The 72,089-nt window shown below is 39.0% G+C and overlaps 2 protein-coding genes across 2 annotated transcripts in view; one reads left to right on the top strand and one right to left on the bottom strand.

The window, feature by feature from the left end:
* Positions 1-12,697: 12,697 nt before the first annotated feature.
* e2f7 (E2F transcription factor 7) lies at positions 12,698-34,736 on the bottom strand. The gene is made up of 13 exons (XM_039761884.1): positions 34,519-34,736; positions 33,667-33,758; positions 30,070-30,339; positions 26,045-26,213; positions 24,925-25,206; positions 24,329-24,487; positions 23,713-23,850; positions 20,971-21,162; positions 19,910-19,994; positions 19,362-19,830; positions 18,959-19,211; positions 17,061-17,440; positions 12,698-14,793 (listed from the first exon to the last, which is right to left on the bottom strand). The coding sequence occupies exons 2-13, from the start codon at positions 33,754-33,756 to the stop codon at positions 14,629-14,631; spliced, it is 2,652 nt and encodes an 883-aa protein (XP_039617818.1). The 5' UTR covers positions 33,757-33,758; positions 34,519-34,736; the 3' UTR covers positions 12,698-14,628.
* Positions 34,737-67,941: 33,205 nt separating this feature from the next.
* LOC120534355 (cell cycle regulator of non-homologous end joining-like) overlaps positions 67,942-72,089 on the top strand; it is a 19,130-nt gene continuing 14,982 nt past the window's right edge. The window contains exon 1 of the mRNA XM_039761883.1: positions 67,942-67,976. The gene's annotated coding sequence lies outside the window, so the exon portion shown is untranslated. The remainder of the gene's footprint in view (positions 67,977-72,089) is intronic.

Below are 72,089 nucleotides of genomic sequence, written 5' to 3'. Positions count from 1 at the left end.
TGCTTGTATGTATGAGGCGCTTCATATTTTTGCTGCCTTTTCAATTGTGTAATTCGGTTTTGTTCAGCTCTTTGGAACTGTTGCTTTTATCTGTGCACTGCGTCAGTTCCGTGAGCCTTCGGTGTACATGCATCGAAGTTTCCCAGCTGTGCTGGTGCCATCTCGTGCTATGTCCATGGCTGTATTTAATGTTACCTTAGTCCTGGCACTTAAAACTTTCTCTCGCAGTTTCGCTGAGTTTGTACCAAACACCACCCTGACCATCTCATCTTCCTCTGCATAAGCACAGTCCTTAACCCGTGAATATTTAGTGGGAGTTTGCTATTGGATTGCCGCGGACGGACGGCCTTATATGGGCAGGAACTAAATTACAAACGCCAGCGCAGCCTGTCTATGAACTTAATTTAAAGTGTAGGTTTACATCGTGCTTTGTTTCCGAAGTAGCAGAAGTCATGAATATGGTTGTATATATCACTCGCTCGCTTCTTATTGTTTCGCTGCCTTCTCAATTATATAATGCATGTTTTCTTCAGCGCTTTTTTTAGGTCTTCCTGGTTTTCTATGTACTGCGTGATTACGTGGAAGGCGTGATGATGTCACACTAAACTCCGCCCCCACGGCGTTGAAGCTCATCTCCATTACAGTAAATGGAGAAAAACTGCTTCCAGTTATGACCATTACGCGTAGAATTTCGATATAAAACCTGCCCAACTTTTGTAAGGAAGCTGTAAGGAATGAACCTGCCAAATTTCAGCCTTCCACCCACACGGGAAGTTGGAGAATTAGTGATGAGTCAGTGAGTGAGTGAGTCAGTGAGTGAGTGAGTGAGTGAGTGAGCCTTTTATTAGTATAGATTTGGATCTTGATCTTTGTTTGTCCGCGAATGAATTAGAAGAAGAAGCACTAGATGGCAGTAGAGAGACAGCTAAAACATAGGCATTGCATTAAGAATCTCCTCCAGGCTTATACTACTGAAGACTGTAGTACTCCTGTCACACCTCAAAACACAGACATTCAAACTAAACAAACTGTTGTGCTTTAAATTAACTAAAGAGATCTTCATTTAGATCTTGATCTTTGTTTGTCCACGAATTCCATGCATGCATAGACCACCTTCCAGTTTAGTACGTTGTTGTTGCTCACGCATGTCAACAATGTGCCGGAATAACGAAAGGGGTGGTGGACAGTGTTATGCTGGTTAGCTCCTGAAGCCTGGTTAGAGAATGAGATTGCCAAAGATAAAAGGTACGAGCCTACGTAACATATGAATGAAAGAAAGACAGTGGGTAAAATAAATGACAACGTAACAGCACGTTCCGGAAATTATTATTGTTACCTTGTAACCAGCGAGTGCTGCGCGTCTCACAGTTGTACCGTGGCTTGCTCACATGTCAGTGAAGTGATCCCTATTTATGCTTTAAAGAGCCTGGATACCAATGTGTCCCCCTTTTATAACCATTGCTCCGTGTATATTGCCTTACTCTTTTAATTGCCACAAAGCAACCTGCGAGATTGGAGAAAGGTTGAGAAACGACAGTGTCGTGAAAACGAGATGGACTGTGAACGGACAGAAGCAGAAATGCTCCTATACCACCACATAATTACTATTTGGACAGTGATTCTGAGTAGGCCGTTCCTATTGAATCAATATCCAAGGATTTTCTTTTGTAATTTGGTTTCCCTTATAAAAAAAATCATAATGCTGTGCGACGAAGGCCCCAGTTCACGACTGGCAGCCGCGATTAAACAGGGAGCCCTTCACAGACAACTTTAACACGCGCAACGTAGTTGGGCACACATGGCTAGTAACTTTGTTTAATGTTAATGTTTACCCCCCCGGTGGAATTGAAGAGTCGCATAGTGTGGGGGAGGAACAATCTCCTCAGTCTGTCAGTGGAGCAAGACAGTGACAGCAGTCTGTCACTGAAGCTGCTCCTCTGTCTGGAGATGATACTGTTCAGTGGATGCAGTGGATTCTCCATGATTGACAGGAGCCTGCTCAGCGCCCGTCGCTCTGCCACGGATGTCAAACTGGCCAGCTCCATGCCTACAATAGAGCCTTCCTTCCTCACCAGTCAGTCCAGGCGTGAGGCATCCTTCTTCTTTATGCTGCTTCCCCAGCACACCACAGCGTAGAAGAGGGCGCCTGCCACAATCGTCTGATAGAACATCTGCAGCATCTTATTGCAGCATTACGAGAAGCAGTACAAGATCCACTCCTGCTTAAATCCACCGACCTGAGCACATGAGTGTTGGGAAGGATCAGCTTACAGAGTTGGGTAAAGTGAGTGCAGGTGGTGCTTCCTCTGACCCCAAGTGAGCAGTGAGAGTAAGAGCTTGTGGTGTTAATGCACACGTTGTGGATGCAGCAGAAAAAAGTTCATTGGACCTGCAAGGTAGCAGCTGTGGAAGATAGTGGGAGCAACACTACTGGCAATGGAGGATGGCTAAGAAAAGAGACAGCCTCCAGTAATCCTTGCATGGAGAGAGACACAAAACATTTGGCTAACAGCATCAGTGATGATAAAATGTCAGACAAATAATTCTACACAAAATGAAAATCTATCACCATATTGTCATACCGCATACCACTTAAAAGTGTGATTAAAAGAAATATCAATAACACGAAGAGCAGAAAGACAAATTAATAATCATACGTTTCATTTTGTGTTTAATTGGCAAAGTGCTAAAATCATACTGTACATAACTAATCAGTGTGATTTATGATATTGCTTACTACTCCAAAACAACAAGCTGTGCAAGTTTATTCACTCTTTAAGCCATGTCTCAGAAAATTAGCCAATGCTTAAAAGGACTCTAGCCTTCAAGCACTTGAAAAGTTCAAACTGCACGTGCACACACCTGAGCAATGGTCCACCCAAAACCTTGCAGGGTCCAAGGATATATCCGAGCAACCTGGAATCAGAACAATATGAGAAAATTTGACAAATGACAGGAGGCCATTCAGTCCATCCACCCGGTTTGTTTAGCTAATAGCTAAGCTGTTCCAACAGCTTATCCAGACACTTCTTAAATGTTCTCAAGGTTTCTGCTCAACTACATGGCTTGGTGGTTTGTTCCAGATTCCCACACCTGTTTAAATACAAACAAACAAACTAGTGGTGCCAGACATGAAGAAAATTTCACATACACCAAAATGAAATAGTTTTACTCGATCCTGAGGCTTATCAGTTAGAAAACTGAATTGCAGAAGATGGGTCAAGGAGTGTGGTGGTCAGATTTGCTGGTACAACTGTGTTAAGTGCTGAGCTTATCATCCAGAAACAGTTTATAATATCCATGGCTACCAGCAGAGCATAAAATACATACTGTATACTGTATGACATCTTCTGCAGACCAGTGAATCTTTGTTAATCTAGTGATTAACTTCATTATCATCCTTATATTAATTTATTTATGTGTTTATTTAGTTAGAGCAGCTACCCCATATTCAGTTACTTACTTATAGGGTCCCTATTGTCTCATGCACAGACGACAGTGAAATTCTTATGTGCATAAACTCAACTGTCTCTGGAGCAATGATTCGTTACAGCAAATACAGAAGATGCAGGAAACAGATTTTTACAGGGAGAAAATGGGAAAGGAAAAAAAAGTAGGCTGCATTCTGTTGGATCTGATCACAGCACCTCGTCTACATCACAAGCGATGCTCACTCTGACAAGACAGCGGAAAAAAGATTGGCTGGAGTGACATATCCACCCTGGCACGTCCCCTCGTCTGTATCCTCCATTGCCTATAGAAGGAGTATGTGTCTGTCGGGCTGTTGAGCATACACCATCCACATCCATGATGAGACTCATCCACCATCTGCGATGGCTCTCCTTTGCCTCTTTCTATGTCCTCATCTTGGTCCTCCTCTTATTTTCACACCTCATCCTTTAACTCTCTGAGCAATATTTGCCTCCATTGTTGTTCAGACCAAGAGAACAAGCCCCTTGCCTATTTATTGTGCTCATGCTCTGGTATCTAAATGAAGAGATTAGCTGTAAGTGTTTTCACACTTGAGAATTAGGTGTCGGCAATAGGCCAGTGAGTGCGCCATCTTGAATGGAAGTGTTTTCCCAATTACAACAACAGAGATTTCGGTTTTGGTAATTGTTTCTAATGTAGAGAACTGTGTGTTTTGCAAATTGTGCATTTTGAAATTGAGTGCTAAAGCTAAAAATGTGCTTGTAGTTTTGAAGACTTACAGTAGTTAAAAGATTTGGTACACGGGTAAATGGTTCAAGTCATTGTGCCTCAAGTACCAGTTTTTGTGTGTTCACAATCAGAACAAGTGATGGAAGATCAACCTTATCCCGACATCTCTGTCTTTTTTACCTGATTTGTCTCGGAAGACATTTGTCAGGATGCATAAAGCATGAACTACTGTTACTACTCATTAGGAATGGAATGAAATATTTTAAAATGTATTTCTCTATTGATGTATTCTGTTGTATTTCAGGATTCTGATTAGTGTCACTGGTTTATATCTACAAGGCTCTAGACTTGACTGTCTGTGTGGAATTTCTATGTCCTCTCAGTGGCCCTGCGTTTTATTCTGTAATTACTCTACTTTCCATAATCCTTAAAATCAGCGTTTTGTGATTGTATTTTGTTGGTGCAGGTAAGTATGTGCACCGTCTTTCCTGGGACAACATGATATTTTTTGGTTGTGCTCCAGTTGTTAACAGAATAGTTTAGCAGTCCAGTCCAGTTTAAACCAGTGGTCTCAAACTTCAGTCCTGGAGGGCTGCAGTGGCTGCAGGTTTTCATTCTAACCCTTTTCTTAATTAATGACTTGTTTTTTAAGATGTTCCCCTGAATTGCTGTGTTTCTTTCCTTAATTGACACCCAAACAGAAATGTAATGTAAAGTGAGTGAGCCAACAGAAGACCAACTAAGTCAGGACCTCAAACTCCAACCAGTTGCTTAATTAGGCACCAAGTCTTCTTGTTAATTAAACCCATTCTTTAATTCCATGGCTTGTTGCTGCTCTGATTGTGCAATAGCATACATTTCCAAAATTGTTGATTTTCTCTTTTCTAAGAGTAGTGTTAAAATGTTTTGAGGACATGAGCAGATCAACATTCCTGAGTCATTCATCTTTCTTTATTTTCAGATATTGTATGAAGGACACAGCTTGCTGGTTATTGTTTGGCTGCTAGTTAAGGAAAAAGAAACAATTAGGGTGTATGAGTCTTCAAGACCAAGTCAATTAAAATAAATTCAAAAGAAGTTAATTTGCAGCAAAACAGGTCACTAATTAAGAAAAGGGTTAGAATGAAAACCTGCAGCCACTGAGGCCCGCCAGGACTGAAGTATGAGATCACTGGTTTAAAAGAAGTTAGACACTGGAGAGAGGGCTAGTTGGGCAAGTGGCACCATCTAGTGGCTACAACCGGTTACTAAATTAATGTTAACGAAATTGTAACACTTGGATCTTTTAAAACTCTGTGTTTTTTTAAGGATATTATTCCTGCCAAAATTTAATTCAATCCAAAATATTTACTACACTGAAATGCAATACATTAACAAGTGGGCTATATAATTTTGAAATGCCACAGTTAAATACCCCATTGCATATGTATTGTATTTCACCATAATTAACACGTTGGACTACGTTTAGTTTTGGCACCAATAATAATTTTCCATATTTTTGGTGGACTGCTTGTGACCTCATTGTAAACCGCACACATATGCTGGTGGTGTGAAGAACTATCCTACAGTGCATCCGGAAAGTATTGACAGCGCATCACTTTTTCCACATTTTGTTATGTTACAGCCTTATTCCAAAATGGATTGAATTCATTTTTTTCCTCAGAATTCTACACACAACACCCCAACGTGAAAAAAGTTTACTTGAGGTTTTTGCAAATTTATTAAAAATAAAAAAACTGAGAAATCACATGTACATAAGTGTTCACAGCCTTTGCTCAATACTTTGTCGATGCACCTTTGGCAGCAATTACAGCCTCAAGTCTTTTTGAATATGATGCCACAAGCTTGGCACACCTATCTTTAGCCAGTTTCGCCCATTCCTCTTTGCAGCACCTTTCAAGCTCCATCAGGCTGGATGGGAAGCGTCGGTGCACAGCCATTTTAAGATCTCTCCAGAGATGTTCAATCGGATTTAAGTGTGGTCTCTGGCTGGGCCACTCGAGGACATTCACAGAGTTGTCCTGAAGCCACTCCTTTGAGAACTTGGCTGTGTGCTTAGGGTCATTGTCCTGCTGAAAGATGAACCGTCGCCCCAGTCTGAGGTCAAGAGCGCTCTGGAGCAGGTTTTCATCCAGGATGTCTCTGTACATTGCTGCAGTCATCTTTCCCTTTATCCTGACTAGTCTCCCAGTTCCTGCTGCTGAAAAACATCCCCACAGCATGATGCTGCCACCACCATGCTTCACTGTAGGGATGGTATTGGCCTGGTGATGAGTGGTGCCTGGTTTCCTCCAAACGTGACACCTGGCATTCACACCAAAGAGTTCAATCTTTGTGTCATCAGACCAGAGAATTTTGTTTCTCATAGTCTGAGAGTCCTTCAGGTACCTTTTGGCAAACTCCAGGCGGGCTCTCATGTGCCTTTTACTAAGGAGTGGCTTCCGTATGGCCACTCTACCATACAGGCCTGATTGGCGGATTGCTGCAGAAATGGTTGTCCTTCTGGAAGTTTCCTCTCTCCACAGAGGACCTCTGACAGAGTGACCATCGGGTTCTTGGTCACCTCCCTGACTAAGGCCCTTCTCCCCCGATTGCTCAGTTTAGATGGCCGACCAGCTCTAGGAAGAGTCCTGGTGGTTTTGAACTTCTTCCACTTACGAATGATGGAGGCCACTGTGCTCATTGGGACCTTCAAAGCAGCAGAAATTTTTCTGTAACCTTCCCCAAATTTGTGCCTCGAGACAATCCTGTCTCGGAGGTCTACAGACAATTCCTTTGACTTCATGCTTGGTTTGTGCTCTGACATGAGCTGTCAACTGTGGGACCTTATATAGACAGGTGTGTGCCTTTCCAAATCATGTCTAATCAACTGAATTTACCACAGGTGGACTCCAATTAAGCTGCGGAAACATCTCAAAGATGATCAGGGGAAACAGGATGCACCTGAGCTCAATTTTGAGTTTCATGGCAAAGGCTGTGAATACTTATGTACCTGTGCTTTCTCAACTTTTTTATTTTTAATGAATTTGCAAAAATCTCAAGTAAACATTTTTCACGTTGTCTTTATGGGGTGTTGTGTGTAGAATTCTGAGGAAAAAAAAATGAATTTAATCCATTTTGGAATAAGGCTGTAACATAACAAAATGTGAAAAAAGTGATGCGCTGTATAATAAAACAATATTTTAAAAAGCCTAAAGGCATAGAGAACCCAGTTAAGGGAATCTAGATGGAGTTGTCCACTTGTTCCAATTTTCTATTATTTGCATCCAGTTTTCTTGCACTCACTACCCACTCACCTATCTAGAAGCCACTTTGGGCTGCAAAGCACCCTAAATTGTTTGGGACCAGAATTCAGCAGTGTGCTGGAAAACTCCTTTGGGATTGTGGGCCACATTGATTTGATGACATCGCACAGTTCATGCTGCAAACCCCCCCACCCATTCTACTTCACCCTAAGTTTGCCCCCGTTCAGTGCCGGTGCCAGGTTATTTTGCCCACCGGGCCAAGCTCATTAGTGCGCCAACTGACTGTTTAGTAGTTTTTCAACCTCTTATGATCTGCGCCCTATCTGAATATCTAATTTGCCTTAGTGGTGGCGCTGGCACAGGTTCCATTTTATGGAGACCTGGGGACAGTGTAAGCCATTGGAGTGAAGTGAGGTCACTGTCATGTTATTGGAACTAGCTTAAGATGATGTTTTGTGACATGGCATATTATCATTTAAAAAGCTGCAGATTGTGACCGTGAAGGGATGGATCTGGACAATAGCAATACTTAGGTACTCTGCAGTATTCACAGGACTTTCAATTGTTATTAAGACAGCTTAGATGTTCTAGGAAAACATTCCCCAAACTTTTACCCTATCATCATCAGCCTGCACTGTTGACATAAAGCAGGATGAATCTATGAACTTATGATGTTTATGTGAAATTCTGACCACACCGTCCACGCCTTGCAGCAGAAATTGTGATGCTTCATTTCAGGCAACATTTTAACAAGCGACCATCGTCCAGGTTTAGCAGTTAGCTGACATGAGCGGGGACTTGCTGTAGTCTTCTGCTGCTGTGTTGAAGCTTTAGAGATGCTCTTCTCCACGCCACTGTCCCAAAGAGCTCTAGTTTGAGTATATGTGGCCTTTCTTTTAGCTTGAAAGAGTCTGGACGGTTCTCTCTGGTTAACAAGTTGTTTTCTTCACAGGTCTGCTGCTCAAAGGATGTTGTGTGTCTATCCCACCATACTCTAGACACTCTGCAGGGTGAGGCCACCACGTCTTACACAAACAGTCAAATCTACTTTTTCTTTTTTTTTTTGCCTCCCAAGGGTTTTAGGAACCGAGAGTATCACTGAACACGGAAACTGAGCTAAGGAGTATATCAGGTAGGCAGATTTGTGTTTTCTATTAAATAATTATTCTGTACTTTAATAATTTGTTTGTTTATCACAGCACCAGAGGGTGGCAGCATGTTGCATGTTGGTCAGGCATACAATTAAGAATTTCACTGTACTGTGCATCTGAGACAACATGACTATTACTGAACATTTCTGTGCTACTCAGTGAGATTTCTTTATCTTACTCTTGCATTTTTAATGCTCTGTCAATTTAATCCACTGCTTATTACTGAGATATGGTGCTGATGTCCTTTAGCCTTCAATGTCATTGTGCCTGTATCTGCTCTGCTCTTTCATTTTCTGGATTTAGATACAATTTATAGAACACACAATACAAATTTAAAAAAGCTCAAAGTTGACATTTTAAGCTAGGACAGACAAAAATTTCTTATGGATCTGCAACATTCTGAATACTGAAAAACAACAACACTGTAGCGCAATGGTAGCGCTACTGCTTTGCAGTAAGGAGATTTTGAGTTTGCCTTCCTGTGTGGAGAGCACTTTGAGTAGCGAGTAGCAATTATAATAAAAAAATCTTGGGAAGAGAGACGAGACTTTGTGCGAAGAGATTGAACTATGCTGGGGCCGGAAATAAAAAACGTTGGCGCGACACACATGCAGAGCAGGTTAGAGATAATGGAAGTACGAAAATTCGAAAGTCTATTCAAAAATAGAATTGTAAAGATCACATTAGCGCAAACAAACGGAAATTATTACTCTGTGAAATAATGGAACAGCGGAAAGAGATTGAATATATTGTTTGGATTTAAACATTTAAGTCGGAGACTTGTAGATCGTATAATTTGTGTTGCCATCAGGGAAAAGTACAGTAGTGCTTCTTCCCAATGAAGAGGCGTATCTGCCAGAATTAAAAGATTTGTTGTTTGGTGAAAGTGAAATCCCACGGGTGACAATTTCAAGCCCTGTGAGACAAGACTTTATGCAAAGAGATTTGGAAAACCCCTGCCCACGTCTAAAACATTTACAACCACGCATACGGTTCAATCATCTCTCATTTGTGTGAATGCTGTTGTCAGAAACAGTTATTCACGTGCTGGCAGTTGTACGTTGCGTTGTCACAATGTAATTCCAAACACGGAATCAAAATTCAATGCGACATTGATGAAAAGGTAAAAGCGAAAAGAGATCAAATCTATGGACATCGGTGATATGACAGAAAGTATGTACATATTGTTTGGCTTTAAAGTTTAACTCGGTGACTTGTAGATCGTCTAATTCGTGTTGCCATCAGGGAAAAGTACAGTAGTGCTTCTTCCCAATGAAGAGGCCTATCTGCAAGAATTCAAAGTTTTGAAAGTGAAATCCACATATGCGAGTGGCAGAGACGCAAAGTTGCTGCCGCGTAGCGCAGGCTGGGTGCTTGGCAAGCGAAGCAAGCAGGGGGGCAAAGCCCCCTAGTACTATATAAAGGTAAAGAATTAATATTATTATAATCATCAGTATTTATTAAAAGTAAGTGTGACTAGTCAGAATAAAATCCTGCAACCACAGAGGACCCCCCAGGACCTGAACTGGGAGGACCCCAGCTGAAAAATGTACATAGAAGGGTGAACTTGTGAAGTACTTCAGCCAGGCAGCCCAACAGTTTCTCTATGTGTACAAATGAATCAAATAAAAGAAGAAATGTTCTGAAAAAGAAAATGCCAGGAGACATATTTGAAGTTTATGTAGATGCATTTTTCCAGTAGGCAAAAAAAAAATTAGACTTACACAAAAAGTTATAAACAGAAGCCAACTAATTTACTTATTTAACAGAAAAGAATAACTACATTTAAACAGTGCATTGACAGAATAATAATGGCATTAAATAATGAAATTAAAAAATAATCTAGCGGTTGTAACATATGGTAGCACCATTCAAAATGAACTTCTCATTTTAAATACAATATAAAAACGAGCAAGAGCCACATATACACAACACTGTACAAATATACCCTGCACTTTGCTTGGTGCACATGCAAAACATCAGCTAATAAAGAAATTTATACATATTAATATATTAAAAAGATATAAGAAGCCCAACAGTACAAACTACTGTGGTATATAGAGTATTCACAAAATAATTAATTTAAAAAAAAAACAAAAAAAGACTCCATAATACTACATGTAATATGGTAGGCACAGAATTCAAGTTCTATCAAGGCTTTGCGTGTTGGTTTCCAAATTTATTTGGGTTACATTCAACTAGAATGAAGTTTGGGTGTTTGCACCACAGGTCAGACTGCCTGATGAATCTGAACAGACTTTGTATGAAATCCCAGGCTAAGAAGACTAAGAGATACTCCTGCAGTGTGATCAAGTAGAAAAAGAGAGGGGATGTAAACATGGCTGAACCCCAGACAAGACGCCACTTTTAGAGAGCGCATTCTGACACATAGGGCTCAGAAGCCTTTTAGTGCTTGAATTGGTTTCTGAGAAGGTTTTCTTAGCCAGCATTGATCATCGAGTGTGGTTAAGAACCGGCTGTAAAGACAGTATGGAGTATTTTGGGGGAGATGTGAGACTGGGTAGAAACAAATGTATGCAGTGAAGAGCTTTCATCCCCTTCTCAATCTTTGTCTTTCACAAAAGACACAAAATGGGATAAACATAATCAATATCACTTTGGAAATGCTTAGTCGATTTTATCAATAAGAATATAACCAACTGCTGATAAGCACTGGAATTGTATGAGCATCGGTGATGCAGACACTAGAAGACTGTTGTTCTGAATCATCCAAGATAATTCCCATGTGAAAATGGTCATCAGTGTGCACGTCTCCACCATCTTTTGGCGTTTTCACACTATCACTCCAGCCATGCCGTTAAGACCCTGTGACTACCAGAGTTGGTATTTACAAGAGCACAACAGTTTAATTCTACACTAAGACCGCATGAAGAGGCTAGGGAGAGGCACCTGATGAACAGAATACCTTTATTAAATTTGTGATATATAAAATGATTTTAACACAAACAGGTTCCGATTACCATCTGTACACAGATCATCCCACCTGCTGCTAGAAATTAGGGTTAGGGCAACAGAAACAAAGACATAATAAACCTTAAACAAGATTCCATGTAACTGCTTTTTAAATTTAAGGCATTTAGCCACAGATCAACCTACAATAATTACAAAAATGGACTCCAGTCTAGCCTGATGTGTTCAACACTCATGATGAATGAAGTGGTGGGTTACAATCCGAAGCAGAAGTAGCTTAAGATTACATTTGGTCTCGATGTAGGGGAGGTAAGCCAATTTCATTTAGCTGTGTGCGATGTAGGATTTAGACAGAATGCTATGTGAACAGTGCAGCGTTTCTTAGAGAATCAACTTGTAACAAACAGAGTGATTGTGACGAGAGTTTTCACTCATTTTTAATGAGCTGTAATTCGATTTCGGGGGAGCAGGTTTCAGGCTGTGAACAGGGGCTTCTGCCCCTATTTAGTTAATGCAATATAATCAACTCAGGCTAAGAAAACCCTTCCTTAACTCTAAAGACTACTTTGCAGCTTATTCTGATGTCCTTTGCTAGCTCATACCCCACTGTCCCCCTCTGTTTCACATCCTCACACAGCGAGCCTAGCTAGTAACATGGAGTCACAAAGCATCACTGTTCCCAGTTTAGTTATAAGGGAACTCCACTTGATCAAGTGAGAAAACAGGCTTTGGACTTCTAACTGAAATGGTGAGGCTGTCATATTACACAGCAGGCTTGGCCTTTCTGTCCATCTCACTGCAGAAAGTATGGAGCTAAAGATTTAAACCTTGGGAGTGCAGCAACACACAGCAGTACAAACCCAATATACTGAACAATTCTTTTGGTTCCGTGCAGCTGTTTTGGTTGTAACCAAAATGGGAATTTCCAAAATGACCTACCTAACTAGTCTAGTCACTGGATAAGGGACACCAAAAGTAATGCTTTCCTTCTACCCCGCTTTCTCAATGGGTCTCTCAAAATGCATCAATTCATTATTAACAAGATTGCATAATTTTAAATTATTCAAAACACACAAACACATTCCCCAAGCTAAAAAATAAGCAATTCTTTACATTCCTCCTTTGTAAATCATTCATTTCTTTAAGCTAACCCATATAGAAAAGTCCATCGCCGATCCGAAGGCTGTAAAAGCACATAACGAACAACAATTGGATGACGTACCGTTAAATTTTATTCTTAGCCTCAGTTTTGCACCACCCCCCCGCCCCCAAACAAATATTTAATTTTAAAATTCTGCCCCAGAGGACTTCTGCATTTTTTGTTCTTCTTTTATAAAAGTACAGTACAAAACAGTGACACTAGAACCATACCTTAAGCATCACTAGATGTGTAAACAAGATACTTTCAAGTACTTAATCTATTTTTTTTTCAGCACTAAAATAAATAAATAATACAAGCAATGTACTAAATATTACTAAAACCTTTCTCCAGATCCTTTGCTAAAGTACCTTTGTCATTACTTTGTGGTCTAGATTTATTCGGATAGCAAAGTAATTACCCTTTTCATGGATTTTGGTTTAACATTCACCTACTGAACTAAAAAACAAAAGCAAAATGCACCTTCCTAGGGCCTTTTAATATTAGGAGTAGTGCCAATTAAAAAGTTCACTGCACTTTATGACACATAACAAGCATAACCAATCTGCCTGTGCCCAAACTGCGGGATCGGAGGTTAAGACTGCAAGGACCCCAGGGTCCATGATAGACGCAAAGTTTTTAGTCTTCTTACTTTTCCCTACCTTGACCTCTATAAATGATATATATAACAGTCATGGTGCTTTGGAAAACCTTAGTGTCATATCTCCTTTACGCTAGGAAAATTTGCCAACCCTGAGCGGACTGATGCTCAAGGGTAAATTAAAAAGTAAAAGGCAACTTTTTTTTTTTTTTAGATCAATAAAAATTACAAATTGAAAAAAAAAATGACTATTGCTTTTCAACCTTTGTGCTTCTATAAACACTTGGCACATTATGCCACTTAGTGCTGTCAAATAATGTTTTCATTGACCAATATGATTTACCATTTTTTAAAGTTGTAGGATAGCCTTGATCTATCACTTTGAAATAATTCTATATATTCTTAGACCTGTTTGATGAATATGCTAGTCTACCATTCTGTGAGGGGTTGCCTCTTTGAGGTCATTAAAAACCCACCCACAAATCTGATGCTAGCAGTGTATTCTGAAAGTGAAGCCAACATGGTAACTCTCTGCCGATGAAACTTGCCATTTGCTTGTTATCTGGCATCTGTCCTCATATTTGGCTTGAGTAAAATGCAAACATTTTAGCTTTATGCAAAACTCTGATTCTTATTGCATCTGTTTGTCACGGGATATCACAGACCAGCCATGCTGGTGACTGCTGAAGCCCAAGTGCTTTCTCTTGGCATCTCCTACAACTTCACCCACCAGTACTGTGGTTTTTCCTCTCACAATACAATACTCAATAAATAAAATATCATGGCCACTAGGCTTTGGTGGTGGGACCGCATCATTACTTAGTTTCTCAGCTATCACAGTCCAACACACATTATCACATTTTTTTCCTCCTTCTTTCCGCTGTAGTAATTTCATTTAGATTTTGGTCCAGTCAAATAAAAGTCAGCATATAGGACACAAAATAGGAAAGGTTTGCAAAATAATAATTTGCTGTCAATCCTCCAGTAAAAAATAAAAAAAAAATAAAAATGTAAACTTTTTTTTTTTTTTTTTTAAGTCAATGCTTGGGCTAAATGGAGAAGCATTTGTCCAATATGCAATTGCATAAAGAAGCCCATATTAACATAATGCTTTTGATGCTAGTTCCTGATCAGCAGCTACCCATGTCACTGCAGATCAAATCTTTTTCAAAGAACTCTGCAGCAATCATGAGGCTGGCAGATGGAATAAACATTTGGAAATGAAAGAAATAAAAACAAGGCTCAGTTTGCCAAGTAAATGCTTAGCACAGCCATTCACTGAAGCGGCAATAAGCGATTCCTTAGACAGAGAAAAAGTCAGCCGAGCCAAAGGGTATACAGTAATACCCTTAAAATGACAATGAAACCCAATTCAAGAGAGTTAAAAATCATTAAGGTGGCTCAGTTAGCTGCATGGCTCCCAATTTCAAGTCTTCTCTGTGCACAGCTGCCTGTCCTGTTTGGTGCTCTGGTGAAGCGTTTCCGGGAGGCACTATTAATGGTTGTGCTCGGTGTTTGGAAGAAGGTCTCTGAAGAGGATGAGACTTCTTTAGGTGTGAGAGGAGGCTGCAGAAAGAAGATAAAGAGATTACACCTCAATTTACAAGGCTCTTTTGATGTCAACTATTCTCTATCAAACTCTGAAATATCCATGATAGAGCAACAATTTTAATTATCTCCACCTCACTATTTTTGATTTGTTGGTGCATACATTTTCTATTGATAACTTTTAAACAACAGTCTCAAATGGAGATATAGATATATATATATATAGATATATATATATATATATAGATATATATATATATATATATATATATATATATATATATATATATAGATATATATATATATAGATATATAGATATATATATATATATATAGATATATATATATATATAGATATATATATATATATATAGATATATATATATATATATATATATATATATATATATATATATAGAGAGAGAGAGAGAGATAAATATAGATAGAGATAGATATATCAAAAAAAGTATATATAAATCAAACTCAATTGTAGTTGATTGCATGAAAGAAACAACAAAGTAAATTCTGCTTGACAAACTGAAGCAAAGTGTTAGTGTAGTGAGACTGCTGCCACTCGCACTTATATCCATTTCTTAATTGTCACAGGTTTGCTGCTCTACAGGCATTAAAAAGTTTTGGGATAGAATTAACTGGACGGAGTCAGGCAGTGTTGTTTGGGAGCCCAGTATAATAAAGTATGTTTTTTTTTGCAACTACAGAATGGGGGCACCATGCCAAACATCAAAGTCAAAGAAAGTATGCAGATCCAACTTAAAATTGATAGGCAGAAGACAAGGGCTGCCACAAACTCAGGAATAAAGAATGGGAATTTTGATTCTTCTCAAAACTAACAACCATTTTATTTAACTAAGTTTACTGAGGGCAGCATTCCACTAAGAAAACAGCTAAAACAATATTAGTTCATTACAGTAAATATCTAACCAATCATTTAGTAGTATCGTCACGTGTACAGAGTACTGTGAAATTCATCATGTCTGACCAACATGCCACACACCATCACTCTCCAGCAATAAACAAAAATATATCGAAATACGTAAATTTACATTTTACTTACACAATTAATTAATATTTTTAAAGATTTTAAAATTCCATATTAGATGGCAGTCATTGGGTGTATGGAAATTTGTTGCTTCCATGTGCACATGTCCAGTCCAAACTGGCCCAGCGTGAGAGTGTGTATGTGCAGCAGTGGACGCTGCCATTTCCACGGTTCTTTCCCACCTGACTCCTGGTACTGCTACTAGAGGTCATCCCTCCGTGACTATGAATTGGATTAAATCGATTTGAAGTTGTACATAAAGTTTATTTTCTATTGTAGGTTCACCGTCACAGAATACCATAATTGCACAAGCGCTTTAATTACTGCCTTGTAAATAACGGTTTCAAAATTAATTGATAAATAAAAGAATGCAAGCAGAGGCTTGCAAGAAAGTATAATCTCTTGCTTTTGTAACATTTTCCAAAAAGAGAGAATGATGGGAATAACTTTTGACTTGTTTTATTTTTCTTTATTTTATTAAGCTATTTCTGCTCCTTTTTCAGTTGCTCTTCACATCATTTATACTACAGAACTACTCAAAAGTTGTTGTGTTAAATTTTATCCTTTGTGCTTGTGCATTTACATGGCATCATAGAGATTTTTCATCTTATGGTAAATATTAAAAAATGTAAAACATTTTGTAGTTTCAAATTCACTTAATCCAATTCAGGGTCATGAAGGGCAGCAGTTGGTCTAAGGTGAGAAACCACTCTGGCCAGGATGCCAGTCCAACGCAGGGCTCAACCACTACACATCCACACTCACACTCACTTTAGAACTGTAAAAAACCTTGGGGGAGAACTGAAAGAGCTGGTGGAAAAATCATACAGACATAGGAAGAACATGTAGACCTGGGCAAGAGATTTGAACCCAGGATGGTAAATTTTCTGCGAGGCAGTTGTACACAATTATGCCACTAATGAAACCTTCTATTTTATTTGAGACGATTCCACTTTTATACTGCAGTTTTAATGAAAGAAAACAGACAGAGCTTGACTACTGTGTTCTGAGATAAACTCGGCATTCTGTGACAATGGCTTGGAGGGGTCATTTAGTGACGATAGTGTGCATTGAACTTATAATCGAAAATAAACAGACAGACAATGACAGGGGGCAGGAGTTTAGGGAATTGGTGGGCTAGATTTATCTGGTAGAAATGGATCATTGTGTCTATAAAGACAGAGAAGAAGTTCAACCCAGTTAGCAAATCTGCAGATCAACTCACCTCATGATACATTCGAGGGAAAACAAATGACCGGCCCATACTCTCTGGAGACTTTGGATTGTCAGCACCACAGGAGCTGTCCGGTTCTGGTTGAAGATTCCCAGTATAAGCTGCAGGAATGTCTTGACAGACAGGCCGGTCTGGAGACCTCGAGCTTACAACCGGCTGAGCTCCAAACAGAAAGTGCGCTGAGGAAATCTTCAGTTTAACTGAGCCGGTATCATTTCCAGGAAGGGTGCCACCAATGACAGGGAAGGAAGAGAGTGCCGTGGAGGGAAGAACCACACATGGAACAGCTACAGAGGCCAAACGACTTGGAGAGAGGGCAAGGCTGCTGCCAGCGTGACTAGCAGGAACTAAGAAGTTGAGCCCATTCAGACCTGAAAAAGGAAGCAACCGTGAAACACCCAATTATATTTAAGCTAGAAGTGAAAGTATGATAGATACAAAAAAAAAAAAAAAAACAAAAAACAGTTAAATACTAGCTTTAAACTTAAAGGCATTTTTCTTCCTTCAGGACCTGAGAAATGTAGATTCTCTGCATAGAAAGCAGAGACATATCAGAATGATTCAACAGAGAATTTAGGGGATTTGAACAAAATAATGTTTTGTGCAAATTACATGTGAAGGCTGGCCTGCATTAGAGTCAAAACCTCTAAAGTCCCATCCATTTTGAAACCTTCTTATCCTAGTCGGGTGATGCCAGGAGATATTCTAACTTGGCAGCAATGACCGTAACATAGATATCTGTGGTGAAAAACTGCCACAATTAAAACGTAGGCAGATAACTAATAACTTAATTGAGGCAATTTTATGTAAGTATAGTTAAGTATATAAGGGTTGACGGGGACAAACAATTCCCATTTCAATTAAATCCAAGATTGGCAACATAGAATTTAACCCAGTGATCAATCGACAAAGGGGCAAACTTTTTAATCCTCAGGGGGATATTCCCTTCTCTTCTGTAAGTGGGGTGTTTTGCACATTTGTGCTTTCCACAAATGTGCAGATTTGCTTATTCAGCAGCTATTTGCTGGCTTCATGCACTGCAGAGCCATTGTTTACATATGTAAAATTGTTCCCCGGTTTAAAATATTTCATATTTTTATTTTGAAATTTCCTCATAAAACTGAGTGGTGACAAAACCACAAATGCTTGACATTTTACCATGGAGACTTGACACAGATAATATGCAGCCTTCATTATGGTTTTAAAAGATAGCATGTACTGTGGGAGGTTGGAAAAAAGCCCGCACAGTTTGGAAAACCTGGATAGTTTAAATGTAGGCTGTTGGATGAAAGCGAGGCAGGGTTATTAGAGTCCCACAAGCCTCTCCTCTTGTATTGGAGGATTTTTTTTTGTTATTTAAAACTCTCTAACTGGAATCCTTCATAAGTATTTCTGAACAGAAATAAATGTTTATACTACAGACAGCTCCTGCAAATATCTGAAACTTTTAATGCCACTTCAAGTTAAAAATAACCAAAAAATGTCACATGCTGGCTGAAACAGTTTGATCTAGAGCAGTATGGTGTAAAGTCCAAAAGCTGGTCCAAGTGCTCTTGCTAACACAAAATGAGAAGCCAGTGAATCATAAAGCAGTTTGAAGCCATTAGGATATCTGTGGGAAAACCTAACAGGCATACCTACACATCTATTAAACACTTCCACAATGGACAGACTACACCTAATCTGTTGTACAATATTTATCATTAGCTGCCTCAACCATGGAGCAGCCCCAGGAGTTGGCCATCAAGGGAAAGTGGAAATAGCAAGCCAGGTCTGGTGTAAACTATTTAACTGGAGTGGACTCTTTATACATTTTAAGGAGTTCCTGCTCCAACACTGCAAGTTCCTCCTTAGGAACACCAGTCTATCAGATGAAATCTCAGTCTCACCTGCTGCAGATGGCATGCATAGATAGTGAGAAGTAGGAAGGCGACGACTAGGGCTGAGCTGGTCTCCATCCTTTTCCTCCACCTCTCCTTCTGTACACTTTAATGTCTTGCCGTTATGTGCTTTGTGTGGAGAGGACTGAACTCTAGCTGGGGAAGAGGCACACATTTGGGATTCTGCTGTTGTGGTCATCTCAGGTGATGTATTTGGGATGTGTTGGGTTAGAATATTGCCACTTCTTTCATTTAAGCACCTCTGGAATAGAGAGAGAGAGAAGGTATAATAATTAGCTTTGTAATCAGAAGATCAAAACATTTATAACACAGTAGGTTTACTTTAAAAAGAGGTCTAGAACAAAGGGAGTAGTTATGAAGCTTCAGAGGGAACAGACATTGTCTTACTCACATCTTGTGAAGCACCAGGGTGAGCCTTATCAATCTTTTGTTTCTTTGAGGTCTGTTCCTTTTCTTGCTCCTGTTCCTCTATCAGGATCCTCTTTAAAACTCCACTCTTCAAATGTGTTTCTGCTTCAGTATATGTAGGAGACCTCTGACCCTCAACTCCGGGGTGAGCAGATTGTGGAGCACCTTTGCCATACACCATGAAAATTGGAGAGGGTGGCAGGCTGGGAAAGTACACAAGAGAAGACTGGGTGCTGAATGGAGCTGAATCTGTCGGCGGAGTGAGCAAGCCACTTGAAACAGTGGGTGGACATCTCATCACCCCATTTGGATACAGTGCAGAGTAGAGGAGATCCGTCTTAGGCAAGGGGTGGCCAAAACTCGGTACAGCCGTAGAATAGTTTAAAGCGCTTACAGCTGGTAACTCACATCTAGCTGGTGTGAGATTCAGTGGTCTAGCTGCATGTTTATTTCTAGACAAAGGAGAAGATCATTAAAAAGAGGGAACTATGGGCACAGAGGTATTGCCTGCTATGGCCAAAAAGTACTCACATCATGTTGCCCTCAAACTTCAATTTACACACTGCTGTTACATTTGGCACTTTCTGCCGGCAGCTGTCGTTCTCTGGAGATAAAGCTAAACAAAGAGAGGAAAAGGTCACATCACAGTAATATGGAGAGTTAAACAATTAGAAATGATGGAAATGTGGAGGCAGGCATATGGCAGATTGTGACACAAGGTCTGGTCAGGGGCACCCAACTCCAGTTTGCCTGGACAGGCTGCTTTCTCTGGGCCCACTTTCCTCACAGCATCACTGAGATGTCAAACAAATGATAAACAAACAAGACCAGCATTTTTTTTGCTAAAACCAAAAATGTGGTAAAGATTAATTCACCTTAATAACCTTAACAGCCACCATAACTATGTGGGCATCACATCTTCCTCCTGTTCTTTTTTTTTTTTTTAATCTGGTGAAGTACCCTCTGTTCACCTTGTTGCCAATTCAAATCAACCTCAGATAAACTGATGATTTAGAAGTTACTACCTACAACACATCTGCAATAATATGTATTGTGTTGGGATTCTGCACTTTTAAAACCTTGCAGTTCACTGGTTTCTGCCATGATTCTACAGCTTCAGGCTCTTGCAGTATTTATTTTTGATCATTAAACATAGAAGCTTGAGGAAGACAGAGCACTAGCTGAGCCCCTAAGAGATGGAACAGGTTTCACTATACAAAGTTACTTTGCAAAATAAATTGCTTATTTGTAAACATAACTGTATATTCTCACTTCATTAATTTCCTTATTTAATTCATATTAACAAAATTCAGTACTCCTCAAGAACATGGATTTCCAGCACGTCCATGACTTTAAAGAGCATAAGCATTTACATTTATTTATTCATTGAATGCAGAGTCGATGGAATAAAAAAATGTAATTGCTGCTTTTGAAAACTGAGGAATTTTTCAAATTTACAACACAAAAGTAACCCCCAAGTAGTAAGCAGTAATCAACCAAGTACAACACCTTACTAATTTAACTAATGGTCTGGTAGAACTCATGATTGGGTTTTAAATGAAAACCTCATGAACTGAAATCTTCCCAGTTACCTTTAGCTTGGCGAGGGCTGCTGGGTGCAGAGCTGACTCTCCGCTGGATGACTGTGGTTGTTGGGATCACATTGAAGGAGCTATGGCGTGCCATTTTCTGTTTACCACACAATGCTAGCTGGGGTCTGGTGTCTAGATGTTCTTCAAAGACTGCAGACCCATTATCTAAAATAGCAGCTGCCTTAGGAATATCTGTGGACAAAAGTGACAATTGTATAAAAGAGAGGGAAAAAAAAAAAAAAAAAGAAGATGCAGTAATTTTCAAAGCAAGCCTAACACATTACACAGAAGTTAAATTAACTTCAGAGGTAGAAATGTGGCACATCTTTGTGGAGTCTGCCAAACAGCCTGGATAGAAATGCACAAATGTGTGCGAATTCTATAGTGTTCAAGATAAAAAGGTACAGGAAGCATGCTTGGGACATGCATGAAGAATGGCTATACCAGTTAGTTCATCCACCATTCTGGGCACCATCACATCTCACTTTAATATTGTATGCTTTGTAAAGTGCACTAATGATAGTATGAGAGGTGTTGTAGTAAAGGTTGTTCACCTGACAGGTAAGTGAAATATGTCAAAACAAAATGAATACAATACGACACTGCAAGTGCATAGAGAAGTGGAACAAGTGCAGGAAATCAAAGGGACATATCAACAGTTGTATTTGGTTAGATCTACAACTGCCATATTACAAAAATCTGTGGTTTGTAATTATTTTTGTTGAACCAACAGGATGGCTTCTGAAAGCTACTGAAGAGTAATAATAAGGGTTGACACATAAGCAGGTTTAAGTTGTTGCAGAAAAATCTTGGGAACTGGCAGAGTGACACCTTAAATGAAAATGATGGGGGATCCCCAGGACTATCTGCTTTGATGAACTTCTTTTACCAGGTATATAATGGCTAACAAAGGTACCATTTTGAATTTTACTGGTAATTTAATCCAATGGATCATAAAATAAACCAGAGTTTATATGAGCTGAATTTATTGTAATACATCACATATCGATGATATAATATTTTTATCTTGTCACTTTGAATTGTACTTCTTAGTGTTGAAAAATACACTGGGACGGTGTAAAGTTTAGTCAGTCATTCTCCAACCCGCTATATCCTAACACAGGGTCACGGGGGTCTGCTGGAGTCAATCCCAGCCAACACAGGGAGCAAGGCAGTGTGACGATGCGGGTTTGGCTCCACGCTCCCATCACTATTCGGGAGCCCTTCAACCCAACAACGTCGGTAAAGTCACCGATGAGCTAGACTGTGAGACAATAACAACTGAACAAGGGGATGGTAAAAAGTGAAAAAGTGCTTTTATTAAAATGAAATCCAAAAAAAAAAACATGTGTTCAAAATAAAGTGCAGTGCTTTCATAAAGTTCAATAAATAATCTATAAAAAGAATGTGGAGGTAAAATCAATAAATAGAAAAAAACAATCCTTTAAAACAAGGTTAAAACAACGCTGGAAGCAATCCTTTAAAAACACAAAGTCCGGTGTCTTTTTACCTGGCGGCTCCCCTGCTTCTCCCATTGGGCTTTGCAAGAGGAGAGTCACCATACCTGCAGCTGACCTTCTCCTACTCAACTGATCTGGTGGCCGTCCGATTCCTGGCTCCGGTACAGCTCACCTAGACCGAGACTTGGGCTCCCCAGAAACCAGGACGCTCACACTGGGGCTTCTCTTCCCAATCTCCGACTCCCGCTGCCGGTCTTTGCTGCGGTGAGCCAACCTTCTCTCGGTCACTCCTGCTCCAAACAATTGCTCAGAAGGAGCGACCACTACCCTCGGCCCTCAGGTGCCTGTCAAACACCTCACTTGGGCTTGCCTCTCCCAGCTGCTCGTATACAGAGTGAGCCTGGCGCTTGCTCTCTCTCCTTTCTCTCAACCAGCTTTCTCACTCCTGCTTCCTGCCTTCTTCTCTACAACCTCAGTCTTTCTTTTTCCTTCTTTTTCTTTTTCCTCCTTAACCGACTCGCGCTTCTTTTATCTAGCAAGGGGCCATAGCAGCTGCAGCACATTAGCCACGGGAACAATCACGGATGTGGGCAGTTCCTCACCTGTGCACTCGGTGAGAAACGCCCACACCGCAGATCGTCCCGCGGCTTGCTACAACCACTAAGCCCCCTCACGAAGCCGCCTCGAGTGCGGTGATTATTTAAAAACTGGCCCTTACTGAGAGCGCTGTGGACCCGCTATACCACAGGCAGGAACAAATCCCTGGGCAGGGTGCCAGCCCACCGCAGGCCGCATGCACACACACACACAGTAGGAACAATTTAGGATTGCCAGTACACCTAACCGGCATGTCTTTGGACTGTGGCAGGAAGCTGGAGCACCCGAAGAAAAATGCTGCGCTCCACGCAGCGAGGACCCAGGAAGCAAATCCAGGTCTCCTTACTGCAAGGCAGCAGCGCTACCACTATGCCACTGAGCTGCCCGGTGTAAAGTTTAAACACTAGATATTAAACCCCAAGGATGTCAATTCATTTCCTGCTTCTTCCTCACTACATTACCATGAGCAAGTCATTTGATCTGGCAGTGTTCCCAAAATAAAAAAATGCTTGTACACAATTGTATTGTATCCATATCATACAATTCATCTTGGGGGAAAAAAGTGACAGCCAAACAAACTGTACAATGTAAAAATACCGCTTTGTCTTTTACAATCTGACAGCCACTCTCAACCAATCTAAAGAAACTGGAAAATTTAACTGAAAAGTGAACACTTAGATCTTACCACTGCTGCTTCTGAAATCTCCAGGGCCAATCCATTTAAATGCAGGTTTACGGCCTCTTTCTTCAGTCACATGGATCTTCTTGATGAGACCCAGGCTAGTCAAGACATTTGCTATGTCATACAGCCTTCGGACTTTTGCTGGAAAAAAAAATCCATTAAAGATGAACAATTTAACTATGAGACTTCTTGTATAGCACATACAAATTGCACAACAGAGTTAAGATAATTAAAACTGATTGTGTTTAGAAAACAATATTTTAAATATTTTGTGTATAAACTTATGGCAATGCCTAATGAAAAGCCAGTGATGTTGTTTAGCACAGGTCTGCTTACTAATGCAACAGAGCTCTGTCTTCCAATGATTCTAGTCACCCAAAAAGAACATCTTAAAACTGAATCAATGGATATGATTTATAAATGCACGTAATCTTGACCACATAGCAAAGCCTTTGACTATCTGTCATGGATAAACTAAAGCATATTCTTTGTCAAATCTAAGGGGCTCTCATATGCACAAAAAAACTTTCCTAATTAAAAGTAACACTTCTCTCCAATAGCAGAAAAACACTCCCAACAAAGCATTAGGTCATGAACAGCAAAATAAACAAAAACTCACTTTTGAATTTGCTTTGGTCAGAAGCATCCTGGCTCTCTTCAATGAGGATTTTAGCTGCGACATCAAGTGTGACAATCTTGGTCTTGGACACAAGGAACAACATTACAAACTTTTGGCTCATGATTCTCAAGGATTTGTCTTTTCTCTTGCAAGCAGAACCTTTGTGGAAATAAGCAGCAAAAGGTAAATTCATTTTAAACAACTGAGCAAGAGGATTTGCCAATGAGAGTAATTAAAAGCTCAAGTTAATTTCTATTTTGTGTTGCAGTCCTAATATAAATAACATTAATTTCACTTTGTATACCACAAGTATATAGTGAAGGTTATATTGGGTGGCCAATTTAAGTAAGGTTGAGCTAAACACATATGGCAATGACATGGAAAAAAGAAAAACTAAATTTTATGATCCAGTCAGGATCAAAAATCTTAAATGACACATTATCCATTTTCATATTAAATATTTAAAACACATCAAATTGTTTCAGGAAGGCTAATTAACCACCGTTATTGGATAAAACTGTAAGTACTCCAAAAGAGGGGAATTCTGCCCAATTTCTAAACCCCCACCCAAAAAACCCTAGCACCCTGTCCTTTACCTGTAGTCATTTCTGCGTCTAGCTCCATATCATCTGTCAGTTCCCCATGAGGTTCAGAAAGACAGCCTTCTTTTCTCGGGTCTCTTGATTTTAATTCCTTCTCCTGTATCTGTGCCATTTGTTCCCCATACCTCTGCCTCTTGCCCATATTATGAAGAGTCTCCAAAGTCTGGCTCAGTTTGTGCCGTCCGTGCCAGCAATACTGGTTCTTGGCAACACGGCTTACCAGCAAGAGGGACTCCAGGACATTTACAATGTCGTAGATTCGCCTGCGTTCCACTCCTATAGAATTGAGAAGACCAAATAATGAATCTCAGTAAGGTGGAAGGACTAAATAATGTGCAAGATATGTAGTAAACAAGGATTGTTAACATTTATTAAATATTCTCATACGATTTTAGGGTCCACTGCCACTTGAACACCTTTATATTTCCTAGGAGCTTTAATTGTTCTCAAATTCAGAAAAAAAAATTTTTTAACTGAAACTTTGGAAAAAATCTAAAAACATTTTCCTGTAGGATTAACAAAAATGGTTTTGTAATAAAATAATTAAACTGAAGGGTAAAAATGACTGACCCACAGTCCATGATTTCAAAAACATTGGCCTACACAAGCACTAGCCAGTCTTTTGGTACTTTTTAAAACATAATTTATTTGTTACAGATAACGTTTAATAAATGAAGCAAGTCTGTATTTAATGGCACTCTTTTACCTGAATGGATTAAAGAGGAAGATTTGGAATAGTAGGAAAGCAGCTAATCTAGGATTGTGAATGACAAGTGAGATTGGAAAATCAGGAGAGGCTTCTTTTCCCCCCATATGATTGGCAGCATGGTTACCCACCCAAACACACATTATACACAATCACATACTCATATATAAGAACTATGGAGAGTAAATAAATAAGGATGCACATTTAACCCCTAACATCACTTCTCTTTGGATTTGTTTGCTTTCTCTTATTGTCACACAAACACACTAATGCCCTAATTATAAAAAGTGAATATGCCAGTGATTTGTAGGACACTTTAGATAAAAGCAAATCAGCACAACAAGCTAACAACAGAAGGTGGGTGGGAGATATTTTACTAGGTTCTGACAAAGCAAGCTGTATCCTTACCAAGATTTGCTGCAACTTCATCTAAAGAGATTGTTGTCTTCTCTGTTGAGATGGGGTAATCTGGATATAGAGCCAGAAACTTCTGACATAACAAACCCAAGCTTTTTAGTTTCCTGCTGGGCCGCTGCTTTTCAAACTCATCAGCTGTGCAGTCATCTATGTTGTCAAACTATCAAGGAAAAAAAAAATATATATAATTGTAGTAATCTTTTCATAATAATGCTAATAAAATGGCCGGGATAATGATTATTATATTATGATACTGACAAACTCTACCGCAGATAAACAGAATAAAAAGCAGCAAAGCAGGTACTATAAAATGGTAGCAAGTGGCAATTTCCACAAGTCATCTGCAAATCATGGGCAGATGTTGTACCAGTTGAAGTTCTATTACTGGCTATTTGCACACATGGCAGGTAATAAGTACACAGAAGGGAAACAAGTTAACTTTTGAAATTCAAATTATAATAGCCCAAGCATTAAACATAATTCAATTATGCATCTCCACTTATTTTAAAATTAGGCCTCATATCACAATGGAAGCGCCTGTTGAAAGAGGTGGGAACATCAACTCCTGCCATTGTTAGGCTGGGAGGAGGCTACTGGCAGTTTGGCGAAGACAGCTGCAGACAAAAGGCTCCTGTCTAAGAAAGGGAGTGGCAACAAGTGGAACACCAAAGGTAACAGCCTTATGTTATTTGAGTGATGCGGGGTATTCTCATGCATTTGTATGAATGCCTTCTTTAAACAATCAGATTAGAAACCTAACATGGGAAAAAAAAAAAAACCTAAAATGCAGTAACTGTTTAAAACAAAAAAAGCTAACTGATGCCTAAACATACTAAAGGTGTACTTAAAAGTGTTCAGTGTTAATTGTAATACTGGTTAAATTAACTTTTAGAGGCAGGGATACCATTAGTAAAACTTGACACCATCTCTGCCATTGTGTAGACATATTACTATAGGTATATGTCACACTTTGCATGTGCTAATTGAGGCCTCTGAATTGACCTAGATTGAATGAATGTATGTGTGTTCGTGTGTACACTTCAATGGACGGGCCCTGTGTGGCCTCATAGCCAAACCATAAAATAGCCTTTCAGTCCCCACCCAAAAGTCATCTTGAAAAAAATAATTTACAGCATATGTAAGTTAATTGTCCTAGAATGACATACTGCATGTAAACATCCTCAGGAAGGCATTTTTCATAGAAACTCACTATATAAACGAAGGAGTGTTTAATAGTTCTGTATAATCCTGTGCAGTAATGGTCACTCAAAAAGACATTCTTCAAAACATTAGACAGCTTGCTGTTGGTTTGTTATATCCAATAACTGCCAGGAAAAGATCTAACCTGTTGCATTGAGTTATGCAATTAAAATAATAATTTTGAAGATCAGATATTTTCTAAACACAATGGGAGTACATTTCAGAATTTTTTTAATAGGTAGCTATGTAACAAAGTAATATCTAAAAAATACCACAAAAAGCACTGCACTACGACCCTTAAAAACGCTGCTGCACGCAGAGAACCTTAGCAGCTATGCTGCCCAGACTTGAATTTAGGCTGTACTGTTGTAGAAATAAGCAGGAGATCAGAGTAAACAGTTACCCGTGTCAACACTGTGGTTCAAAGAGCTTGGAGGTTACCAAGGAGACCTTGTGAAGTCGTTAAAACCTTAATCAGAAATGGAGCCGAGAACTGCTGGAGGGAGGGGTGTGATCACTTAAGGTGGCACAGTTTCTGTGATACACATTAGATTCATCCACCCAACTAAACTGTCAAGTTAACAGCTCTTTTGCTTTTATGTTAGGACCTTCACTCCAATTCTCAATGATGATATGAATGGACTTCAAATGAAAATTCACACTACCCCCAGGGTCACATTTTATTCTGTATTACTGGCAGACCTTGAGACAATGTAGTTCAGGGGGTAGAATTCAAAGTATAAGACAACAGGTTTAAGTCTTAACTCAATGAATGACAATAGCCAGATCACTTTAGAAGTCAATTATCACGGACATATCGGATTTAACTGTTCTCATAAAGCACTTTAGGACAACTCTTCCCTAAGAAACATCCATCCATACATTTTCCAACCCGCCAAATCCAAACACAGGGTCATGGGGGTCTGCTGGAGCTAATCCCAGCCAACACAGGGTACAAGGCAGGAACCAATCCTGGGCAGGGTGCCAACCCACCGCAGTCCCTAAGAAACAGATAAAAATAAATTAATTCAACCTGCACCCCGAACATGGTGCATGAAGCTCTAACACTAAAGAATAAAACATTAAGTGCCAGAGGCCGATTTTCTTTCAGACATAGGCAACAGAATGGCACAGGAGGTTTTGCTTCAGTCTCATGGCTTCAGATCCTACATGCAGTTACTATCCATGTCATTGTGGAGTTTACATATCCTGTGCTCCATCCAGGGTTCCTTCATGGATCATTCTGATGCTACAGAGAAAGGCAATGAGCCCTCACAACCATGTACTGGACTAAGTGGGTTTGAGTAAGCCATCCGTCATATTAACCCACTTATACAGGGCAGCCACAAAGCACTGGGCACAAACAACATGGGTTTGATTTGCATTTTGCCATTTATGCCCTCCCAATATACACTTTCTGAAGATGTGCACGTTAAATGGCAACTTTAACCTGGTGAAGGAGCAATCCCTGGACATGCCGTCAGTCCATGACAGGGTGAACACACACATGCATAGACTAAGGATAATTTAGCAACGGCAATTCATCTAATCAGCATGTTTTTGAACTGTGGGAGGAAAATGTTGCACCCATCATTTTAAACCTAATGGGATGTGCTTGCCAGGGTAGTTGACACCAAATAGTTTTGTTGAACTATATTCTAAAATGTGTGAAGATGTGCATGTTAAAAGACAATGTTAACCTAGTCCTTGTTCATTGTGTGTTCATAGCTGGTTTATGGCTAACATTGAAGAAACGGAGTTAAACAAGACCACGTATATATCCCCACCCGCACACACAAATACTGTATATATTGGAATGAATTTACCTCATATTACCAAACTTCACTAAAAGTTTTGAATAAATGCATGTTACTGTGTAATTTATCACATTTGGTCAGTTATGTGCAGGTTAGGAATAACCTTTGGCTGGCATTGTGTCAGTCTTGCAATTTATGTATCTAATCTGTGACATTATTTTATTCTAAATATCTTCTATACTGTACTTTCTGCATGCCCTATGATAGCATCTGTTATAAATTTACTTTTTAGTTATGTTTTGATGCATTTTCCTTGTCATTTTTTTCTGAAAAACATTTTCATAAGACAATAGAAAGTGTTAGGATGAAGCATTGTCACCTCACAGCACTTTGAGAAAAATGACCAACAACTGTGTTTTGGTTATGGTTAGAGTCAAGTTTATATGGACCCCCACCCTGTATATACATGTTTTCCCCCATAGTGTAAAGACTGGTTCAATGAAAACCATAAATTGGTCCAGTGTTTGCACATGTGTAACATTCTCATGTCCCATGCAAGATTACTTCCTGCATTGTATCTATTTCTGACATATGCAGCTCCAGCTCATGGTGATGCTATGATGGTTAAAGCAAACTCAGAAAAACAGATCCCTTTTTCTGTGATGGTCTCTGAACCATTTTGATCAGGATTTGGCACTAAAACTATAAAGTTATCTAATTCACTATCTGTGCTATCCATCCAAGATGGGTTGAAATCTAAGAAATCAACACAGACCTTTACAATGCACTTTTTATTGGAATTTTGTAATGAATTCAGTAATAAAATGCATTTCACTTTTCATTTCAATAGATGAAGAATTACAAAAACTAGCACTGTTTTTATGAACCCCATACTATATGGCATATAACAGAGACATAGCAACTAGATAGACAAACAGATACACAGACACTTGTTCCTTTATTAAGGTGGATGGCTATCCCACCACATCTGTGACAAGAGATTTTTAATAAAACACTAATATTTGCTGTTCATCCTCAACTACCTCTAAAGAATATTACCTGGCTATTGTCAAAGGTGGCATCCTTCTCGTTTTCAATGGGACGAAACAGGCTCTTCTTCATTTCCCTGTCCCTAATGTCTGGGCTTGCCGCACTGATGAGCATCTTTAGATTAGATGTTGGAGTCCAGGGGTCTCCCTGAGGTCTGTCGGTTTGCTTCACTGGTGTAATATGTACTCTTTCGGGGGTGAAGGCCTTTGGCCTAGCCAAAAATCCTGACACATCTGCTTTCAATGGGGTCAATATTGTGCGTTCAGTGCATATGTTTTCCTATACAGAAAAAAATATATATTAAAACTGATTTATGAAATTATTGACATACTGTATTAAGCAATATATTTGCTCTTAATCACTTCACAGAGGAGCACATCAACCAAGGACACTTCTTGAGAACCACATAACTCAAATCACCATGGTAAAATACAAATCAAGGTATAAAATGTAAAATATTAAACATAACCCACACTCAAGAACTTACAAAATCAAATAAAAAAAAAATCAAGTACCTGCATATTTGTATGATTCAATACTAGGCAGCTAATGACTTGTTCATTGCAAAATGGGTCATTGGTGAAGACTATTTGCAAACTTGTTCTTTTCAGTTCGGCTACTTAACAGGGAGTACCAGTTATTGTGCGAATTTTACACAACCCTAAAAGCTGTTATGAAAGTCACAATGTACAATAATAAATAATAGAAATATCTTTAGAGCATGCATCCCTAGCTCCATAATGCAATATAGGTAAGTTATTACTAACAATGATGCCAATAAAGTTACAAAAAAAAAAAAAAAAACCACTTAAGTACAATATTTCCAACATTGAATTTAAACTGCTAAATCTATACCATAGACAAGCATATTCTGAAACTAAGACTTTAACCTTGTGCTTTAATAATTCCAACCTCTATTTTAAGTACATATTTACAGGATAGCTCCAAGCGATTTATTTCACCTGGCAGTTCTACCATTTTAGAAGCGCTATATTATATTAATATATATATAAATATATACTTACATGTGTTTCACTGTACTCTGTAAATGTGGCAACGATGACTATATAAACCTATATATTTTATATACATGCACAAGCACTTCTAGTGTATTATATATATTTACATGTGTACATAAAACTCTCAGAACAAACAATTAACATAATTTTGTTCCAACAAACTAACAGAGTAGGCTGTTCTCTATGAAACTGGCACTATATTCAATTCAGATTATTTGTGTGTGGTGCTCCTCACAGAGTACAGTCTCAAAGCACTTACGTTTCCAACTATAATACATTTAACAAAGTAATTGAACCATACATATTTGAAACAAATGATAAAGCAAATTAGGTTAAACACCAAATAAAACTGAGCAATTTCAATTTGAATAACAAAAATAATAATTTGTAGTGGTTAAAGCATTGAAAGATGGTGATTTACTTTTCATGCATGTTATGGTGCTAGTGTAGACTGTCCTGCACTTAAATTCAGAAATGTTCTTGCCAGCTACCCCCATGTATAATAACTCATATATTCTAGCGTTCTTTAATCTATATAGTGCTCAAATTATGAATGTTATTAGGTATCCTGCCTTCTTTATGCAATATGCATGCACCCTTTGAACAACTACATCTTAAATACAATTTTCTGGCTATACAATGTATTTTCCCCCCTCTACAAGCTTTGAATTTTGTCAAATGTAATTTGCCTAACTTCCCCTTATCTAACATCAATATCAATTCCTAAACACGGTCTAGTGTTGATGAAGATAGGAGAAGTACTTCCAGATTCTACCAACATATTTCAGGGAATTTACCCCTACAGGATCGCAGGGGATGATGGGCAAGAGATCTTGCAATTAGAATTACAAACAACAAATGGAATTTAGCTATTCATAAAACCCATTTTCTGGTTTCTGCAAAGTATGTCATAATTCAGTTAAAAATTGAACATCACTACACACATTGTTAAACCTGTATGTAATATATGTCAGACAAGAACCAAACTGATGTAGAGAACAAGGTCACAAATTCAGTGCTTACATAGTAGAAGCAATTTCATCTTCTACTACACAAAGTTCATAATTAAGAAAACATTTCCGGTATGCCTGTACACCTCCTCTGGAAAGATGCTCAGAACTGCACAAAATACACTTTGATTAATGTGTTTATCTTATAAAATAATCTTGATCATGTTTAAGATTTCTGGGTCATGCTCAGACTTCCTGGAAACCCTGAACTGGAGGACCACAGTCTAGATGTGGATAGCCAAAAATTAAACAGATGGATCTTTACAAAATATTTACAGTCTTCACTGGGAAGAACTAAAAGCAGAAATATATATGGTATATATTTTTTCAGCTCAGCTTTAATGTAGAAACCTGTTTATTTTTTTTGACCATGTTAATACAAGAACAGAAGGAAACTTTGAATAAATTAACTGTAGCATACGAGCAGTTTACCAGTGGAATCAATCATCACTAATGGTTTCAATTCTTCTAAGAACAAAATGAATGATGTACAAGAACAGGCCATATAGTCTTAAATATGAAAACATTTGGTTAGCAAAGTGTGTCCAACATTGGGTTATTGCCCTTCTCATCTTTAGTAGGCTTAAAAGTCATCCAATACAATATTGTATGACTGATGCATACGTGTGAATGCCTGAATCAGAGAGCTTAGTCTTCATAGATAGAAACATTTATATATTGAAGGAGACAGACGCCATTGTTGCTAAATGCCAATCAGGTATACAAATCACATCACCTTGCCACTTTAGCTCATGTGCAGCTACAGGCATTTAAAGAAAAACACGACACAAAATGATATGCAATTTCTGAGCTGAATATAAATGAAGAATTATGCAATAACAAATAAGTAAAAGAGGTTTCTCCAGGGCCTCCGGTTTCCTCTCCATGTCCATATAGGTGTATATTTAGCTAATTATCAGCCCTATAATTTTCCTAGTACAGTATGAGCAAGTATGAGAATATAGGTGGGAGTGCCTTGTGATGGACTGACATTACTTTCATGACATGTTGCTGCTTTTCACCTATTATTATGCGCTGATGACACAGTGTTGAAAAAGCAGAATGAAAAATAACACATATAAACAATATAGCAATGTGCAACTAACAAAATGAATTTCATTTATACCTTTCTGATGGATGCTTTCATGTCGCAAAAAAGTTAAATAAATAAAATGGCTTAAAACATGCTATTTGAAATGTGAATCAGCCTCAACAAAAATGGAAAGAGAAAGCGAGTTAAAAAGGGTCAATTACAACATTTTTATTTAGAGCCATCAATAGTAGAATGCTTGGGCAACCTTTTTAATATATTGCCATCTTAAAAAAAAAACCCAACATTATCCTAAAGTACAATGTAAATATTGACATGTAGTATCATTATTATTATTATTAAATAAATGAAGTTGTTTAAGTGACTTGGCAGAGTAGCACCATAAGTCAGAGGTGACAATTCCACCAGCAGTCTTGAGGTGTAAAGTCAAATGCCTTAACCTCAACATTATACTACCCACTTCTACAAAAAAAAAATATTAGATAAATAATAACAAGAACAACAATAATAAAAACAAGACACTTGCCTTCTGCTCCTGCTTGCTCTCAGACACCAAGTCCATTTTTATCTTCCTTGGGGTGAGATCTTTCAGAGCTAGGCATTCTGAGTCCTCCATCTCTAAAATAATAAGTGAACAGACACTATTAGCCAAACCAGCTTATACAAAATCTGGTAAAAATACATAAAATGTTTCATACGGTTCTTAGTAATAATCGAATAATATAAATAGGATGGACACATGTATTTCATGTACCGTTAGTATTAAAATGCTTGCTTGTACTTAAACGTCCAGCACAATATACATTATTACAAATGTATTTACTTTAAAAACACCACACAATGGCTAGACACAGAGAACTTTTTTATATACATACAAGTATATGTGTGTATGGAAATACAGACACACACAGCATACAATCTTGTCATCTATACTTCGAAATAACTGAATTAACCAACAACCCGTGACATTGCGATTCTCGTGATTCAGCGTTTGATATATTTCTACAGTGTTTAGTATGTAAGTGCATGTGTGTGAGGACAAGTCACACGAACGTCAGGAGAGAGCTGCTTGCTGCGGTCAGTTGATTTTGGCGCAAACGCTGAGGAAATTCCGCCATCGGCACAGAGTATTCGGGTTGGGAGCCTACGTGTCTCACTTCACGGACCCACGCGTGCATGAAATGTACATTTATTTAAATCGGCACGGTTTATAACATACGTCTTTCAGAAATGCTTTAAGTTGACATGGATGTAAGAAAACGTTTTAGAGAAAGCAATATAAAGGCAATCTAGTTATGTGTACTCATATTCCTTTTTCCAGTACAAACGAGAAACTATCTGCTGCTTAACTATCACATATTTCACGCTTAACACTTACCTTTTACTCTGCTCGTTCAGATGAATTGTTACAGATCACGGGCACCACTCTCTCCGTAGTTCTCCAGTGCACAGAATACTAAAGCCGTTAAAAAAATATATCGCGTCTTCAAATGACAAAAATAAACACACATCCGTATTTTTTTCTCCCTTGTTATTACGATGATAGGACAGCGTTAAGAACGACGCGACTGCTGAAGTTATCTGCGGCATACCGTAGGTGACACTGCTCCTCGGAACTTGTAGCACCCGCTAAACTTTCCATTCTGGCGCTCTGATGCGATTTCAGCAGACCTGTCCAATCAGCTTGTCGTAAAAGTAATACATAATGAGGTCCTGTCCAATCATCCTGCAGGGGTGGCCACGCCTTTGATGTTGTTGGCGCGTTTGTAGGCGCGCACTAGCCCACCACCGCTGCTCGCTGCGCCGGAGCCTTGGCAACCCGGTTCATGAAGCTAATCAGTGCGACTTGGCTGTTTGAAACAGCGCGATCTAATTAAAGAAACAGATGGACCGCAATATGTGGCGCCCAATATGCGCGCAAAGGCTGTGAGTGGGAAGGATGTGTCCCCCGCGGGAGACACGTTAAAGCCCCCGGCCCCTCCCCAGTTTGTACCCACTGGCACACGTGTGTCGCTCATATTTCTTTATTTAGCTTTTCTAATTCAGTTTCGTGCCCGACATGAGTAGAATGCGTTGGAGCAATGAAAGATCAACGCAAAATAGAAATCGTTATGCCGCCAAAATGTGTGCTTAGTCAGAGTATACGCGCCGTTCAGTGGTACCGTAATTCTTTTACACTAGGCGCCAATAAAATTACGGTTTTGGGGGAGTGGGAAAGTTGAACACATTTAGCATTAGGCTGGACGGGGCGCCAGTCCATCGCAGTTACCGTTTGGCATACAGCAACGCTCCCTTGTACACTGACAATTTTGACACTGAGAATTATTATTTATCTATAGGTCATCCATTAGTTTTCCGAACCCTGCTTACTCCCAAAATCAGGTGAAGGTAAGAACTAATCTGGGACGGGACGCCAGTTCATCATAGGCCACACTCGCACTCTGGTAGACACATTGATCTAAATATGTACTTGTTGGCATGTGGGAGTGAGCAAAAAAACCTTGCGTAAAGATAACAAAAACAGAGTGAGAAAATACCAAAAGTGACCAGATGGGGAATTGAAGTCCGCTCCTTTAAGCTGCGTGGCAGCATTTCTAACCCCTGCATAATCTGGTTAACATTACTTAGTAAGTTATCGGTTATTGAAACCTTATTTTATTCGAGAGCCCCGGGAAAGGATTATGTTGGATCAACAGCTAAAACAATGTATTTCTACTTTGTTTTAATTCATTTTTTCTGGTTGAAATTTATATTGGGCAGCATATTGTTTATTACTGCTGCCTTATGGCACCAGGAACATGATTTTGATTTTTCACATTTCTCATCAGATATTCTGATATCCATTACACATCACTTGTCTGACTGTGGTTTCCAGTGGATACACTCCTAAATATAAAGATGCCAGAGTGGTTCTAAGGAGCGATGCTGCAGAGGAATCATTTTTGGTTCCTGAAAGAGCCATCCATATAAAGGTTCCAGAAGGAATCTTTATTTATCTGAATCTGCAATAGGTTACATAAATAGTCATGTACAGATGGTGCCAGATTTGCGAAATACCAATGGGTACCTGATTTTAAAAAGACTCTGGTTGCACATAGTAACATATGCTAAGTTCAGGTTTTCGTGATCTGTTAGTAACCTGCTAGATAGCCTACTATATATTAAAAATGTATGTTTTTTCCACATATCAGGAACCCTTTCAAAGCCCAGTGTGAGTATGTGCAGCGATGGACTAGTGATCCCTTCAACGGTTGGTTCCTGACCTGTGACCAAAGCTGCCAGGATAGGCTCCAGACTCCTGCTGCTTTGAACTGAACTAAGTAGATATGATGACTGTGTTGAAACAGCTGGATTCAGAAAATGAATGGTGAGGTGAATGTATATGAACAGAATTGCATAGATGTACTCAAGAACACTTAGCTGAGATTAAAATGAAGCGCATTTAAGAAGGGGATTGGAAAATACTTTTATGTAAATGGAGTTGCAAGTCATGCGCAGAGGTCTTTGTGATGGAGGTTCTAGGGCAAAGTAATTGTAAACTCGATGGATTGAATGATCTCTATGTGTTGATATTATTTTTATATTATCTTATTCCACCAGTAAATTGTTTAGTTTAATCTGAATTCTCGTAATGTTTTTCAATATTTTACTTTTACCTTTTTAATCACTTTTCCTCATTGTGCAATATGAATATTATACTAAGCTACTGATGCCTTGTTTCCTTACATAATTTGCATTCTAGTTGTCATTCTGTAATACTTGTATACACCAAACTGATTGACTTTTTGAAGTTCAGGCTGTCCCATATGTATTTTATACATTTTCAGTTTGGCATTCTTCATGATTTTCACATTAATTGAATCAGCACTGGCCCTCACACAGAGAGTTCTCACCATTGAATACTTGCCTCTTATTTATACAATTAATTTCTGGCTTAATCTAATCCATTTATTTCTCTTAACATTTTATAAAATGTTTTAGAATTGCCAAATAGAGTTCAGTGAATATGAATACACTCTCTTTTGTATTTTCACTATTTCTGCACCACCCCCAGGACCCTATATAAGAAGATATGGGCACAGAAAATAGATGGATGGCTGGAATGGTTGCACATATTTTAAAAAGTAAAAAGTATTATTTCTATACGTAAAACCCTTCATCATCATCATCCTCACAGTCTTAACAGGTATTTTGAGGGTTTACCCAGATTAGATTAGATAAACTTTATTAAGACCAAGAGGAACTTTATGTACATGCAGCAGGAGAAACATAAAAAACAAAGATACAGATTCAGAGGACAAATAATACAATAAATAAATATGCAGAAATTGCAAATAAATGTAAAGAGTAATGTATAAGCATCTCATTTGGGATGTTGGGAAGAAGTATGGAATTGCCTGATAGCACAGGGCAGAAAAGAACCTCAGGCCAGAGGCACTTCTTAGCATATCCTGGTAGATATCCATATCCTTTCAAGACAGCACCTCCTGGAGGGGATGGAAGGGACTTTTCATGAAGGTATACGATTTTGCCATCATCAGTACCTAGTAGCTAGTAGCTCTTCACACCACTTCCACGTCCTCACCCTTGAACAGAGACTGATTTCAGAGGCTGCTTGGCATGCCGGGAGCCAACCACTAATTCTTTTGTCTTGCTGAGCCAGAGATGCAGGTGGTTCTCCCTGCACCACAAGACAAAGTCTTTCACAAGCCTCTTGTACTCCAACGTGTCTCCATTATTAATGCAGCCTATGATAAGCTATTTTATATGGCAAGCTATTGATAAGCCATATAAAATACATAACCAACATATGGCTGCCAGACCTGTGCTGAAATTTGTGGGATTGCTAGAAATGTTTTTTTGAAGGAGATTCTATCAGCATGTCACCACAAACATCACTGTTTCTTTTCCTAATGGCCAAATCAGTGTATGGGATATTCATTTGTAATTGGGTTTTTGCTGAGCCTCGTCAAAAAAAAATGAAAATCAATGACCGTCAAGCACTGCAGATCCCTATGTGGAGCAAAATATGGAATGCACCTGCTGCAGTAAATGAACATTTCTGACACTTGGGAGGCTTTTACAACTCAGTTTAGGCATGTTTAGATGTGGATTGGCCTTTAATAAGAAGCATAATATCATTGTAAAGAACTTTGTTCATCCTGCTTGAGCTTTATTGCTATTAAAATGCATTCTTGTTAATCACGGTGCTTAAGGCTGATTGGACATGCAAGCAAGAATTTCATTGCATTCTGTGCATGTGACAACAGTACTACAATCACGGCTATTGCTACTACTACTACTTGTGACATCACACCATCACATCAACAGGCGCACAGTTAGCCATGCTAAACTTCTTGTGCTTTCTTATTGTACACTCCTGGCATTAGGTAGCCAATTACATCAAGAGGACAGGGAAATGAGATACAACATCCATCCATCCGTTATCCAACCCGCTATATCCTAACACAGGGTCATGGGGATCTGCTGGAGCCAATCCAAGCCAACACAGGGTGCAAGGCAGGAACAAATCCCAGGCAGGGTTCCAGCCCACCGTAGGACACACCCAGCACACATTAGGGACAATTTAGGACTGCCAATGCACCTAAGCTGCATGTCTTTGGACTGTGGGAGGAAACTGGAGCACACGAAGGAAACAGGGTGAACATGCTAACTCCATGCAGGGAAGACCCGGGAAGCGAACCCAGGTCTCCTTACTGTGAGGCAGCAGCGCTATCACTGCGCCACCGTGCTGCCCTGAGATACAACATTTTGAGACAATTGCACCACTCTACATTTCTAAGATATATGTATAAAGAGACAGCCTCCCACAACTGTTATTAGTCTGACTGCCCTTTGATTTAAACAGCAGCAATATATAGTTTGTTTTTGTCATTTATTTTTTTGTCTCCTGCATTAGTGTGTCAGTAGAAAAGAGTAAATTTCAGATTTCTGAACATCCAGTTTCCATAAAATTAAATATGGCAGAGAAAGGCTGTTTCCTTAAAATGTTTAATTTGAATTATACATTTCAGTTTATGATTAAACCAAGATAATGATCAATAACATAATTAGCTGATTGACTCCTTCTATAGCTGTTCCTGTTTCAGTTAATCAGTTTGATTCAAACTGGGTAAAGGATGAACAAAAGGTGACAGATGTGAGAGTTTGACCCTCAGTTCATCAACTCATATTCCTTGACATGAGTGTACATGGCCACAAGATACCAGGTGGTCATCCTGCACAAGCAAGGTCTCTCCCAAACAGAAATTACACAGCAGACAGGAGTTTTAAGAAGTCTGAGGACCAGAGAAGCAAGAGGTTTGACAGGGAAATGAAGTGCAGCAGACAACAGACACATCAAATTGACATTCCTTTCAGATATGAAAATGTCCAGCACCACACTCACAAGACCTGACAGAATCCAAGTACAATCTACAGTCCAGAGAAGTCTTGGCAGAAGTGGTCTTTATGAAAGAGTTGTTGCCAAAGAGGCCAGTCTTTTGGAGTGGAAATAAACCCAAGAGAGTCACTTATGCACAAAAACACAAGGACTGGGGTGCTGAACAATGACAGCAGGTGCTCTGGAATGACAAGTCAAAATTTGAAACGTTTGGCTCAGCCAGCAGACAGTGTGTCCATAGAAAAGTCTGAGTGCTGCTTTGGTGTGCTTTGGTTGGTGTTTACAGTCAACAGTGAAGCTTCACTGAATTGACCTCAACATCATCAAGGCTGTTGGGGATTACAAGTCAAGTGAAGTCAAGTGGCTTAATTGTTATTCCATCCATACATAGTATTGCAGCATACAGTGGAATGGAATAGCATTCCCCAGGACCACAGCGAAACATATACATAAACACAGGATGAGGGCAAGACAGGTAAATGATTATGCTATAGATAAATAAATACATAAATAATAAATAATAGGTAAGTGAATAGAGAAAAAAAATAATTAGAAACACACTGTAATAAAAATATAAAAATAACAACTAATAATGAAAAAAAAAAATAAATAGCAGTAGTAACAAGTGTAACAAATGTACCACTTAAAAATAAGCTACTAGGTGTAGATCTGAGATCAGGAGGGCAGCACAGAGGTCAGAGTCAAGACAGCCAAGGGTAGAAGCTGTTCTAGAACCTGCCAGAACTGGTTTGAATGCTACAGGTGGAAGTGGGACAGAAAGAAAGTGGGAGTGGTCCTTCACAATGTTGTAGGCTTACCTGAAGAGACAGAAGCAAGAGAGATAATGGTCTAAGTCTGGATAGGAAGTGATCACACAGTTAGAATAAACAGCTATCCAATGCTCTTATTGGACTGCACAGTGGTAGATCAGCTAAAACGATTAAGTTTTAAAGGCAAAGAATAGACACATAAAAAATTGATTGGTTTAGTTTTTGACTGTTTTCTATCCTTTACAATTATTGTTCTTTTTCAATTATGGTAATTATTTTCTACTTTATTGTTCATGTATTTGGACAAACCTCATATGTGATAGTTCTGTATTTAGTGAGTGGTGTAATCTATTCCTGCATTTTGCCTTGTAGGTTGTACTCTTGTATTGTTTTTGTGACATGGCAATGATAGATTAGCCATCTAGCTCTGTGAAGAAGATTACTTGTGTTCTGTTTTGTTCTGGGAGTCAAGGCTAGGGGGGTGGAAGGCCTCGTCAAAAACAAGGCTTGTTAAAGCCCATTGATGTATTCCTTGTGTGATTTTGGGCTATAAAAAATAAATTGTTGTTGTATAATAAATGTTTTGATATGTAGAAACTTTTTTGAAGGACGTACAAGAAAGATGTGTGGCTAGAACAGGAAGAGTGACTTGTCTATTTATTTCCTTAGCATTAGGACACTGCCCACTAGTGCAGCCTTTATAAAGACCATACCTATCAGCATCCAGTGGCTTCTAGACACTCATAGGAACAACACCTAACCACATTAGTGTAATACGAGTCTTATCCCCTAGCCCACCACAATATCACACCAAAATACTTCCCTTCTCACCTCCATTTTTATCATCCGATATTACTCTCTCACTTTCCTCCCACTAGTTAAGTTATCTCCCACTCACTCCCAGACACTGCACTCAACGAGTCCCTGACTAGCAGGTGGCTATAAAACCTATCCTGGGCTTGATTCTGGCCAAGTCTTGATATCACTTCTGGAAAAAAGTATGGTCTTATATTTGTTCCTAGGGCACATACTAGAATTCTCCTATAAATGTCTTCCCTTATTTCTGAACCTTTTTTTGCCCTTGAAGAACAGCGGCCTGCTCTATTGCATGTACAGCATGGTCCGTTACATTCCTTTCTGGAATTGTATGCAATTCAGAGGTACAGGAGGTGTTGTCATCAGTGATGTATGTGCCCTGGACTTTAGTCGGAATGCCAGCCTTCCCTACTGTTGCTGGGTTGCCCTTGCCATAGCATTAGGTGGGGTGACGTGGGTTAAGGTATTAGAGAGAGGGATTGCATTGTTGCCTCTCAGGCTGCACCCCTCCTTCTCTCTAAAGATATTTTCTGGCATATAACACTCATACTAGGTGTTCCACCTCATAGTGACCCCTGTGCTCTCACCCTGCCTTGCGCAGGATCGTTCATTGTAACTCTTTTCTTCTCTACTATATGCTGCATAGTGCAATCAGTGCTGGTAGTCCTACAACTCTGTACTGCATTGGATAATTACATGCATATTACTACAGTACTGTATATATTATTTTTTAAGATAAAGTATACCAAGTGTATTTTGTGTTGCCTCCTATTTCAAATGTGTATTCCCAACATACATTGTATGGGACTTGCTTTTTCACCTTTTTCCGTTACGCTAAATGGTAGGTTCTTCCTGCTCATTACTGTGATTCCATTACCTTGGTGTACAATAGCAGAGACCGCGCCACTTGTGTTCGTCCTTTAATGCTGATTAAATTACAAGCATTTTCCTGCTTTAGCCTACTTTCCGTTGCTTTTGAGATCTGTATTAACCTCTCCCATCATTCAGGTTTGGATTCAGTTTCAAGTAAATGCTTTCGCCTAGAGTCTGTTTTAAACTTTGCCCACAAGTAGGTAATGCCAGGCTGGGAGATCTTGAATTCTGCTCAGGAGGGACAACAGATGACTACCAACCTTTCTTGGTCATACTTTAAAAAAATTAGGAAATGAGGCCAAGGCATGTGTGTGTTTTTAAAGTGCTGGCTAGGATACCAGTTCCTGTAATTGTATATTTAATTACTTTACTTTCAAAAGCCTTCTTTTTATTAAAAGCACACATATCACAGATGACACATGTGACTTAAAAACCCCACCACTTATGAGTGCTGTGCATGTTCTGTCTGTGTGTACATGGGGATATTTCTTCACTTTTTTTCCATATACTAAAACATGCATGACTAAGTGATTTATACATAGTGTAGGAGTGAGTGAGCATGCCCTATGACTGGCACTCAGTTCAGGTCTGGCTCCTATCATGTACTGGATTATGGCTAAAATTAATGAATGAATACAAATATTCTTATTTTATATATACTGTACATATATATATATATATATTGATAAATTGTGCGTGCAAGAGACTAAATGGAAGGCGAGTAAGGCCAGGTGGATTGGAGGTGGATTCAAATTGTTCTATCATGGTGTAGATAGGAGGAGAAATGGAGTAGGGGTTATTCTGAAGGAACAGTATGTCAAGAGTGTTTTGGAGGTGAAAAGAGTGCCAGGCAGAGTAATGATTATGAAGCTGGAAATTGGAGGTGTAATGATGAATGTTGTTAGTGCATATGCCCGCAAGTTGGGTGCGCAATGGGTGAGAAAGAAGATTTTTGGAGTGAGTTGGATGAAGTGATGAACAGTGTACCCAAGGGACAGAAAGAGGTAATTGAAGCGGATTTCAATGGGCATGTTGGTGAAGGGAACAGTGGAGACGAAGATGTGATGAGTATGATATGAGTATGAGGTATGTTGTCAAGGAGAGGAATGAAGAAGGTCAGAGGATAGTGGATTTTGCCAAAAGGATGGACATGGCTGTGGTGAATACATATTTTAAGAAGAGGGAGGAACATAGGGTTACGTACAAGAGTGGATGAAGATGCACACAGGTAGATTACATCATATGCAGAAGAATTGATCTGAAGGAGATTGAAGACTGCAAAGTGGTGGCAGGGGAAAGTGTAGTTAAGCAGCATAGGATGGTGGTCTGTAGGATGACATTGGAGATCAAGAAGAGGAAGAGAGTGAGGGCAGAGCCAAGGATCAAATGGTGGAAGTTGAAAAAGGAAGACTGCAAGGTTGAGTTTAGGGAGGAGGTGAGACAGGCAAAGGGTGGCAGTGAAGAGTTGCCAGACAGCTGGGAAACTACAGCAGATGTAGTAAGGGTGACAGCAAGAAGGGTGCTTGAAGTGACATCTGGAAAGTGGAAGGAGGAAAAGGAAACCTGGTGGTGGAATGAGGAAATACAGGAAGAGGATGGCAAAGAAGAAGTGGGATAGTCAGAGAGATGCAGAAAGTAGATAAGAGTACAAGGAGATAAAGCACAAGGTGAACAGAGAGGTGACAAAGGCTAAAGAAAAGGCGTATAATGAGTTGTATGAGACGTTGGACACTAAGGAGGGAGAAAAGGACCTGTACTGATTGGCTAGACAGAGGGACCAAGCTGGGAAAGCAAGGCTGAAATGAACCCTAGGTTCTGGAGTCATGAGGCAGCAAGCATTAACCACCATTCTTCTGTGCCACCCTATGTAAACAGTCAGTCAGTCATTGTTCAGCCTGCTATATCCTAACACAGGGTCACGGGGGTCTGCTGGAACCAATCCTAGCCAGCACAGGGCGCAAGGCAGTAAACAAACCCCAGGCAGGGCGCCAGCCCACCACAGGGCACACACACACACACACACACACACACACACACACACACACACACACACACACACACACACACACACACACACACTAGGTACAATTTAGGATCACCAATGCATCTTTGGACTATGTGGTGGAGGGATGGAAACATAAAAATGGGAGTCTGGGATAAGGGCTTCAGTTGAATATAGTGTTTCTTACTAATGCTGTTAATAAGAGTGTTTAATGGTTTACTGTGTTCTTTGGATGTTTTGGTAAATATTTTGAATACTTTGTTCTTTGACCTTTTGTCTAATTATTGATATTATGTTTTGGATTTAGACAGCTGTCTCTTCTATATTCATCTACAACCTATTGTTTATTAATGGACTGAAATCTATACTAATAAAAGGCAAAGCCCTCACTGACTTACTCACTCACTCACTCACTTACTGACTGACTCACTCACTCACTCATTCACTCATCACTAATTCTCCAACTTCCCGTGTAGGTAGAAGGCTGAAATTTGGCAGGCTCATTCCTTACAGCTTACTTACAAAAGTTGGGCAGGTTTCATTTCAAAATTCTACGCGTAATGGTCATAACTGGAAGCTATTTTTCTCCATATACTGTAATGGAGTTGAGCTCGATGGCCGTGGGGGGCGGAGTTTCGTGTGACATCATCACGCCTCCCACGTAATCACGTGAACTGTCAACGCAGTACGTAGAAAACAAGGAAGAGCTCCAAAAAGCGCTGAAGAAAACATGCATTATACAATTGAGAAGGCAGCAAAACAATAAGAAGCGAGCGACTGACACATACAACCATATTCATGAGTGCTGCTACTTCGGAAACAAAGCACGGTGTAAACCTAAAGTTTAAATTAAGTTCATAGACAGGCTGCCGCTGGCGTTTGTCATGCCCACGGCTAATGCGGGATACGTTTAATGAGAGGACGCAGGATATAAATGAGAGTTTTGATCACTTTGTAACTATGTTAAAATTGCAGGTGAAGGGCTGTGCTTATGCAAATTCTGAGAGACTGTGTTTGTGGGGGATTGACAGTTAAGGCGGGTGGGGGAGTCACGTCATCATCTCCCCTCCCATTCACCTCATTTCGCTCTGAGCTGAGCTCCGCAGCTAACGCAGTCTTGCATAACCAACTTTGTGACGCTGCCACCAAATACTCACAGAAAAATCCACAAGTTAATACACACGCTGTCTCTACAGTTTTTCCACACTCTGAATCCTCCAGGCACTACTTACAAAAGGTTACATTGACATCATGTTACGTTATTTTTAAAATGTTTCCTTTTCTTAGCACAAGCACAGCTTTGAAGCTTCGATGCATGTGCTCCATAACGTGTTAAAAAATAACGCATTTAATCACACTTTGCATTCCAAGCAAAGGGGAACTTCTCTCAATGCATGATTTCCTGGTACACCGATTGCATTGATTAGCGCTTCCCGATTCATTTTACCCTCCCAACACCTTGGTTTGAGAAGAAGTATGAAAAAATAACGCAGAAAAGCAGATCACCAATTGAAGCTTTATGAATAATGGATACTTTATTAGCCATCAATAATTGTTTTGGTAAAGCCATACTCAGTGTAATCCCCTTACATTTTATAATTTTTCCGCGACTAACTATGATTAAATGAACGGTAAAAAAGTAAGAGCGAAGCGAGGGTGACTTATTCAGGCAGGCAGGCGACAGCTCAATAGCTCGAATTTGGATATAAGTAGGTTCTATTTAGTCGCCAGAAATATCTTTGGTAGGAATGGAAGTTGAATTTAGTCTTTAAATTTCTATGGTGAAGAAAAATTTATGCAATGATGACTAAATTTAACTTACATTCCTACTAAACATATTTCTGTCGACTAAATAAAAATTACTTATATTTAAAATTTAAATAGAACTTGAACAGATACGATAGTTCATAATACCCACGCAGCACTAAGTGCACGTAAGAGCAGGAGTCATCTGTTTTAACAAGCAGCGTATTGCACTGACACAAAATAGCCTGCCCATTTAATTATTTAGGAATGGATATATATAGATATAGATATACATATATACATATATAGATAGACAGATATAGATATATAGATAGATAGATAGATAGATAGATAGATAGATATAGATATATAGATTATATCGATAGATAGATATATACATATAGATATATATATATATGCCAGCAACACTCATGACAATGACAAAACAATTACATTGTCAATCATGTTATGTTATTATTAAAATGTTTACTTTTCTTTTTCATTACTTCTTTAATACACTACTTCTCCGCTGCGAAGCGCGGGTATTTTGCTAGTGTTTAAATAAACTTCCTTTCAGTTTTACTTCATGCCAGCGTCATCTATGACTCACCCTAATTTACTGCATTACTCCCCATGAGTGTGGTAAGATGGCGCACACTTGACAGTCTCATTGCACTCTAGCCATTCTACAAAGCAGGATATTGGCCTTGCTTATACCGGATTAGAATGGTGGTCTAATGCTAAGAAACACATTCACTCTGAAATCCCATTCCAAGATCAAGAGTGTTGTGATTTCATCATGTTAAACTTGTTTTTTCATTACTCCTCCTTATTCTTAGGGCTTTGATACATATAGAATATATTTATGTGCTTGAAATTTGTATTTGACTTGTTTTTCAAGATGTTAGATTTTTTTTTATTGTTATTCTTTTTCTTATGTGCACTGCTGTTGATGTGACTTAGTAACCTTAGCATTTTTAATTACTTAGCAGTTAATTGAATGGTGGTGCATGGCATATGACGTCACATGCAATGGAATAAAGGTCGACTCCATGCACTTCCTGTTCTTAATCTGTTTTTTAATACGGATATGAAAAACAAATCTCTGTGCTGGTGTACAAATTTCTTCTTTATGGTTAAACAATCTTTTGCAATGTTTCTTTGAGTATGTGTTTTGGTTAAATCCTGGATTATGTAGTTGTAAAATACGACAGATTTTCTGGTCATCAAATTCATCTTGGTTTTTAAGTCACTTTACTTTTTTTGGTTGCCTTCATAGTATTGTCTCCAACAGCATGACAACGCGGATGACCTTTTTCAAATTAATGTAATGGACAGCATGCATGGGCTGGCATCCCTGCTGGCAACACTTTTCTGGGAGGTGTAGCAGTAAGAATAAAGAAGAAAACAGGATTATATTGTTGTGCTGAGGTATTCTGTTTGAATACAAGTTTGCAGTTTCAACATGGGAGTATGTTGTTCCATTCATGCTTGAGGTTTGATGCTCTGCGGGATTCCAGTTGAACATAGTATTATTGGCTGTAGGATACCAAAAAGAAAAAGTAACAGAAAATGTGTTTGCAAGGATTTCTGGAAATATTGAAATTCAAGGTAAGCAGCCTAAAGCAATTTAAGAAACTGAGGTTCATGGCCTGTTTCTAAGGTAGTAAATAGATCATCTGTAGTAATGGAGATCTGTCACAAAAGGCTGTATATCATCCAGTAGTTAAAGTTAATGTGGGAATGTTCAGAAAACCTGCATCTTGGAATTGTATTGTATGACGCTTTCCAAAACCATATAATCTAATGGCAAAATATAAACATAAATAACAACTGCTCCAAGTTGTGAACCCTAAGGCAGCGTTTCTCAACCTTTAAATATTTGTGACCCAAGTTTTCATAACAGTTTTAATCATGCCCCCCTGACGTTTTTTTGAAAGGAGCCCACTAATACCAATTTTTTCTTTTTTAATTAATGATATATCATAGATGCATATTTTATTAGACCTACTTAACTTTTATTGACATTTATCTAACTATTTTTCTAGTATCAGAATGTAGTTTAAGTTAATTTGTTTTGGTTTCAATAGATTTTTCTTCATATTTTTGATTCTTGTTTTCTTTTTTTCACATCTTCGTGTCCCCCTTTTTGTTACTTCGCGCCCCCTAGGAGGGCCTGCCTCACAGTTTGAGAACCACTGCCCTAAGGATCCCCTTTTTTAAATGCAGATAGGAATGACAAGACACTGTCATTAGTGTTTAGTCTTCTTCTCCTAAATGATCTGATAAATGTGAAATGAACCAACTACTTGACATTTAGTGTATTTACATGTGTTTTAATAACCCAGTTATTGAAAAGAACCAACTACTTGACATTTAGTGTATTTACATGTGTTTTAATAACCCGGTTATTTACAGATATCTGGTATCTATAATGCCATGTAAATGTTTATTCCGGTTAGGGATTTCTCTGCAAGTTATTTGGCCATGTAAACCCTTAACCGGGTTACATTTAAGGATTTCATAGTCTGCTCATGTGTTAGGCTTGCCCATATCAGCAGCCACAGGTAAATGTGTCCACAAGATAAATTTCCTGTGACAAATGCTTGAGTAATTGCATTATTTCTTTTCTTGGTTAAAATAAACTGTCTTGGTATTTCAGAAATCGCTAAGTTTATGTTGATGAGCTAATCGTACAGTGCTAAACTCAGCTGCCCAATCACAGGAGCAGAGGATAAAGTGTTAAAAGTGACGTGAATTATGTAGTTCAATTACTTTTTAATGTAACAAGTAACTTAAAGCAGCACTTATTTTATTGATGTAAAATACCTGCGTTATTGTGATCCCACCAGCATTATGGGTGTAAGGCAAGAAGCACCCATAGTAGTATGCTAGTCCTTTGCAGAGCTCCATTGCACAACCAAGCAGAAAAGTTTACTGTGTACAATCTGGTAACAGAAACCTACTAATAAAGTGCCAGTTTAGCTTTAATCCAGTTATTTGCTACAGAAACTGTGCTATCTGGTGACACAATGGCCAGTGTTCATACTGTGAATCTTCAGGGGCTCAGGTTGAGAATGTTTAAAGGGGATGGATGTTTTTACTTCACAGCACATGAAAGACTAAATGCATTCATAAAGCATAGAAACATTATAACAGGCTACATGCTTGTTTTCGGATTCAAGACAGCTAATGATGATGTTTCACTCTTTTCATGCACAGTTTAATGATGTTGGAGCATTTTGATAAAGAAGAACTCCAGAAATGTAATTGTGTATGTAAACAGAAAATTTTAAGAAACCAGGTTTCTGCTTTAACTGGGTTTACTCACCTACGTTGGTTTTGTATATGCATGTAATCACACTGATTGAGTCAGAGTGCATGTTACACTTCAGGATTGTTCTTGATGGAACTCATTACTCTGAGGATGTCAGATTACAAGATTAGGAAGCACAGGAGATATCATGTTACACAACTCCAATACAACTTCTCAGCACAGTTTCAAATAATGTCACTTGATGATATGTGAAATAGGCATGTGTACTGACTTCAAAGTTTCATGAGCCACTTTTCTGTTTTTGTGGTTCAGAACCTTTGATTTTTGAAAACATCTTTTCTCTTCGGTGTTCTCTGTATGTTTTATTTGGTTCTTCTCACAATTGTGTTTTTGGCTATGCACTTGTTGCTTGTCACTTTTGCACATACAGGACTTATGACTTATATGTGGTTAGTTTCAAAGTGCTATGACAAATCCACTGGGCACTACATGACTAGAACTCACGGGAATGCATCATGACTGTCCACAACTTGCTGACATTATGCAAATGAAGGCTATGACTGAAATTTTCTGGGAAAGTCACGTAGTGTAATGGGGCATAATAATAATAATGCCTGTTGGTAGTAGAGCTCCATCCTGTGCAGTGGAATGGTGTAGTGAACTGTGTCAAAATCTGCATAGGGCTTAAATTTACAACTATAATTATTACAGCATTCTTTATAACTCAGCTTGTTACAATATCATAAAAAATGAGGATTGTGAAAAGAAAAGAAAGACTTCTTGTAAAGGATGTGGTTTTCAAGATAAAAAAAGAGTTTTGAGACTGCAGTTTCCTTTTGAGCTCAATCTATGCTTCCTAAAGATGATCAAATTTTAATCAGATTTGTGCAGTAGAAATTTAGCAAAGGTCACTTAGGAAACCACGAATTAGTAAAGATTTAGTAATAGTTTTCAATATGGGTCGTGCTGGAAATTAGTTGAACTTTATAGGCTTCATTTAAGAAATCAACAAGAAAATTTCTCACTCTGGCACAAATTGAACTTACTAATGTGGTTAAAATCTGGGTAAAGGTTAGGATGTTAGTATACTTCATTCTGTGTCAGACAAAAGTCAAATGGAAAGATATACCATGGACATTCTTTGCCATTGCAGGAACATGAGGACACAAACACGGGGAGCTCCAAATAGAGGCCAAACCTCAACCTGGAAATAATTCCAAGTGTACCAATGATATTCTCTTAAGTGGTCTTAGGGCTGGCCTTTCAAGGTTCCACTGACCAGAGGGCCATTGAGCTTTCAGTTTAAAGGAAAGTTGGACATGGTTCAACTACTGGAAGGAAATGTGGCCAGGAGTAATGGAGAGAAGGGAATGTGTTGAAAAGTGTTTTATGGTGGGTATATGAATTAGAAACTCTATCTGATAGTCAGGGGCATCAACACTCTCCAATAATGGTCTAGAGGGTGTATAGGTTTATTGTTAACCACTTTTTGGTTGTTACTTTTTTGGTACCTAATTTGCTATCTTCATATTTATTACATAATTAATACCATTCCTTTGTTTAAATCTAACTAGGTCTCCTTGGAGTCATTTTGTGTTTGTAGATGGCTTGAGGACAGCACAATGGGCCCTACTAAGGAGTGATATGCGTGGGATAATTATGTTATTATTATAATTTGTTATGTTATCTGATTTGGTCAGGACTTAATTTTACTTTTTTCAGCTTTCTGTTGACCTCCCAAAATATAGGTCAAAAAATTTAATGATATGGTTGGCATTGTGATTTTGAATATTTTTGAAATATGTCTTGTTGCAGCACCATTTTTTTTATTATGGATTTATGGTTTGTAATTTGCAATGCAAGGTTGCAAGGCAGAAAACCTGTGAGTTTTGCGCAAGTGTGTGATGCGCAAGGCCAGTACAGTGACCATACAGTATAAATGTCAGTGTCCTGACTGTTCAAGTTTGTGGATAAATCAAAAGCAAATAAATCCATCACATTACTGTTGTTTAAAGCTCTCTCTGGTTATGAACTCTTTTCTGTTCTTCAGCTTTGGTTTATGTCTGGTATTTTGGCTTTGCCTGTGTGAAATTTTCTGGCATTTGACCTTTTTATTATTTTTCTCACACTTTGAGTTTATCTCAGGTCTGGCCTTTGTTTAATTCCGTCTCTCCTGATAACGGCCTTAGCTAGTTATTACACGTACTATCGACCTTATGATTCCATCTTACTTTTTAATTTATTTATTTTTAAAGTTTTATTTTAATTTCAAAAACCAGAATGTTGCAATGGCATGCAGCTCAATCAAATAATTCTAACAATAGGTACAACCATTTGAATACAAAGAAGATAAACAACAACAAAAAAAAACCAACTCAAAACAAAATAAAATTCAAACACCACTCATGAGAAAGAGAAAAACAAGAGAAACACAAGTAAAAAAACAAGACGCCTATCCAACTTTTTCTTTAGTATGATAAAACAATAACCTGAAAGAGTCAATCTCAGGCTCAGCATGTTTATTCTAAAATAATTTTAATGAATTCTTTCCATGTTTGAAAACACTTTTGGACATATCCTGGAAGACAGAATTTGTTTTTTTTTCTAATTTGAGATAATACAGAATGTTGCTTACCAATGTTGTTATAGAAGGTGGGTTGGGATTTTTCCAGTTGAGCAGGATAAGTTTGCATGCTAGTAGTATGGTATAGGATATTATGACTGAATTCTCCCTATGTACTGTAACCCCATCCAAGAGTTCACCAAATATCACTGTAAATGTATTTGGAGTGACGAGTTACAGTGGCATGAAGACTAACTGAGATGTATTGTGCATCCAAAATGATGTTAATTTACTGCATTCTCCAGTCCTAATTTGGGATCCTGAGGTGGTTTGTTGTGTAGTGGGTGTGGCAGGGTGCTGTATAATTGCTGCTCCCAACCTCCTTCTCCTCCAGAACATATGGCTCAGTGATGCTGGAGCTAGTGGGCAGCTCTCGCAAGTTGGGTCTTGACACATTTTGGTCAAGTTTAAATGAGATAAGCGTAATTGATGAAAGACCCTTAGTTGAATTATGGATTGGTTAACAACTATAGAATTATAGTGTATTCGGGAATTCTATGGATGGTCGAGTTCCACTCCTTTTCTGAGATGCCAACTGAAAGCTCCTTTTCTCTTTCAGGATCTATGAAGGGTAAATACTTTGAAATATTTTTATATATTGTTGAAATTCTCTCCAAGTCTTCATGAAGACTAATGAGTGTAGCCTCTGGAATAAAGATGGCCTCAAGTGGTGGAGCCATCTTACTTTATATTGCTACCATGCTGCAGAGTCACCACATTGTCTATTCTCAACAGCAGAACACAGGTAAACTTTTTTTTTCTCTTTCTTAGATTTATGCATTGAAATTAATTTTTTTGCATTAAGCCTCATTTCATTATTTTTATTTTTAGAGTGTTATGCTCTGTCAACTGATAAATACTCTTTTATCTTCTCTTATAGCCAGGGTGCTCTTGGTACGCTATCCTCTTTATACTAATAAAGGGTGTGGATGAAACATACCCAGATGTGGTGTAAGCTATTAAGAGTGCATTACAAAGTATGAGCCATTAAGAACTAACTTCCATTGTAAGGCCTGCGTTAACTGTAAATATGCCAGCTTCCCTGTTTGTATATCACAATATACAAAATACATAAACTAGACTCAAGTGACTCACTTCCTCTAAGCTCAGTCTGTTCCAGCACAGCACAACCATTTGCTTAAGGAGGTCACTTACAGTTCCATGTTAGATAACACCTAGTGAAGAGGCACTTTACAATGTATCATCATCAGAGATCATCAGACCGTCATTTAGAAACTTACAAAAACAATTCTATATTTAAGGGCTCTACTTCTCTTAATTATACTGTGTAATGCCCAGGTGTGTACAGCCGCCTTAACCAGTTCACACAGCACATGGTGTATTTACAGTTGGAGAACACTTTTCTCTGCTCCCCACAACTAACACAGTCCCTTTGCTGCCATCTTCTGTCTCCACATAGGCTTTGTCCTCTTCCTCCCGACTCTGGCCATGGAATGCTGGCAACTGGCCCCTTTTTATAGGGCACCTCCAGGTGCGTAACAAACTTTTTCCGGCAGCACTTCAACCACACCCGGAATAGGGCCCCGCAAATGTCCATGCGACCCCTGGCGGTGGCCACATGTCCCAACAGGTTTGAGTTTCTATGCTCATTATCCGTGGCTCCGCTGGAAACCAAGGGGGCTGCCCTCTGACAGTCTGGTGGAGAAATGGTCCTTCCATAATCAGGGCCCTGACTGTCTGCCACAACTGTATATCTGTCTTATGTAAGAGTGAATAATTTATTTTTCCTTTGTATACTATTTATTTATTATTTTTCTTGTCTAAATATGTGTTTTTTGTGCATGTAACTACTTCTTTAACATGTTGTAAAACACTTTAAGCTACATCCTTGGTATGAAAACATGTTGTAGAAATAAATGCTATTGTTGTTGTTTTTACCAAAGCCTCTTAGCGATTTGGACAATCACAGACACTTGACATAAAACTGTGCAAAACTCAGAAGAGTCTCTGTAGCCCCTAGCCGTCACCTAGCAGAAAGAGAAATCATGGCTTTTAGCTGGACGCTTTGTCAGGTTCTAGGATGAGCAGGTTTGGTAAGGGGATGGAAGAAATGAATTCCTGAATAAGGCACACACAAGATACATATTATTTTTTGTCAATGTCTCTAACCAATCCATGATGTAAGGCTCCCCAGTATCTAAGCAGTTGGCCTTTAAAGCAAAGGGTTGCAGGCTCAAATACTGAACCTTGAGGAAGTCACCTTCTCTCCAGTTGAATGTGTCGGTACTGGAGCTGCAGCCAGCAGGCGACACGACACGATTCTGATGACAATAAGAAAAAAGAGCCTAACTGGAGTGTCTTCATTGCAAAGACACAGAGAAAAGAATAATCTTACATGTATTCCCAAGCTAATGAGTTTAGCCTAGAATCTAAAGCTATGGATTGGAAACCACAAGGATGTTGGTTCAGTCCCCAATACCAACTCACTATGTGACTCCCAGCTAGTCACTTAAGCTGCTTGTGTCCAGTGATCGACTGGTATCAAATTCAGGCTTGTGCCCAGTTTTTCTTAAATAGTCTCCGGACCTTATGACCGTGAATTGGATAAAGTGTAAAGAAATCATGTATAGATGAATAGTTTCTAGGCATGGAGTTTCACCCCTGTGCCCAGACACAAGATCACTGTGTCATTTCCCAACTGTGCCAACCTGAACAACTCCGTCTTCCTGCTCATACTGCAGATGAAGGAATATAGAAACAACTGTAATGTACAAATTGAGTTTGTGGGGCATTGTCAGATGTTTTAACCATATAACCCATAAAAATTTATTCTGGCTAGATAAGTGTTTTGTGGCAATGTTAATTAAAGGTGCTATATTAAATACAGATTGATTGACTATTAAGAATCAAATGATTCATCTCATGATATACTGTGAAGGTGACACATTTATTTCTACTGGAATGGATCTCAACATGGAACTGAATCACTGATAAAACGTTTTTGGGGAAGCTGTAAAGGATTGGGGAAAATGTAAATGATATTGTGCTACCTACAATAAAATAAAATGACATCTCAATAAGTTAACATTATTTATAATTTACAAAATGGGAAGGGGCTATAAAAACAGAAAAAAATAATTAGGAAAAACATTTTACAGCATTTGAAATAAAGTCTAAAAAACACAAAATAAACCCTTCCATTGACACATTCCTTGGTTCCTGTCCCCGCCAAACGTAACGTTTTTCACCATTAATTGCAACCTCGTGTGGATAAGCACTGTACTTAGACTAACATTACAACTTTAAAAATAATACTTTGGAATCTCAATTTACGCTTCATGATCAGGCATAATGCACAATGTAAAAGGGGCTCTGAAATGTGATAAGTGGGTTTTGTGTGTGGCATAATGAAAATTCTTTAGTAGATTCGGATTTTCTGTTCTTCTTTTTCAACGGTAATTTTGAACAAATACCTATGCAATTCAAAACTAACACAACAGGAAGAATTTATTGGGGCCCAAGTACAAAACAGAAATAAAGCAAAAGCTAGTGTATGAAGCAACTGTCTTTCTTATAGAATCCTGCTGCATTACGTGTAGGGGCATGTGGCCAAGCGGATAAGCCAGTGAACTATAAGGCTATCTTTACCATTTCAACCATTTATAGAAAATAAAAATTTTTAAAGTGCTTGGAAATAGCTTGAGGAAGGTAAATCTTTTTTTCTGCCACCTACTTCTCCAGCTCAGGCTCAATGGGTCTATGAAAGGTGCTATAAAACAACACAAGGTTACTGGTTCAAACCCCTCCACTGACATGCTATGGGATCCTAGCAAGTCATATAGTCTATAAGTGCTGTAATTGTAAATGTATAATTATGGTACTCCTCTGAAGCATTGGATGATGTTCAATATGAAAAGCGCTATATATGGTGAAAAGGATACACATTCCATTTCTGCAACAATGTGTGGACTTCAGTGAGAAACGTAGCCTACAAAATCCTATAATAGAAATATGGAACCTATTTACAGATCTAAGAAGTACCTTGATAAGGAATTCCATATGTAAAGCACTATATAAAATCATAAAGTCATTGATCCAAAAGTGACTCTTGACTTGTTATATGACCCTCGGCAAGTGTCATGACATGTCAATGCTCCAATTATAAACATATGCAAGTGACTTTCATGTATCTCTAAGCTGCCTTAGAATGGTGGTCAACATAAAAATGGCTATATAACATTTAAGCCAATGACTAATTATGTGATTGCGAAAAAGACTCAAAATCGGTCACTGCTTGAATTATAGAGATATACGAGCAACTGTAGTGCACCTCTAAGCTGCATTAGAATATGAACAAGGCTTTATAAAATCTTACTGTCAGGTTTAGAACACATCAAAGGGTTTCTATGTGATATAGACAGCAAGTCATGTCATCTCATTGCTCAAAATGTAGTGATATTTAAACAACTTTGTCCTACCTGCAATGTGCTTTAGAATGGTGGTCAGCACTATATAAAACTTTTAGGTCTCTTTGAGATCTCACCCTTAACTTGCTATGTGACCCTGGACAAGTCACGCAGTGCTCCAGTACTCTTGTTACTAAGATCTGAAAAGAACTGTAGTGCACGTCTAAACTGTGTTTGAAAGGAGTTCAATATGAAAGGTCTTATATAAAATCATAAATTCTTGCAATATTCCCATTGTAGAAAAAAGGACATAGTTAGGCTTTAACTGTGATGTGCCCCAGAATGGACTCCAGGATGAAATCCCCCAGCAACTTTTATTACAGTACATCAACCTGAACAAGTCATACCATCTCCCATTGTTCCAATTGTGAGGGAGTAAAAATGATTGTAATGAACCAGTAAGCTGCCTTGAAATGTTCTTCAGTATCAAAGGAACTATACAAAATCACCACTGTGTTGCTGTATGACCAAAGGAACGCAAAATAAATCCATCAGTGTTCTACTGTGCAAACAACTGTAGTGCACCTTTAAGCTACATTTGGCTGGAATTCAGTATGAAAGGTTTCTTCTTCTTCTTTGGGCTGCTCTTGTTAGGGGTTGCCACAGTGGATCATCTTCTTCCATATCTTCCTGTCCTCTGCATCTTGCTCCATTACACCCACCACCTTGTCCTCTCTCACCACATCCATGAACCTCCTCTTAGGGAATCCTCTTTTTCTCTTGCCTGGAAGCTTTATCCTTAGCATCCTTTTTGGAATATATCCAGCATCTCTCCTTTGCGCATGTCCAAACCAAAGTAATTTCATCTCTCTGATTTTGTCTATCAACCGTCCAACCGGAGTTGACCCTTATTTTGTCTTGGTAGAGTAATATTTTACTCTGCTTTCCCCTATTGTATTATTAATATGTAGCCTTTGTCAGAATGCCTCAAATCTCACAGACTTACCACTGTTTATAAGGTATTGTACTTTATAACTTCTCCCCACCTTCCCCAAAGGCCAGAAGTCCACATGACCTTCATCATCAAATTCTTCCATGAGAACCCAGAATACAATGAGGACTGATTGAGGTCATTTATGTTAGGTAGAATGCCTAGAGGAGGCTGGACGGTCTTGTGGCCTGGAACCCCTGCAGATTTTATTTTTTTCTCCAGCCGTCTGGAGCTTTTTTTGTTTTTTCTGTCCTCCCAGGCCATCGGACCTTACTTTTATTCTACGTTAATTAGTGTTCCCTTATTTTAATTGTTTATTTTGTCTTTTTTCTCTTTCTTCATCATGTAAAGCACTTTTAGCTACATTGTTTGTATGAAAATGTGTTATATAAGTAAATGTTGTTGTTGTTGTTGTTCTACATTTACAACCTCAGGCAATTAGGTAGAGTAAAAGACAAGCAGGAATTAACTTACAATTTAAACAATGTATTATTGATAATATTCATTAATAATAAAAATACACAAAGTACATTTGAATATTGGCAACCATACAACCTCAAAATAGTGATGTGTAGTTTCAGGCGGCAAACAGACTTGTTAGTTACTTAAAATGTCTTTAGTTAGGGCATCATTTGTGGTCAGCTTTCTTCAGAACAGGCTGCATGCCTGTCTCAATATGGTTGCCGAGCTGTGCTCTTCATCGTGTTGTCCTTTTTAGTTCATGATGTGAGATGGTCATTCATCAGTTTGGTAAGAGAGAGAGAGTGAGGGAGTGAGCAAATTTATAGTTTTTCTGTCCAACCCCTACAGCCAATACTCAGTGTATCCGGAAAGTATTCACAGCGCATCACTTTTTCCACATTTTGTTATGTTACAGCCTTATTCCAAAATGGATTAAATTCATTTTTTCCTCAGAATTCTACACACAGCACTCCATAATGACAATGTGAAAAAAGTTTGCTTGAGATTTTTGCAAATTTATTAAAAATAAAAAATTGGGAAAGCAAATGTACATAAGTATTCACCGCCTTTGCCATGAAGCTCAAATTTGAGCTCAGGTGCATCCTGTTTCCCCTGATCATCCTTGAGATGTTTCTGCAGCTTAATTGGAGTCCACCTGTGGTAAATTCAGTTGATTGGACATGATTTGGAAAGGCACACACCTGTCTATATAAGATCCCACAGTTGACAGTTCATGTCAGAGCACAAACCAAGCATGAAGTCAAAGGAATTGTCTGTAGACCTCCGAGACAGGATTGTCTCGAGGCACAAATCTTTACAGAAAAATTTCCCAATGAGCACAGTGGCTTCCATCATCCGTAAGTGGAAGAAGTTTGAAACCACCAGGACTCTTCCTAGAGCTGGCCGGCCATCTAAACTGAGCGATCAGGGGAGAAGGGCCTTAGTCAGGGAGGTGACCAAGAACCCGATGGTCACTCTGTCAGAGCTCCAGAGGTCCTCTGTGGAGAGAGGAGAACCTTCCAGAAGGACAACCATCTCTGCAGCAATCCACCCATCAGGCCGGTATGGTAGAGTGGCCAGACGGAAGCCACTCCTTAGTAAAAGGCACATGGCAGCCCGCCTGGAGTTTGCCAAAAGGCACCTGAAGGACTCTCAGATCATGAGAAACAAAATTCTCTGGTCTGATGATACAAAGATTGAACTCTTTGGTGTGAATGCCAGGTGTCACGTTTGGAGGAAACCAGGCACCGCTCATCACCAGGCCAATACCATCCCTACAGTGAAGCATGGTGGTGGCAGCATCATGCTGTGGGGATGTTTTTCAGCGGCAGAAACTGGGAGACTAGTCAGGATGAAGGGAAAGATGACTGCAGCAATGTACAGAGACATCCTGGATGAAAACCTGCTCCAGAGCACTCTTGACCTCAGACTGGGGCGACGGTTCATCTTTCAGCAGGACAATGACCCTAAGCACACAGCCAAGATATCAAAGGAGTGGCTTCAGGACAACTCTGTGAATGTCCTTGAGTGGCCCACCCAGAGCCCAGATTTGAATCCGATTGAACATCTCTGGAGAGATCTTAAAATGGCTGTGCACCAACGCTTCCCATTCAACTTGATGGAGCTTGAGAGGTGCTGCAAAGAGGAATGGGCGAAACTGGCCAAGAATAGGTGTGCCAAGCTTGTGGCATCATATTCAAAAAGACTTGAGGCTGTAATTGGTGCCAAAGGTGCATCGACAAAGTATTGAGCAAAAGCTGTGAATACTTATGTACGTGTGATTTCTCACTTTTTTTATTTTTAATAAATTTGCAAAGTAAACTTTTTTCACGTTGTCATTATGGGGTGTTGGGGGAATAAGGCTGTAACATAACAAAATGTGGAAAAAGTGATGCACTGTGAATACTTTCTGGATGCACTGTAGGGCGTCATAGTACTTAAAAGCTTTTGATACAAGGCCAATTCCAAACAGCCATAATTCACACCAATGGGGGGATAGAACATCTTCACACCTGCTCCCAAAACTGTAACGTTTGGCAGTTAGGCAGCCTGGCTTTCTTGTGGGAGTTGACTGAGAAACAGCGAGAAACACTAACCAAACTTGTTTGAGGCATTTCCCTCAAATCCTGTTGTAATATTCACTTTCCTGACTTAGTCCTGGTGGGGGGGTTGTAAACATGAATGCTTCTCACTAATGTAACACTAATATTACATTGCTTTGCCTAAGTTACAAATAAAGACATACAAAATATTTATCAACTTGTATGCAAAATCTCACATCACAGCAACCCTCTAATGTACTCATTTCTAATCCTGTACATCCTCGTCACACCCAGTGCAAATCTTAACATCTTTAACACCTTCAGCTCTGTGTCCTGTTTTTTAGTCAGTGCTACCATCTCCAACCCATATAACATAGCTGGTCTCACTACTGTCTTGTAGACATTTCTGTTCACTCTTGCTGGAATCCGTCTGTCACAAATCACTCCTAACATTCTTCTTCAGCCACTCCACCCTGGCTGCACTCTCCTCTTCATCTCTCTTCCACACTCCCCGTTACTCTGTATTGTTGATCCTAAGTATATAAACTCCTCCACCTTCGCCAATTCTACACCCTGCATCCTCACCATTCTTCTGACCTCCCTGTTATTCACACACGTGTATTCTGTCTTTGTCCTACTGACCTTCATTACTCTCCTCTCTAGAGCATATCTCCACCTCTCCAGGGTCTCCTCAACCTACTCCCTGCTCTCACTACGGAACATAATGTCATCTGCAAACATCATTGTCCATGGGGACTCCTGTCTAATCTCGTCTGTTGACCTGTCCATCACCATTGCAAATAAGTAAGGGCTCAGAGCTGATCCCTGGTGTAATTCCACCTTTACCACAGACCTCACCACTGTCACACTTTCTTTGTACATATCCTGTACCACTCTTACATACACTCTGCCATACCCGACTTCCTCATACAGTGCCATAGCTCTTCTCTATGCACCCTGTTAAATGCTTTCCAAGTCCACAAAGACACAATGCAACTCCTCCTGGCCTTCTCTATACCTCTCCATCAAACCCATCAGAGCAAACATCATATTTATAGTACTCTTTCCTATTCTTTTCCATAACCTCATGCTGTGGCTCATCAATTTTATTCGTCTGTAGTTACTACAGTTCTGCACATCTCCCTTATTCTTAAAAATCAGTACCAGTACAATTCTTCTCCACTCCTCAGGCATCCTCTCACGTTCAAAGATTGCATTAAACAATCTCCTTAAAAACTCCACTGCCATCTCTCCTAAACACCTCCATGCTTCCATAGGTATATCCTCTGGACCAAGAGCCTTTTCATTCTTTATCCTCTTCATAGCTGTCCTTAGTTCCTTCATGCTAATCCATTGCACTTCCTTATTCACTATTGCTGCATCATCCAATTTTCTCTCTCTCCCTCTTTCTCTTCATTCATAAATTTCTCAAAGTACTCTTTCCATCTGCTCTACACACTCTTCTCGCTTTTCAGTTTGTTTTCATCATTATCCTTTATTACCCTAACCTGATGCATATCTTTCCCAGCTCAGTCCTTCTGTCTAGCCAATCGTTACAGGTCCTTTTCTCCCTCCTTAGCATTCAGCCTCTCATACAACTCATCATATGCCTTTTACCCTTCGCCACCTCTCTCTTCACCTTATGCCTTATCTCCTTGTATTCCTGTCTACTTTCTGCATCTCTCTGACTATCCCACTTCTTCTTCGACAAACTCTTCCTCTGTAAACTCTGCTGTACTTCCCTATTCCACCACGAGGTTTCCTTATTCTCCTTCCTCTTTATAGATGTTTTTACCTCCGCCCTGAACTCAACCTTACAGTCTTCCTTTTTCAACTTCCACCATTTGATCCTTGACATTGTCTTCACTCTCCTCCTCTTGTTGATATTCAATGTCATCCTACAGACCACCATCCTATGCTGCCTTATTATGCTTTCCCCTGCCATTGCATTGCAGCCTTTAATCTCTTTCAGACTGATCCTCCTGCCAAGGATATAATCTACCTGTGTGCATCTTCCTCCATTCTTGTACGTTACCCTGGATTCCTCCCTCTTCTTAAAATATGTATTCACTGCAGCCACATCCATCCTTTTCACAAAATTCACTACCATCTGACCTTCTGCATTCCTCTCCTTGACACCATACCTACCCATCACCTCCTCAAAGTAAAGTAAATTATGTTTCATGTAGCGTTAGAGTTATTTGTTGAGTAATACGATTTTGTTCTGTATGGCTTTGAAATTAACACGAGAATACTTTTTAAACTTACACCTTTACTGTAAAACTTCAGTAAAAACATTTTTTTGAATAAAATTTTCATCAATATCACATTGAATTTTGATTCTGTGTTTGAACTTTCATCGTGACAATGTAACGTATAACTGCCCATGATTTAATTTTGTTTCTTTCTCTGTATTAAATAAAACGACTTTTTCAAATGTTTGGCTCTGAGATTTGTTAATTGTCTGTGCAAAAGCTATTCTAATGGGAAACTGTTAACATTTTAATACATATGGCATATCAATATCTCCTTTGTTGTCTAATGTTATCTGCAGAAGATTTACTACATTACCTTTCTTGGATACATCCTTCTTTCTACAGTAATTTGTGTGGTGGAAGACCGGACAGTGTTAACGGTTGTAGATATTCTTTGGCATATTGTAAGTTGATGTTTTCATGTTCTGCACAATCACCACCAACTGTTTCAGCATAGTCTATTGATATGCATTTAACCAATCTGCCATGTAAATGATCGACAATTTTCACGTTAATTCGTTTGACTTCATCATTTCTCGGTGCTAGGTTTGCCTGTGTACTCATTTTTAATGTTGATAACCCTTCGTGATGAAATTTTTCAATAAGATTTGAACATAATACGTCTTCTTTAATTGGAAACTTAAAGTGAAGAAAAAGTTAAAATGTATAAGAGCTGAGAGCAGGAACTGTGTCTGACATAAGCATTCACATACATGAGAGGTCAGAGTACCGTGTTAGTGGTTGAAAATGGTTGAGAGGCGGGCGTGACTTGAAAAAAATCTTATGGCCAAAGTCTTGCGGGACTTGAAAAAATCTCTTCAAAAAAGTCTTGTATGTAAAGTGCTAAGGGTTCTGTCTGTTACATGATTGCTCACAAACCACTGGATCTAGAAGCTTGATCTCAACCTTAAAAAAAGTTTATGACATGATACACACTGGTGAGATAAAAAAAATATGTCTTGCAGCAATCTCTGTGAAGTTATCAGGATTTTCATCTTTCTTACAACAAACTTCATAGGCAACGTGATCGAGAAGGTGGCATGGCAGAAAGATAAAAGAAGAGCAGTGACATCTATTGAGCATGAAGCAAATTGTATTACAATACTAATAATAAGGAGAAGACATCTGATATATGTAGTGCTTTTCTCACCACTGAAAGTACTTTACATAGAGAGTGGGTGGCCACTTTAACTACCACCAATGTGCAACATCAACCTGGATGATGCAATGGCAGCCATTTTGTGCTAGTACAATCACCACACATTAGCTATTAAGTGATTAAGGGATGAGAGAGATAATTAGACAAATATGACTTAGGGAGCCAATATGTCTAAGCCATGATGGGCAAAGATGCCCAGGAATCTTTTATAACTGCACAGAGTCAGGACCTCGGTTTTATGATTCATCCAAAAGATGTTTCCATTTTTACAGCACAGTGTCCCCATCGCTTTACTGGGGCATAGGTATCCACACACAGACTAAAGGGTAAGTGCCCCGTGCTGGCCTCACCAACACCTCTTCCAGCAGCAACCCAAGCTTATCCTAGATGGCCTCCCATCCAATGCAAAAACATACTTAGATTTAGGTCGCTTATATGTTCTGAAGGGCATATTGTATGGCTGCTTTCACAAAAGAAGACTGATGGCTTTAACATTCATTGTCCATCAAGTACATGCAGCATGGCAACCTGCTGGGGGCTGGAACCCTAATCTTGGGAGGACCAGAGGTCCATATGTTTCCTAGCCTACCAAAAATATAGTATGTAATTGTATATGAATATATACTGTACATACTTTATATACATATTAACATCCATCCATTTTCCAACCCACTGAATCCGAACACAGGGTCACGGGGGTCTGCTGGAGCCAAACCCAGCCAACACAGGGCACAAGGTGGGAACCAATCCCGGGCAGGGTGCCAACCTACCGCAGGACACACACAAACACACCAAGCACACACTAGGGCCAATTTGGAATCGCCAATGCACCTAACCTGCATGTCTTCGGACTGTGGGAGGAAACCGGACCGCCCAGAAGAAACCGCAGAACCCGGGTCTCCTAACTGCGAGGCAGCAGTGCTACCACGGCGCCACCATGCCGCCCACGTATTAACATATATGCATTATATAAACTATACAATATTACATTATTGTTAACTAAACTGTTAGAACATGCAATTAGCTATTTGTTTATGCTAATATATACCACATATACATGACAATAAACTTGAGTTTGGTATAAGTAAATACATTAACATGCATTGGTGGACTGTTTGATGCTTCTGCCTGACAGAGTCCTTTATGAAATGTGTGCATTCTTCCTACAGTATGTCTGTGTGTCCTTTCTTCTGTCATTCCCTAGGTGCTCATATTTTTCTGATTAGTGTCTCTAAATTGGTTTAAAATAAGTGAGGACATATATGTTCGAGTGTGTCTCACTGTTAAGGACTAGCCTTGGCTTCTGTCTTACTGCTGTCAAAGGTTCCAGATCACTGAGTTCTATGAAGCTGAATAAGATGGTTCGGGAAACAAATGGAAAGAAATTTCATGGTCAGAAAATGAAGTGCTCTAACCCAGCTCACCACAGTTTCTCATGTTTAGAATAGTTTTATTTTTATTTTACCACAGTAAAGCAGCAAAAATAAATAAGCAGCCTTCATGGTTTTAGCCCAGCAAGGAGTTACCACAACTATGGAATCCAATCATGTACTAAAGTAACAACTCCCAGCTCATGAGAGCAGAGACATTGACATTTATCAGAGAGACAGTGCATAGGGTGCTCCAGTGATCTAATTATTCAATTTTCATTACGCTATAACTTGTTTAAGTTATTACATAGAAAATCACCCGAAAAATCCCGGACCATCGAGAAGTGTGCGAAATGACGACATGAAGAATCGTCTTGGCGCCGAACTGGAATCGTCCCCGCATAAATCAAAGTCATCCAGCCGATCTGGATCTGCATGATTAGATCTGGACCACCATGTAGAACTGACACTGATGGATAGCACACTAGCGTTTCATGCAGAAAATTACAGTCTCACAAGATTTTTCAAAAAATCAAATAACTGCTTTATTACCTTAACTCTTTATACAAATACATTACTTCGGCTAGCATTGTAATAAAGGCATCGAAGGGGTGGAAACAACCGCTCTTGCCTTGTAGTCCTTCAGCCGGTAGGTGGTGCGCGTCCATCAAGTTTCGGATTGTTATCTTTAAGCCGCTCTGTGTTTTTCCTGCTTGTCCTCTTCGATTATGGGAGGTATTTTCAAGAGCACATGGCTGCAGCCACTGTGGAGCTCCACAGTAAGCGGAAACACGTGACCTCCACAGTCGGCGGAGACCGCGAGACCGCCTTCAAGCATTCACGCATGCCTTAAACAGATTGGGCTGCACCGTAAAGTGTGTGATGACGTAGCCTTTCAATACGCACGCGCACGCAGATCGGGCAGGCAACGAGAGAGGTCTGGCTGCGGCCACTGTGGAGTATGGAGGAATATTTCGGACAAAATGAAATAAATAAATAAATGCGTGAATAAATAAAAGTACTGTGAAATGTGAGCATAAATAAATAAATGTATCATGAAATGATAGCATAAATAAATAAATGTGTCACGAAATATGTTTTTCGTTGCTTATTTATTTCATTTTGTCCGTAACATTCCTGCAAACCGTCATGAAATACGACTTGAAATAAAACTGTCACTTTCACTCGTCAAAGTTGAGAGGGTGGGCTCTAACACGCCCTCTAGTTACTGATTGGTGAATCGATAGCGCAAGAATGAATTAGAAAAATGCTTACTACTGGCGATGAAATGGATTCTGCCGAAGATATTACGTATTTCAGGAGAGAATTGAAGATTTATCGGAAGAAATTACAATGTTGGCGGCCCTTTTAGACTCCGATATAGATGAAACTATTTTTGAAATTATCAAAGAACAGGTGGAACGGACTCGACTACACTCCAGTTCAGGTGACGCAGTTCCCTGCTCTGGACGTCCATCCTTTGACATTCCAGCTGAGTTAATAGAACACCTTCTGTTATGCGGTTTAAAAGTACGACAGATTGCAGATCAATATGGTGTATCGGAGAAGACGATCACAAGGCGAATGAGCCAGTTTGATATACGGTAAGCTGCAACGGCTGTATTAGTTTAGGTACTTTGACATGGAATGCCCAAAGCAGCGTCAACTAATATTTTGAACTGAGTATTTGACCCTTGTTTTACGAGTATAAAGTCAGGTGCATATTCGCAGCTACTTTTTCAAACAACTCTACAGCTCTGATCAATGGTAAAGTTGTTCAGTTCAAAATATTAGTTGGAGCTGCTTTGGGCATTCCATGTCAAAGTATGCTACCTAAACTAATACAGCCGTTACAGCTTACCGTATATCAAACTGGCTCATTTGCCTTGTGATCGTCTTCTCCGATACACCATATAGATCTGCAATCTGTCGTACTTTTAAACCGCATAACAGAAGGTGTTCTATTAACTCAGCTGGAATGTCAAAGGATGGACGTCCAGAGCAGGGAACTGCGTCACCTGAACTGGAGTGTAGTCGAGTCCGTTCCACCTGTTCTTTGATAATTTCAAAAATAGTTTCATCTATATCGGAGTCTAAAAGGGCCGCCAACATTGTAATTTCTTCCGATAAATCTTCAATTCTCTCTGAAATACGTAATATCTTCGGCAGAATCCATTTCATCGGCAGTAGTAAGCATTTTTCTAATTCATTCTTGCGCTATCGATTCACCAATCAGTAACTAGAGGTCGTGTTAGAGCCCACCCTCTCAACTTTGACGAGTGAAAGTGACAGTTTTATTTCAAGTCGTATTTCATGACGGTTTGCAGGAATGTTACGGACAAAATGAAATAAATAAGCAACGAAAAACATATTTCATGATACATTTATTTATTTATGCTCACATTTCACAGTACTTTTATTTATTCACGCATTTATTTATTTATTTCATTTTGTCCGAAATATTCCTCCATATCTCAGGGTGTTTTACAAAGATGCCTTGAAATAACATTAAAAACATCACTAAAACAAATGTATTATAAATATGAACTATAGCAGCAAGCAACTTACTGTAAAAAAAAAATTGATCAAATAGATTGGTTTAAGTGATAATAGCTCATTTCCTTAATTTAAGTCTGTGGATATAAAGTTAAACTTATTTGTAAGATTAATAGCCATTGGAATAAATGAGTATTTGAACCAGTGGCTTTATGCTCTTCATTTCTTTGGCATCTGAACTGATTGCACAACTCAGAACGAATTAAAGAATTTTAACAAGTGGACAGTAACAGCACTAAGGACAGGAACAGTCAGCGACACAGTGTTCTTGTCTTTTTTTGAAAAAGGATCATACATTTCTTTAAAAACTGGTTGGATACGTTAGGTTTTATAAACCTGATGCCTTAAGACAAATGGCAGTTTTATTAATAATAACTGATGTCTAAAGATATCTTTAAACAAACACAATTTGCTCATAAGAGGGAAGTTGCAACAATAGATCAAAACGGAAAGGAAACTTTATATGATTTACATGAGTGGGAAAATAAAAACACTACATACTTATATATATATATATATATATATATATATATATATATATATATATATATATATATATATATATATATATATATATAGTACAGTACCTGCCAAATAATACAAAGAGTACACCGCATGTGTTTCGCCCTAATTGGGGCTTATCAGGTGTGCACACCTAAGCTTCCTCTTACGGCAGTTGAACATTGGACATCAACGTTACGCCACAAAGGCTGCTTCGTTTATTTTGCAGGATTAATATTTTCATTTTGGTCAACTAATGTGGAACTAAAATGAATAATATACTGTAATGTCAAATTGTACATCATGCACAGTTCCGATCGGGCCGTAAAGTGGATATTTTTGTTTTTAATATTTTTTTCATTAAGCGCATGCGGTGTGTGTCACTACGTGATTCCCGTTGCCGGCCCGATCTGCGTGCACGTGCGTATTGAAAGGCTACGTCATCACACACTTAACGGTGCTGCCCAATCTGTTTAACGCATGCGTGAATGCTTGAAGGCGGTTTCCGCCGACTGTGGAGGTCACGTGTTTCCGCTTACTGTGGAGCTCCACAGTGGCTGCAGCCAGACCCCTCTCGGTATTTTCTGCAAAAAAAAAAAAGAAAAAAAGGTCAATCATGGTTGGTGAGTTGACTTATTCATTTTTAATATACAGCAGCGACAGCAATCAATTAATTGGTAGTAGACGTTTTTTTGCTCATATTTAGTTGCTGAAATCCTGTGGGGCGAAGCCTGTAGGTAACCAACGTCAGGATCGCTGAAACTTTTTAAAATCGACGTATAGTTTGTGACCAGTTAATGTAAAATCTTCCAAAGTGTTAAACCTGCGAAACGTGTCTCCTCATGTTTGTACACGTCGCAACATTTTCTGTTTAGTCCCCTTTTTGATCAACATTATGGCGCTTTTTCCTGTCTGTATTCGACTTTGTGCAATCTCCCATTGTCCCCTTTCAATTAATGATCGCGTGTTATCGTGAATATGGGGGCTTGGTTGGAAGATGAATAAGAGTAAGATTTACACAAATACTCCACAGAGAACCATTGATACATAAAACCTCAGAGTGTGCTGGAGTGTAGCACTTTGGGTCCCTTGCAATTCTGACTAAACTCTTTTGACATCTTAGGTGGGCAGGAAATCTCAAAGTCTTGTCCAGAATGACCTGTTGTCATGAAAGTTTCATGCGTTTGTGTTTCTGATGTACGCTTTAGTTGTCTGTAAATGTTCATTTGAAACAGAGTTAGAAGAGAAGAAAAATGTGTTTCATTAAGGCAAAGCATTATGGATTGTATAAACATTGGTAAAAGCGATTTTTAAAATAATTACATGAAAATATAAATTTTACGGCAAGCAAATAGCACAGAACCTCTTAAAAGTTTAGTAGAAATTTAGCAGCATCCGGTTTGTGTGTGTTTTAGATTCCATTGAAAAATGTGACAGGGAGGCCCCCTTGCGGCTAAAGTATTGGATTGTAAACAGTTGACGCTGCCTCACATTGCTTGGACTTTACTGATTGCCAAATGAGGTGCCTTCAGAGTAAAGTTTACACGCTCTCTCTGTTTTGAAGAGGTGGTATCACTAAAATATGGGCTAAAAACTGCCAAAGTAATTGACCAAAACTGTAAAATGTCTGTGGTTTAACCTAAAAGACTGCACAGACCTTTTTGTTATACTAAATTACCAAAACTGTAAAATATTTGTTGTTTGAACTAAAACCCTGAAAGACTGCACAGACCTTTTTGGTATAATACTATTGAAGAATATTTTTAAATTCAGGTGTCTGCAAAGTAGGGACCCAGCCTTTTAGTGACCTCCAATCTGAACTATAAACAAATGGGGAAAAACTTTCTTTAGAAAATTCAACATGGCTAAATACAACCCATAATAAGACAAAAAAAATGTACATTTAGACAAAAGCTCTAATCCTGTGAGACAATGGACAATCTTTGGTTGCCAGAAAACTTTGTGTGCCCCAAAGATGACGTCCTCCACCAGCCGTAGCACACATCTGCTGTCTAATGGGAATTGTACTTCCCATATCCAAGCTGTTTTTTGAGTTACCCCACTCCCATTATAACCCCTCTCTCCGATATGACATATAGCTTATATTTTAAGTTGGACCAACAGCAAGGCACTTGCAAAATTTAATGAAATCAGTTCAGTCTATCTTTGTTGTGCTAACCGAACAAAGAAACACAAACATATATCCCAAAAGGCTTATGATTTCATTTATATACAGATGGATAATAGTCCTAGTGGGCAGACAGTGTGGTGTAGTGATTGAAGCTTTTAACTTCAATCTCTGAAGTGGTGGGTTCAGATCCCACTACTGACACTGTGTGCCCCTGAGCAAGTCACTTCACCTGCCTGTGCTCCAACTGGAAAACAAAGGAAATATAATCAATTGTATCTCACATGTTGTAAGCCACCTTGCATAAAGGCATCTGTCAAATGATTAAACAATAAATAATAATAATAATAAATGACTTTTTTGAGTGCATGTGAACATGGATGGTGACTTCACACTTAAGGAATTGCAAACCCCACATTTAAATGTTTATGTATACAACGTTAACCTGGTTTTAATTAGAAATGACAATGAATTCCTTACGTGCTGTTTCATCTTCCAAACCAGCTGTTGGAAGTCATAGCCGTCAGGTTTCACTTGCTGTCACAAAAGAATCATTTTGTTAAGAGCAGTCTACTCGGCATGGCACAGCTTGTCTATCTGTAGTCACCAATGCCCACCAGTCCATACAAGTGAAGTAGGTAATTGCATAGTGTGGCAATGATGGCCAAATGTCACACACTTCACTGTTTTACAGCCTATTAGCACCTTGATGGCAGAGCATGTCATCCTACCAAGTGTTTTGTCCAGGCATGTCTAATGGCTGAGAAATGGGTCAGTCCCAGCTCGGCCTGCCCAACACAACTCAATGCCACTGGTGACAGTTCTGATCAGTAGGTTGAGACATTGATCTATAGTGAAGTCGTTTTAAAATAACCTATCAGGCTGTAAATGCAAGAAGAGGGGACAGTCAAAAGAGTAGGCACTCTAAAAACACAAATGTGAGGAATTTTTGAATGATACTAGTGGTATAGTGACACGGGACAGGCTTCCATAGAGCATGAACTGACACACAAATCCAAACAGAGGATGCAGTTAAAACCTTTGTAGCCATGACAGGTTTACAAACTAACCCTTTTGACCATTTCTGAAGACTTATTAATTGAGTTGCAGGCACATGGTTGTCTATTTGGAGAAGCAGGAACCCCAGTTTGTTGGGCTAATAAAATTGAAGCCTGGTCTTAATTGAAAATTTCTACTTAAGGTAGACTTTTTGGAACAAGTAAACAGTGGAGGAGGTCAGTGGAATCCTGATGACTGCTGTCATTTCCAATGCAGACAAGTCTAAGTTGATTTTGGCCTTTTCCTAGTGATGTTGCTGTCAGCACCCAGACTTCATACCATCGACATGACCTTCGAAATGTTCAAACTCAGAGGTACTGCTCTGTACCATATTAGAGGACTTAATTGAGAGTGTTCTAAAGTCATTTCAGTTTTTGCTAATTCCTAAATAGAGGGGAAAATGCTGCCCTAAAATTTACATTGATAAACTGTAGGTCTTTTATTGTTAAATTTTATTTTTATTCATCTAAAGGTAGGTTGTGCCAAAGAATGAAGCAATGGACACCAGCCTCTCAATACTTAATAGGTGAACAAAGCAAGAGAAATTCCATTGCTCTGCTTATTCTCATACACCTGTATATAAGAGAAATTCTGAGCCATACTTTATATACAGTACTGTATTTTCTTAGCCCCTGTTCAATTTTGGTTGCTTGAGAAGTCCGAATTTTGCATTCTCTCTCTCTCTCTCTCTCTCTCTCTCTCTCTCTCTCTCTCTCTCTCTCTCTCTCTCTCTATATATATATATATATATATATATATATATATATATATATATATATATATATATATATATATATATATATATATATAAAAATATAAATAAAAGTCAATGTATGTGTGGGTGGCGCAGTGGCAGTGCTGCTGCCTCGCAGTTATGAGACCTGGGTTTGCTTCCCGGGTGTGTGTGCCCTGCGGTGGGCTGGCGCCATGCCTGGGGTTTGTTTCCTGCCTTGCGCCCTGTGTTGGCTGGGATTGGCTCCAGCAGACCCCTCTGACCCTGTAGTTAGAATATAGCGGGTTGGATAATAGATGGATGGATGGATGGAGGTATGTGTGTGTGTATGTATGTATGTTCCAGCATCAGTTCCGAATGGTTGGAGTGATTTTCATGAAACTTGGTACACATTTCTCATTGGTCGACTAAAAATACTGTAGAGTGCAATCAGCCCTAATCCAGCCCCTTCTGGGTAGGGTGGGGGTGTGATCTTGTGGTCTTGTATGCATGTTATGTTATCATCCAGTTGACACTCGGAATGACCACCAGAGAGCGAACTGGAGGTGACTGCCAGCATTCTTCATGTTTGAACACCACGCCCATGTTGCTTTTGAAATTAAATAGAGTTGGCCGGTTCCGAGCATCAGCTGGATGATAACATACATACAAAACCTCAAGACAAGCACGTTAGTGAGTCTTGATTGTTTGTTAATTTATTTTTATTTTTAAAGTTGTTTTTTTTAAATTATGTTTTTTTCAAACAATAAAAAAAACCAAAAACTTTATTTTCCTACCCGGCAACGCCGGATATTTCAGCTATGTTAGCAAGTTGAT

This window comes from Polypterus senegalus, chromosome 8, assembly GCF_016835505.1.
Source record: "Polypterus senegalus isolate Bchr_013 chromosome 8, ASM1683550v1, whole genome shotgun sequence".
Lineage (NCBI taxonomy): Eukaryota > Metazoa > Chordata > Cladistia > Polypteriformes > Polypteridae > Polypterus > Polypterus senegalus.
Note: the sequence above shows the minus strand (reverse complement) of the source record. Positions and strands in the feature narration are given on the sequence as shown.

What these genes read in the sequence shown, in the direction of transcription:
- e2f7 (XM_039761884.1), bottom strand. Translation starts at nt 33,756, where the DNA reads ATGGAGGACTCAGAATGCCTAGCTCTGAAAGATCTCACCCCAAGGAAG. An exon ending in CCACCTTTGACAATAGCCAG is followed by an intron (nt 26,214 to 30,069) that starts GTAATATTCTTT and finishes TTTCCTTGATAG; the next exon opens with TTTGACAACATAGATGACTG. An exon ending in CAGCCCTCGCCAAGCTAAAG is followed by an intron (nt 19,995 to 20,970) that starts GTAACTGGGAAG and finishes CTCTTTGTTTAG; the next exon opens with CTTTATCTCCAGAGAACGAC.